This window comes from Pelecanus crispus, chromosome 23, assembly GCF_030463565.1.
Source record: "Pelecanus crispus isolate bPelCri1 chromosome 23, bPelCri1.pri, whole genome shotgun sequence".
Classification (NCBI taxonomy): domain Eukaryota; kingdom Metazoa; phylum Chordata; class Aves; order Pelecaniformes; family Pelecanidae; genus Pelecanus; species Pelecanus crispus.
In genome coordinates this window covers 1,937,532-2,006,957 of record NC_134665.1, presented here as the reverse complement: position 1 = coordinate 2,006,957, position 69,426 = coordinate 1,937,532, and the positions used below count along the sequence as shown (strand labels likewise).

At 48.1% G+C, this 69,426-nt stretch overlaps 3 protein-coding genes across 4 annotated transcripts; 1 reads left to right on the top strand and 2 right to left on the bottom strand.

Annotated features, from left to right (window-relative positions):
• The first annotated feature begins 11,236 nt into the window (after positions 1-11,236).
• Positions 11,237-26,329, top strand: LOC142595835 (E3 ubiquitin-protein ligase RBBP6-like). Its single transcript, XM_075724680.1, has 16 exons — positions 11,237-11,293; positions 11,509-11,833; positions 14,728-14,827; positions 16,480-16,522; positions 17,696-17,740; positions 20,103-20,191; positions 20,312-20,408; positions 21,254-21,393; positions 22,306-22,475; positions 23,228-23,331; positions 23,766-23,831; positions 23,874-23,966; positions 24,046-24,124; positions 24,221-24,278; positions 25,567-26,089; positions 26,225-26,329. Exons 1-16 carry the CDS (start codon positions 11,237-11,239, stop codon positions 26,327-26,329), a joined length of 2,094 nt encoding a protein of 697 aa, XP_075580795.1.
• A 5,112-nt stretch (positions 26,330-31,441) lies between these two features.
• LOC142595870 (olfactory receptor 14C36-like) lies at positions 31,442-34,233 on the bottom strand. 2 transcript variants are annotated; one of them, XM_075724720.1, is made up of 2 exons: positions 33,323-34,233; positions 31,442-31,469 (listed from the first exon to the last, which is right to left on the bottom strand). In XM_075724720.1, exons 1-2 carry the CDS (start codon positions 34,231-34,233, stop codon positions 31,442-31,444), a joined length of 939 nt encoding a protein of 312 aa, XP_075580835.1. The 2 variants fall into 2 exon arrangements, with proteins under 2 accessions (XP_075580835.1, XP_075580836.1); XM_075724721.1 differs by lacking the exon at positions 31,442-31,469 and having other exon boundaries at positions 33,310-34,233.
• Positions 34,234-36,944: 2,711 nt separating this feature from the next.
• LOC142595834 (E3 ubiquitin-protein ligase RBBP6-like) lies at positions 36,945-54,050 on the bottom strand. Its single transcript, XM_075724679.1, has 14 exons — positions 53,885-54,050; positions 50,920-51,019; positions 49,236-49,299; positions 48,018-48,062; positions 45,639-45,727; positions 45,422-45,518; positions 44,437-44,576; positions 43,355-43,524; positions 42,501-42,604; positions 41,866-42,066; positions 41,708-41,786; positions 41,554-41,611; positions 39,743-40,265; positions 36,945-37,076 (listed from the first exon to the last, which is right to left on the bottom strand). Exons 1-14 carry the CDS (start codon positions 54,048-54,050, stop codon positions 36,945-36,947), a joined length of 1,968 nt encoding a protein of 655 aa, XP_075580794.1.
• Between the last annotated feature and the right edge of the window lie 15,376 nt (positions 54,051-69,426).

The following is a 69,426-nucleotide window of genomic DNA, read 5'->3' as shown; positions in this document are numbered from 1 at the left end:
CTGGGCATCAGGGAGGGGCAAGGGCTGCTGGCAGTTGGACTCTGGGCAGAGCTCCCCTCCTTGCCTGCACCGCTCCCCCCACTGCCTTCCTCCTCCCTCTGTGCCTCCTGCTGCAGAGGAGGACGGGGAGGTGGGGTCCCCTCCCATCCCCGCTCCCCCCATTCCGCCCTCCTCCAGCACACCCCAGAGGAAGGCTCCCACCATCCCCAGCGTGAGGAGGGGCGCAGAAGCTGGCACGGACATTTCCCACACCTGCCCTACCTGGTCAAGCCGGGCTCAGCAGCAGCCCATGGCCACCAAGGCCTGAACATGAGAGGCCCTAGAGGCTTCCCAGCTGCCCCTGCAGGTCTTGGAGGCCAGGCCTTTGAGCCCAAATCCCTCTCCACAAGCCCCCCAATCCCTGTCCCCCTCTGCAGGCCTCTCGGGAAGCCCTCCTCGTCGCTGCAAAGCTGCTCAAGTGGAAACAGCTCAAGCACCTGACCAAGACCCAGCAGGCATGCAGAATTGGGGAGTGCTTGGTGAGGACAACCCCCAAGCCCCAGGGCCCGCGCTGGACGAGGGCTGCCCCCTGTGCAGCTCTGCCTCGCCTGCCCTGCTCCAGCCCAGAGCCCACAGCCTGGAGCTGCATCCTCCTTCCCTGCCCTCAGGCACAGAGCCCCCCAAGGGCTCTTCTCCACGCCCCTCTCCCCTCCCCACCCTCAGCATGTTGCACGCCCGGCTGCGCCCTGGCTCAGAGGCTCTCAGGACCTGCAGAGCCCACTCTGCCTGTGCCTGCCTCTCAACCTCAGTCCCATGCCCTTGTGCTCTCTCCAGCTGCTGCAGGACAGGAGCAGAGTTGAAGAATACCTGAGTCAGAGCCTGCCATACTTGACCGATGCTCAGGTCACCTTGCGAGAGGCGGCCGTGAGCTTCATTGGTGAGCCACAGCCCCTGTGCCCCATGGGGTCCCTCTTTTGGCAGCCTGGCCCCAGCCCCAGCCGCTGCACTGGCAGCAAGGGGCAGCCCTGCGGCTGCCACAGCCCCGACTGCCCCGTGCAGGGCCTGGGCAGCCAGGGGCTCTGTGCCTCCCTCTCCCAGCCCTGCCCACGCAGCTGGGCTTGCTGGCAGCCTTGCTCAGTCCCACCCGCCCTTGCCTACTGCCCTTCCCTGGGCTCACCCTGCTGAGGGGGAGGAGGGTGTGCAGCCAAACCGGCAGAGCCGGGAGCTGCGCTGCTGGGAGCATGCTGGGGAGCGGGAGGTCTGACGCAGCTCTGTGCCTAGGGCTTGCCGCGCAGCACCTGAGGGACAACAGCGAGGAGAAGCTGTCTGAGATCTGCAGCGGTGAGCAGGGGCAGTGCTGTGTGTGCCGGGGCTGGTGGGACAGGCCACAGGGCCTGGGCAGTGTGCTGCTGCTATGCCTCGCCCTGCTCCAGGGAAACGCTTTCAGGGCAGAGGAACACCTCCGGGGCATTCCTGAGCAGCACCTTCCAGCTCATCCATGTGTCCCACCTGCTCCTCCTGGCCAGGGAAAGGCATGGCTGGGGCTGGCATGGTCTGGAGGGGATGCCGCGGGGTCTCTGCAGATAGGTGGGTTTCAGCTCTGTTCTCTTTCCCTCTGTTGCAGCCCTCCAGCTTTTGGAGAAAGACGCCGAGCCCTCGCTCTCGTCCCTGACAGCTCAGACCCTGCTGATCCTGAGAGCTCCAAGGGAGCAGCCAACAGCGGGGCAGAGCCTGTGGGCGCTGTGCTGCTGGCCCTGCACAGCCAGGCAGAAGTGAAGCTCTCCTCAAGACAACGGCTCTTTTGGATTAAAGCTGGAAGCACAAGCCCAAGGCCGTGGCGTCCTTCCTTCACACGGGAACCATCCTGAGCGTGCCGAGCGGACAGCGCTGTTCCAGGCCTCTACCACTGTGTGCAGGGCAGCTCACCCCTCAGCACACCACTGACATCACAAGCAGCTGTGCAACACAACTTCCTGCTCCTGCTCTGCCAACTCCTCAGACATCTCTGACATCATAATGACCGGTACCAGGAACGTTCCTGCTCCAGCCATACCACCTACACAGCTCCACGTGACATCACAAGCACCGCCAATACACAGCTGCATGCTCTGCCCTACTACATACACTGCCACCACAGGCATCACACGTAGATGTACACGCCACGAGACACCTCTGTCTTGCGATGATCCGGGGATTTCTCCCACGCCAAAGGTGCCAGCCCCCAAAGCTCTGGCCGGCCCTCACTCTGGCCATCTGCCCTTGCCTTGCTTCAGACCATTCCCAATACACACACATTCTCAGGCTCACTCTCACTCCAGGCACAGACCACCCCCCAAGGTACAATCATCCACCAATTTTCTCTGACACTATAGGCCTAAGTGCTAAGAGCTGTTGCTGGTCATCACCTTCCCTTGACTGCGCTTCGCAGCCAAACACACTCTGCCCATCTGCCCTTGCCTTGCTTCAGACCATTCCCAATACACACACATTCTCAGGCTCACTCTCACTCCAGACACAGACCACCTCCCAAAGTACAATCATCCACCAATTTCTCCCATACTATAGGCCTAAGTGCTAAGAGCTGTTGCTGGTCCTCACCTTCCCTTGACAGCGCTTTCACAGCCAAACACACTCTGCCCATCTGCCCTTGCCTTGCCTCCCAGCACTCCCATTACACATTCACAAGCTCACTCTCACTTTCGGCACAGACCACCTCCCAAAGTGCAAATTTCCAGCGATTTCTCCTACACCGCAGGCCAAAGGGCTAAGAGATGTTGCTGCTCCTCACCTTCCCTTGACAACGCTTTCACAGCCAAACACGCTCTCGCCATCTGCCCTTGCCTTCCCTCCCAGCACTCCCAATACACATTCTCATACTTACTCTCACTCTCGGCACAGACCACCTCCCAAAGTTCAATCATACACCAATTTCTCCCACACCATAGCTCTACTGGCTTAGAGCTGTTGCTAGTCTTCACCTTCCTTTGCAAGTTCTTTCACAGCCAAACACACTCTGCCCATCTGCCCTTGCCTTGCCTCCCGGCACTCCCAATACACATTCCCATACTGTGTGTTTGAAATCGCTGGGCGTTTGCACTTTGGGAGCTGGTCCGTGCCGGGAGTGAGAGTGAGCTTGACAATGTGTATTTGGAGTTGTTGGTGGAAAGGCAAGTGCAAATCAGCATTGTGTGTTTCGCTGTGAAGGCGGTGGCCGGGAAAGGTAAGGAGGAGCGAGAGCTTTCCGTTCTAGCACCTTTGCTGTGAGAGAAATCACTTGACTTTTGCAGTATCGGAGCGGGGCTCTGCCTGTCGTGACAGTGACACAGAGGCTTGGCAGTGTAAGGAGCTAAGCAAGCACGGAGCGCCACTGTGTGTGGTCGGCAGAGCCCTGCTCTGACGCTGCAAACTTCCAATGCTTTCTGCCACAGCAAAGCTGCCAGCACTCAAAGTTCTTGCTGCTCTTCAGCTTTCACTGTGTGTTGTTTCACAGCCAAACACACAGTGTCGCTCCGTGACTGCTTATTTCCTTACACAGCCAGCTCTGTCTTACTGTCACGATCAGCAGAGCCCTGCTCGACACTACAAACATCCAGTGACTTCTCCCACAGCAAAGATGAGAGCACTGAATGCTCTTGTTGCTCCCCACCTTCCCGTGCCAGTGCTTTCACAGCACTAAGGCCTTCAACTATTGCGGTGGGAGGAATCTCTGAACATTTGCACTTTGGGAGCTGGTCTCTGCCGAGAGTGAGAGTGAGCTTGAGAACATGTCTTCGGAGTGCTTGGCACAGAGGCAAGGGTACATCACCATTGTGTGTTTCCCTGTGAAGGCGGTGGCTAGGAAAGGTAAGGAGGAGCGAGAACTTTCCGTGCTGGCACCTTTGCTGTGGGAGAAATCGCTGGATGTTTGCAGGCTCGCAGCAGGGCTCTGCTGATCAGACACAGTGGTGCCTGTGTTTGCTTTGCTCCTTACAGCTCCAAATTCACTCTAGAGCATCAGCACATCAAAGTTCTTGGATGGAGCACCTGCTGCATCCATTTGTCCACAGGGATCCACTAAATCCAAGCTTACTGGTGAAGCCACTACTCACAGGACTCATTCCACATCGTGACCATCACTCCTCTCGGGAACAGACGGGAAAGCTCTGCATGACAAAGGCTGTCAGGACGTGCTCCAGAAGACCAGTACAAGAAGACCCCCGTCACCTAATCGCACAGAAATAATTCCAGCTCAGTGAAACAATTATTGAAAATGAAACACACAGAACAGCATCCACCATCAAAACTCTTTCAGTCGTAGTTTTAACTGCCACAGAGCTGCAGGCTGGCGACCTTATCACCGTCACAGGACCCCAAAAGAAATGCTAACTGGCAAACAGTAACTCTGCCCACAGCCCGTATCTCTCCAGCCTTCAGAGGCAGAATAGCTCAGCCCACAGCTCTGCAGGTACAGACCAGCCCAGGCTTACAGCCTGTGTCTGCCTACTCCATCATCTGCCCAGAAAGTCAAATCAGCGGCTCCCGTCACGCAGCTCCCCCTGCCCAGGGCTGGGGCTGGCAGCACAGACAGGCCTGCATTTTGGGAAAGCCTTGGGGCCCAGAGCAATTCCAGGGCAGCTCCCTCCTGGCAGCTCCCTTCCCCTCCCCTCCCCTCCTGTCCCGTCCCCTCCGCTCCGCTCCCCTCCCCTCCCCCACCCCTCACCTCACCTCACCTCACCTCTCCTCACCTCACCTCACCTCACCTCCCTCCATGAAGCAGGCCCAGACCCCTACATTGTGGCCCTAAACCCCTAATTCCTTGTGTTTGGGGGGACTTATTGGTCATATTGGGGTCACTCACCTTTTTTTGGTGGTGTTTCCGGTAGTAATGTGTGACTTCCGGTAATGCTGGAGGCCTTCTGGACCATAGAGAGGAACTTCTGGATCGTAGAGTTGGAAATCAAAAGCTCCTCTCTATGACCTGCACCGTCGAGTTCGACCCTGGAGGTCCAACTCCATGGTACGGCCTATAGAGTCGGCCCTGTGCAGCACAGACTGGCGCGCCGGAAGCCCCTCTCGTACCCGGAAGTGCAGCTCCATGGTCCGGCTCCCAGGGATGGCCCACAGCGATCGTGGCGATTTGCCGGTAGCGTTTGGAAGGCGCTGTCTGTGGTTTGGGAGTCCTGCACGGGCAGAGCGTGGTGTTGTTTTTTTAGGTTGTTCGTTCCTTTTGTTGAGCCTTTGTGTGCTGGATGTGCCTTTTGTTTTGCAGTGGGTGTTTTTACTTGGGTTTATGGGTGTAGATGTTATTTTGTTTGTGTGTAGGAGTGCTGGTGTGCAGGTCGGTTAACAGATTTGTTGACTCTTGTTTATATATTTGATGGGTGAAGTTTCCTAATGGTGATGTAGTTTGCATTCCCGCTGGGATTAATGAGCGGTGATGGTAATCTGTGGGGGAGGTGGTGGGTGTGATATCAGTAGTCCTGGCTGGAATGCTAATGATTGTGTAGATTAAGGTATAAAAAAAATTAAAAATAATCAGTCTGGTGCAGCAGTAGAAAATGCCATGCTCCCTGGGAGTAAAATTAATTTTTTTTTTTTTTTAAATGCTTACTCGCAGGGAGTATGTAAGTTTCTCCTGCTGCTTCTTTTCTTTTTATAAAAGTGATTTTTCTTTTAGGTTTTTTTTTTTTGTCTCGACTGAGCGTGCGAGCGATGTCAGGGCCGTAGGGAGGCAAGGCAAAGCCAGAGCCCCCGTGTTTGTGGTGCTGTGGAAGCGGCGCCAAGGGAGGGTGAGGGCTGGGCAGAGCTTTGGGTGCTGGCACCTTTGGCGTGGGAGAAACCCCCGGACGTTGGCAATTTGGGAGGTGGGCTGGAGAGCCCTGAGGGAGGGCAGGGCTGTGCACAGCCCTTGCGCTGCTGAGAGAACAGCCCCAGGGCCATGGCCCTTCTCGCAGGCCGTCTCTCCGCAGGCCCAGTGTCCCGGCGGGCTGAGGAGCCGCTGCGGGCTGGGGGGCAGCGGGCGCAGGGCAGCCCTGGGAGGAGAGGCGCGGGCTGCCTGTGCCCGCCTGGCAACAGCCACGCCATTGGCCACAGCTGAGCCAATGAGCGGAGCCGGAGGCGGCCTGTCAGTCCCAGGCAGCCTGGGGCGGGGCCGGAGGGGGCAGAGGCCGAGCAGCCTGAGGGGAAATGGGGGAGGGGGGGAGCGGGGTGGGGGGGCTGGGGAGCTGCGGGGGCAGGGGTGCTAGGAGAAGGAGAAGAAGAAGGAGAAGAATGAGAATGAGAAGGAGGAGAAGAAGGAGGAGAAGGAGAAGGAGAAGCAGGAATCTCCCCGTGTGGGTGGGCCTGGGGGCACGGACCTGGAGACCTCAGTGCCCTGGGCCCCAGCATGGCCCAGCTCCCCAGCCCAGCCCCGAGTGCTCAGCCCCAGGGCCAAGGCCACAGGCAGGGTCCGAGCGGCTCCTGCTGCTGCCCCGAGGGTCGCCAGCCCGAGCCCTGAGAGCTGGAGGTGGGTGTCTGATGTGCGCAGGGCAGGGGAAGGCGGAGTGGCCTCCTCTCCAAGAGACGGCTGCAGGCTGTGGAGCGGGCGTGCTGTGGTGGGGACAGAGCAGGTGCCTTTGCTGTCCCCAGGCCTGCACGTGGGTCTCGTGCTCATGGTCGGCCCCACCTCTGTTGACAGCCTTTGATAACTGGGGATTTGCAGACATGGAAGTTGTTTCTCCCTCCAGGTGCCTGGCAGCAGCCAGCAGCCGTCGCAGGCCTCCAACAAGGATGGGGCGGCCATTGAGGACAGTGTCCCTGCCGCCACCACCCACCAGCATGCCCTGGCTCCGCCGACCTGTGGAACTGCAATAAAACCCTAAGGTGAGGTTTGGGGGCTGGCAGAGCCTGCAGGTGGGTGGCCAAGCTGAGGAAAGCCTGCATCGCCCCGGGGTTGGGTTGCCTTTGTTTGCTTTTTCAGCAGCGGTGACCACCCCAGCAGCCCCAGGGAAGCCCATGGATCTGTCCGAGCAGGGGCCAGACGCCTTTGGCAAGGCCCTTCCTGAGCAGGTAGAGGACACCACCAACTGTATGCTCACCTGGCTCAACACCACAGACAGTGAGGACACTGTCCCTGATGTCCCTGACAGCCCCAGCTTGACTGCCTTCCCCCACCAGCTCCCCAGGCTCTCCAAATGTGTGGCAGAGGGTGGCTGCCCCAAGGAGCAGGCGGTGGTGGCAGGGCTGGGGGACAGCAAGGACACCGTCCCCGATGACCCCGACTTGTCTGACTTCCTCCATGAGTTCCCCGAGCTCTCCCAGTACGTGGCAGAAGGCGGCTGCCCCAAGGAGCGAGCGGTGGCGGCGGGGCTGGTGGATGGCGAGGACGCTGTCCCCAATGTCCCCGACGTCCCCCACTTGACCTCCTCCCTCAACAACCTCCCCCACCTCTCGCACTACAGGGCAGAGGTGGCTGCAGCAAGGAGCGAGTGGCGGCGGTGATGCCCCCAGCTGCGCCCCAGCACCATCCACCCCGCACGGCCCCACTGCTGGAGGAGGCGCTGCGGAGGCAGCCCCGGGGGCTTTTGACCCGCTTGCCGCTGGGCACTGTCTCCTGCCGAATGGTGCCTAACTCGGGAGAGGCGGGTGGCAAGAAGGCCAAGGGCCTTGCGCCAAGCAGCAGGAGAGCGTGGTGAGAGAGAAATGGGAGAGGGATCAGGACAGAGGCAGAGAGGGGAAAGGGTGCGAGGGGAAAGGAGAGGGAAAGGGAGAGGCAGGGGGACAGTGCAGGACACAGAGCAAGGGAAGGACGGGAAGCAGAGGCAGCTGAGCAGGGGAGAGAGGCAGGAAAGAGGGGACAGGCTGCAGGACAGAGAGGAAGAATAAGGCCAGGAAGCAGGAGATGGTGATAGAAAAGATGAGAGAGGTGTAGAGAGAGAAGAAAATAGCAACAGGCTGTAGGGCAGCAGAGGAGGAATTAGAAAATACAGACAGGGAGCCAGAGAGAGTAAATAAAAGAAGGAAGAAAATAGTGATGGGCTAAAGACAGAGAGGGAGGAATTAAAAAATGGGTGCAGGGAGCTGGACAGAGAGCGATGGGGAGAGACCCAAAACAGCAATGATGGGCACCTGCCCCCATTTCTTGAGCAGTCCCCAGGAAATGCGTTACCGGGAGTCTCAAGGAATGTGCTGCCTGCAAAAGGCCTGCCCTTGGGCCTAATCCTGCACCCTAATATTGGCATCACCTTGCAGAGCGGCCAGGAGTGGGGAGAAAAGCCCAGCTGGAAGGAAAACAACTGCCCAGCTTTGGGTTTTTTCTTGGTTTGCTTGTTGGTTTTGCTTTTAAAATAATACTATTTAGGCTCTAAATACAACCTGCAAGGAAGAAGGTATCAGGCGTACCAGGCTGGCCACATTTCAAGCCTGAATGCATTCAACAGCCGCACAAACCACCGCTCACTCCCGCTGTGCACACTCCACCGCCTGCCTGCAGGTACAGGCAGCCGCCCTGTTTCTTGAGCACTCTCCAGGAGCGGCACCACCAGGCAGCTCAAAAAACCCTCCTGCCTGCAAAACCTTGAGCAGGGGTTAATGGGGGACAATTTCTCCTCTCTTCAGGCCTGCTGGTTAAAGACTCGTCCATGGAGAGATGGCTCAGGACCACGGTAGGGCCAGCGGCGCTGCTTTCTGGATGCCATGGTGGCGATGGGCAGAGGGACCGGTTGTCAAATCCCAGGTCTGGGTACCCGTGTGGGGTGTGTAGGGTGGTGGTTTGCGCATGGCACTGCTCTGTGCTGCTGGGTCCACGTCCCTGTTGGTTGCCAGATGCAAGGCAAAGGGCTTATCCTCGTTAAAAATGACTTGTCTAATTTCAGAAATTGTCTGCATAGAGTTAAAGATGAAAGTCTTCCTCATCTCTTTGTGCACTAGTAGAGAAGCAGTGGGGGGTTTTCAGGGCAGTGCCTGTGAACGAGCCTTTAGGAGATGCTGTCCCTTGACCCTCAGATGGGGCAGTGAAGAGTTTGAGAAAGTCGTGGGTGTTTTGGTGTTCACCAAAGCAGGTTTTTTTTTTTTTTTGTAGCTTATGTTTCTTATGTAGGAGAGCTGTGAGGCTGGGAGGACAGGCTGTGGGTAGGAGGGAATGTGCTTAGTTACATATCAAAGGTAGATAAAATAAATATCTGAGTAAGGGTCAGTGTAGCCATTCAGAGCTCTGGCTGTTTACATGTGGATCTGCACTTTTACCAGAATGGATTTGCTTACAGTTTTTCTTCTTGTCTAGTTCATGCGTGGGTACAGGAAAGAAGGCAGCAGACGTACACACTGGCTCAAATCCCTTTTTCTTGCTGGCCATAAAGGTGCCTCTCACTGGGAGCCTGAGAAGGACACCGTGTTACAATTCTTGATTCCTTATATGCAGTCTTAAGGCTACTCACATATCTGTTTTTACAGTCTAAAAAAGCTCTTGGATTTGACCATGAGGTGGCCTGTTAGCATTCACTTTTGAGTATTTGTTCACGTGAACCCCTGTGCAAGAACGCTTAATGCATATTTCCTAGCTGAGTTGGCACTCTTTTGGTGCAACTTTGCTGCTTTCAGCTGGTTTCCGTCTGGTGTCTTCTAACAGTAGAGCCACTTGTATAGGCGAGGTCACAGTCAGTCAAGTTCTCTTACGCATGTCTTCGAAGCCATCTTTACATAGGAGCTTTTCTTATGTACCGCAATGTGCTGGTCAGCTTTTTCACCCGGGATAGTTGAAAGCCCCCTTCCTCCCACTCCTCCTCCACAACTTCATCCTAATCCTCCTTCTCCTGTTAGTTGTCCTTATTCTCTTTTTCATCCTCTTGCTCACCTTCTTCTTGCTTCTCCTCCTCCTTCTTCTCTTTCTCCCCCACCTCATCCACTGCCTCCTCTTTGTTCTGTTCATCTGTTCATCCTGTATGTCATCCTCCTCTTCCTTCTCTTCATCTTCCTCCACCTCATCGTCCCATTCCTCGTCATTCTCCTTCTCCTTTTCCTTCCTCCTCCTCCTCCTCCTCCTCCTGCCCCTCTACCCCCTCCTTCTCGTCCTTCTCCTCTTCCTCCTCTTTTTTCCTCTTCTTTCTCATGTTTGTCCTCCTCCTCCTGTTCTGTGTCTTGTTCCCCTATCTTCTGCTCCTCCTCCTGCTCCTCCTTCTTCCCTTCCTATTTTTCCTCCTGCTCCTGGTGCCACCTGTTCCTCTTCTGACTGTTCCTCGTGTTCCTCCTCCACCTCTTCTTTCTCCTCCTCTCACTCCTCCTCATGTTTGTCCTCCTCCTCCTGTTCTGTGTCTTGTTCCTCCTTGTTCTCATTCTCTTTCTGTGTTCCTCATCCCCTTCATCCCCTTCCTCCTCCTCCTGCTGTCCATCAGTTCATCCTGTTTGTCTTCCTTCTTGTTCTCCTCCTCCTGTTTGTCCTCCTGTTAATTCTCTGTGATGGGGTCATCACAACGTGGTTGGTTGGGTGGCCTGGGAGCCGGTGATAGATGAAGGGATTCCCCGTTTAGAAGCGGCTTTCCATATGCCCTTTTCTTGTGTCAACATGAGAACGACGACAGGTTGACAGTGGGGGTTTTAAAGGGTTGGAGAGAGCAGGAAAATGAGCTGGACACTCTGTCCTGTGCTGCTAAAAGGTGGTCTCGGGCTGATCGATTCTGTGTTACCATTTGTGGTGATAAGTTGATTTCTTCCTGTAGGGCTGTAATACTCCCTGCGGTTTCATTAATGGCTTTTTCTAGTTCTCTTGACACATTTGCAGTAGCTCGCTCTAGTTTTGCAACCCCTGAGCGTGGGATAAAAGCTGTTACAGACAGGGGGAACGTAGTGCCACATGCCATCAGAGGGCTGTAACACTTCTTCCCATAGCTATCAGTAGCTAGGAGCTCCAGAGGCAGAAGAGATACTGGTTCTACCCTGTGTGGGAGGTATTATTGCACTTAGAATCCACTTTTCAGCTCAGGTGGAGGGTAAATCCTGGAAAGCCCTTTCTTCACCTATCCAATATTGCCCTGGTGCTTGTGCAAATAGGGCAGTCTGATCTTCAAATGAGTCTGAATGATGCAAATGATTTCCTGTGCAAGGGTTAGCATGTGCCGGATTGGGCTGTTCAGGTAAACCAGTAAGGCTGGGACCCAGAGGAGATGGCTCAGAGCATCAGGATCCTCTGGGCCCGTAGTGGCAGCCAAACCCTTACCATTACCTTTAGTTTGATTGTGGCTTCCTGCAGAACAGCAAGTGAATCTCTCTGCGAACATCCACGTTGTCTGGCAGTGTGCAGGGCCGGATGAACTCCCTCCAGGAAGAAATGGCCAGCGTGCTGGCTTATTCGAATGGGTTTCATGTAAGGGCTTCTGGAGAATCTCCCTTGCCCGCTCAGTGGATGTGGTAGATGGGAAGGTTTGGAGGAATGTGTGGAGGAATGGCGATTGCCTTTAGGGAGAGCTCGGGGTTAGGAGGAAGAGGGCGGGGCCGCCGTGCCCCCATGACGCGCGCCTTTTGTCATAATGCGCTGGGTGAGGTGAGGCGCTGGCGGCAGCCCGTGCACTTGTCGTCCAGGAAAGCCCTGGGCGGAACGCTGAGGCCGGGCGCCCGAGTGGCCATAGGGAGCGGTCGGGCCTGGGAGCGCTGCGTGCGAGAGAGGGAGCGGAGGAGGAGCCGGGGCCGCGGGGGCCTCTCCCCATCGTGTGGCCGCCCGGCCGGGCTGCGAGGAGGAGCAAGTCGTGTGTCCACTACAAGTTCTCCTCCAAGCTGAGCTATGATACGGTCACCTTCAGCGGCCTCCACATCCCCCTGTGCGACCTCAAGCGCCAGATCATGGGCCGCGAGAAGCTGAAGGCGGCCAACTGCGACCTGCAGATCAGCAACGCCCAGACCAGCGAAGGTGCGTGGGGGCGGCGGGCGCGGGGTCTTGGGCACCTAAAGCTGCCTGCTTATCTGCAGACGTGTCCTGGTTTTGTCTGGGACAGAGCTGGTTTTCTCCCTAGTAGCTGGTGTGGTGCTGTGGTTTGGATTTAGCATGAGAATAATGTTGATAGCACACTGATGTTGTAGTTGTTGCTCAGGAGTGTTTGTGGCAGTCAAGGACTTTCCCGCTTCCCATGCTCTGCCAGGTGCAGAAGAAGCTGTGAGGGGGCAGAGCCGGGAGAGCTGACCCAAACTGGCCGGAGGGCTGTTCCATACCATAGGGCGTCATGCTCAGTATAGAAAGTGGGGGGAGTTGGCTGGGGGGCAGCGATTGCTGCTCAGGGACGGGCTGGGCATCGGTCGTTGGGCGGTGAGCAACTGCGTTGTGCATCACTTTGTGCTTTGTATGTTCTTTTATCATTAGTAGAAGCAGTATTACTGTTTCTCTTCCTCTGCTGTCCTATTAAACTGCCGTTATCTCAACCCATGGGTTTTAACCTTTTCCCCCCCGATTCTCTCCCCCATCCCCACGGGGTGTGGGGGGAGGGTGAGCAAGTGGCTGTGTGGTGCTTAGTTGCCGACTGGGGTTAAACCACGACAAGATATTTAAACTATGTTCAGGAGAATGTCTGTGAAGAGACTTAAGAGCACACTGTTAGGGGTCCTAGGAATGCCATTGGATTGCATGGCACGCGTAGGTAGAGATCCATTTCAGAAGTCTTGTATTTTTCTACTACTGTTGAATGAAATTGTCAAGAGCTTTTGAAAAATGATTGCTTTGCTTGAAGGGCTTTGCTGCAGAAGGGTCTGTGAATGTTGTCTTGGGTTGCTAAGGTACTGTCAGCTTCACACATGCCAGCAGGCTGAGTGGCCAACTGGCTGGCGTCACTACTGGAATGGTTGGGTCTGTGTCAAACAGAGCCTTAAAACCAGACTGATGGATGGTCCTAAATGTGATGGAGCCCAATTCTTATCCCCAGGAGAAGAAACGTTTTGAGATAGGCCGAACATGTGGCTTTTCTTATAGCAGGTGAGGAACAGAAAGCAAAGTTTTAGAAGAAAAAGTGATGCTTATAAAGATGTTCCACCGTAAAGTGTTACTCTAGTGTATATCATACCAGTTTTACAAAGTGTGTTGCTTTGTTTCCATACGTAATCAGAATCCGGTGAAGAAAAAGTGTCTGCTTCCCTAGGTTCTGTTAAGCGTGGTGTTCCCTAAAGGTGAGGTTAAAGAAGGAGTATCTGTCATGCTTTAAAGAGCATCCCTCTTGTTCACCAGTGAGCAGATCCTCCTCTAGGTCGGTTGTGTTGCCCTTTGACCTTTGTAAAAGGAGTCTAAAATTTTAAACTTGGTCTATTAGTGACACAGGTGCTTCCTGAAGCTTTCCTAAGGGTGTTTTCCATGTGAAAATGCAAAAATCCCCCCGTGGTTTTCAGAGCAAAGCTAGAGAATACATTTCAGTGTAATGTATACGTATACCAAATTTTTGCTTGAAATGCATAACCATGAATTTCAGTTTTTATTCATCAGATGTAGATGCTTAAACTCACTAGAAGTAAACAGGATTTTAAATATGACTGTGTCCTGGTTTTGGCTGGGATAGAGTTAATTTTCGTCCTAGTAGCAGGCATAGTGCTGTGTTTTGGATTTAATAGGGGAAGAATGTTGATAACACGCTGATGTTTTTAGTTGTTGCTGAGTACTGCTTATGCTAGTCAAGGACTTTTCAGCTTCCCATGCTCTGCCAGGCACACAAGAAACTGGGTGGGGGCACAGCCAGAATAGTTGATCCAAACTGACCAAAGAGCTATTCCATACCATACCACATGACGTCATGCTCAGTATAGAAACTGGGGGGGGTTGGCTGGGGAGCAGCGATCGCTGCTCGGGAACTGTCTGGGTATCGGTCGTTGGGTGGTGAGCAATTGCATTGTGCATCACTTGCTTTGTATATTATTATTATTATTATTATTATATTGTTGTTATTATTATTATTTTACTTTATTTCAATTATTAAACTGTTCTTATCTCAACCCAGGAGTGTTTCTCACTCTTACTCCTCCGATTCTCTCCCCCATCCCATTGGGGTAGGGGGAGTGAGCGAGCGTCTGTGTGGTGCTTAGTTGCTGGCTGGGGCTAAACCACGACAGACTGGAATAAAATGATATGATGGACTCTTTTAAGATGCTGGGAAGGCAGACTGGATGGTTGGGAGCTATTTTAAATGTCAGGGGGGCAGGGGTGTCCTCTTCCATGCTTACTCTAGAGGCGCGTTCTATAAAGGCAGAATTCCCTTCAAAAAGCCTGCACTCAGGAATGATGCATTTCAGCTTGCCGCCTCCTCTTAATTTGATCTGAACTTCTTCACCTGTCTTTTAGAATAGATGTTCTCACAATGTTGTGGAAGAACTGTGAACTGCAGAGCTCAGGATTCCTGAGTGCTCTTTCCTGCCCTGTAACATTCTGACTCCAACCCCTTGGAGCATGTGCTATTCTGCTTCTCAGGCAAGAGACAACAAACCAACAACCAAACAGCAAGCCCCAGCTGGGACCTGACCTGGTCTCAGTGCAGATGGCAGGCTGTCTTCTGTGTTCTGTCAGTCCTGAGTGACCTTGGAGACCAGTGTGCTGCTGGCATTCAAACTGTTTTAAATGAATGGAAAAGATTTTGCTGCTTGTGTGTGATTACTAAACGTGAAGACTTCTAGGAATGTCCCATTAGTGTGTTGAGACGATAAAAGCGCAGTGTTACATAGAAAGCTTTGCTTTCATCCCTGTGAAGGGATTGCCTGAAGTGCTATGTCATTACATAGTAATAGACATTCTTACAAACTGAATACTGTTTTGTTCTGTATTTGTGTTGTTTTCAGAATACACAGATGCTAATGCGCTGATTCCAAAGAACTCATCAGTGATCGTTCGAAGAATCCCTGCTGGAGGAGTCAAAGGCACCAGCAAAACCTATGTTGTGTAAGTATCCATACAGCATTGTACCCTTTGTTAGGGCTTTCAGTGTGTTAGCTGGTTTTGTGGATATTAGTTTACAGAGGCATTCCGATTGCATCTTTGTTGTTAAAGGTGCTGTTAATTTTGGTTGTCATGAGGTAGATTGTAATGTATCTGTCCCAAAGTCGACTGGGACATGGGGTTTGAACTGGAGCAATGGTAACTTTTAAGATGATTCTCTTGGGCTTGTTCTTGGGCTTGATTTTTCTGAGACCCAAGTTGTAGGTGCTGTTTCCTCTACCTGAGTGGTCATTATTAAATCTTCTTGCTTCTATTGCTTTTATAGTGAAGTAGTAGTGTGAACTCAGAATTTGTTCCCATCTCAGAAGAGTCTGATTGTTGGGGTTTGACTCTTTCTTGCCTTTGGGGGAGGGAGGGTGGGATATGGCAGGTATTCTTATGCCCCAGGTCTGGGGGTTTTGCATCCTAGCTGTAGAGGAAAGAGCGAGGGTGTCCAGCTGGCAAACCATGCAAACAAGAAGTTCCATTCATAAAGGATTTGTATCAGTTTCCTAAAGACAGCATCCGTTTCAGGCAAGAGAAAAAGAACAATATCCCAAAGTGTATTGCCTTTTGAGCGAGTACAATGAAGGAATAGTTAATCCTTTCCAAACCTGAAACGCAGGAAGCAGTTTAGCACGTTGCCAACTGTTGCTAGTTCTCTTTCTACATCTGTTTTCACCCTAAGCTGATATCTGTGCTCCAGGTTTTAGTTCTGTATTCCCAAGATTTATGGAGGACAGAGAACTGGGCGTATTGATTAAAATGACAGCCACTCAAATGCCATCCTGCCTACAGCATCATTGCTGTCATTTCTGTATTCACACAGTCCAGTTGTGTATCAGCTGCATTAGCACTGTTTGAATGGTCACGTTTTCCAGCCTTCTTAAAGATAGGCCTCTCCACCACAGTTAGTAGGTGTTATTAGCTTGTGGTTTTGCCATGTCCTTCTGATGTGGGTTCCCCATAAATAAAGTATACTGATGAGTTACAGTGTGTCTCGAACAAACAGTACAGCAGCATCCTGGTGCCCGTGAAGCACTTGCAAGCAAAAAAACCCTGAATTTGTGGGCACATTACTGCAGCAGTTGTTGCAGTGCTTTCAGGCACTACTGAGTAATTCTGGACGCCACGGCGTTGTGCTTATAAACGTGGCCTTGTTTTGGGGGTTAATTGAAGGATGGATGCTCAGTGCTGCCTTGTGAATGCATCCTCCGTTTCTGGTTGGGTGGCACCCTCTCCTGGTATTGTAATGCTGCCCTAAAGTGAGAGGACAGATGCTGCTGGCATCAAAGCTCAACTAAATCCCTGTGTGTGGGGACAAGGAAAGAATGGCACTGCTGTTGTAACGTTGAAAATTAGCCGTGCAGATTAGCTTTTGATTCCTCCAGCTGGAAACATTGCAGAAACTGCTGGTAGGGTGGTTAATGTTTGGGAATGATGAATGCATGCTGTAATGGTGGAGAGGCCTTGAAAATGTGTTACTGCCTTGCAGTTTGTTCTTGAAGGAGAATGTACAAAGAAACCCCTGTGTGGTGATCTCAAGCCTTTCCTTGTACTTCCTCATCTTCAGGAGGTACGGGCTCTATTTTAAGTTCTGATCACCTCCATTTCTCTTCCAGAAGTCGAACGGAGCCAGTGAGTGGACCATCAAAACCAGTATGTAAAACCACAATCTGACACTTTATTCTACACACTGCGCTTAATTGTAAACAATGTAGCTTTGTATTAATTTTCCAAACAGTAAGTCACTGAATACTTTACAAAGTACACTGAAAATAAGTTTCCTGTAGTGATGGTTCCTTCTCAAACAAAATTAAGTATTTTTTTAAATTTTGGCACAAGGCTAGAGCCTGGTGCATTTGTGGGTGAAATCCCTGTCATTTGTCTTAACCTCTGCCTGCAGTTTGCTTTTGGAGCTGGGTGACTTCAGGGTTGGATGCTGCTTCAATTTCCCAGAGGTTAAGCCTGTCTTTAGTGTACCACCATATGATGCTAAACATATAGAGAAGGAACGATGAACTGGAGTGAGGAATCATTTTCTGCATTTTCCCAGAGTCTGCTAAAACTGCTGCCTTGAATTCTTCCACTGCGTTAGGCACTAAAGGACAAGAGCGTTTTCCACGGAAGGCTTTTAATCTCTCTTCTGATCCAGTTAGCGACCCCTTGAGGAGAGCTGTTCAGTTTACATTGTGAAATGTTATTCTACGCTTTTGAACAACTTCAGGCATAATAAGCAGTGATTCGAGTGTCTTTCTGCTAAGGTTTTACTGGTGTGAGCTTCACTGCTGCTTGTGGCGTAATAGAATTGAGTATACTGGAAAAGGAACAAGCGAGGAGTTCCCCTTTTTCCTTGTGGAAAAAGTGCCCTCCAGTCTTAGTTCTCAACAAACACAGCAGTCCATTACGAACCAGTGGCCTGAGGACTTCATTCCTGCAAGCCCTTCCGTAGGGAGCTGGGAGGGAGGAGTGTGGTTGCAATTTATTCTCATAAATCCCTTTTTAGCTGAAAATTGGCAGCTTCCTTACCCCTGTGACTCTTAAGCAGTTGTGAGCATTTGACAAGGGTCCCTCTCTGAGATAGTCTGGAGCAGTAAGTTGATCTCAGGCGGGTTTGGTGAGTTTGGTTTCTTCTCATTAACCACAGAGGCACTCTGGAGCTGTCACAGGTTTGGACGCTTTTTTGAACAAATACAGATTACACTGGGTTGGAAATGCCTCTTTCAGTGACACTCAGAGGATATGGTGCAGCCTTTCAGACTGCAGTAGAGATGAACTATTGCTGTGTTTTGATTGTAGAACTTGAATATGTGTTTAATGTTTTGTGCACAGATCGATGACTCTTCTGGATCTATTTCTCTGGCCCAGCTTGTTAAGGTATATCTAGATCTATTCTTGTCAAATGCTTAAAACCAAAAGTGTTTGCTTGTATTTTAAAATCTTATACTGTGATCTATAGCTGGATAACTCTTGTAATGTGAACAGAACTTTAATTTAGATTTTACTAATTTAAAAGTATTTATTTTAACTGTAAAATATATGCGTATTTTGATACTGTCCTGTAAAGAGTAGTTGCCAGTCTGGAAAGATAGAAGGGGAGTACCTTATCAGCCTCAACGTAATGTTGCTGTATTACTCACCTTCAAGACGCAAAGAAGCAGCACTGCAGAAGCTGTTTACCGTTTTTCATACGTTTCATTCATTTTGTGTTGGAAACTAACACAACTTTCAGAGAAGAATTATATGGTCTGTAAGTTATGGACATTTCAGGGCGGGTTGCAACACCCAAACGAGAAGCGTTTCTGGAACATGGACGATTGCGTGGCTATTTCTGAATTTCTAGTCACGATAGTTATAGTTCCGTTCTGTGAATGCTGCAGAGTTTCATACATCGTAGTACATCTACAGTGGACAGCACAATCTAATTTGTTTGAGCGCAGGCTGTCAATTGTGTAAATGTACCTGACTGTTTATAGGAATATGCCAATGTGTATGTGTGGCATATTAGCAGATGGGACCTTCTGAAACTGTTGCAATGCCGTGTTTTGCTGTGGAACTGCTTGCGTTCTGTGCTCAACAATGTGTAGCTTTGCCTGGTGATTGCACTTTGTGCAAAGGCGTAGTGCTAGCCAATGGAATGAGTGGTCTTTCGAGTGACAAAGATGAGAGAAGGCAGGGCCTAGTGCAGAGGAGCTGCTTCTTTCTTCTGAAAATAAAGGCTGGAGTTCATTTCCAAGAAAGAGAAATCTCTTCCCACTCGTAACTTCTTCCCTCACTCACTGCAGAAATTACACTGTGTACATTTGGCCCAAAAAAAAAAAATATTAGTTTGGAAGGTATCCACCAGAAGAAATTGGACTCCATTAGTGCTGTGCCTAAATGTGTCCTTGATTCTGTAAACTCATGTGAAGTTTTCCTGTGAAATGTGAAAAACTGTCCAAGTGGTGTAGACATTTCAGCTTTTGAGAACATTTAAAGAAAAATACAGGAACATAACATAAAGCAGCTCAGAACTGTTACTTGCTCTGACCTCCTGAGTGCAGACTGCCTTAGCATGGAGGCAATGTGTTGTAAAAAGTTTTCCGGTTTGTTATTCCTATGTATTAAATGCCCTGTTTGAGTTTTGGTCTATTCCTAGGATGTGTTTTTTGTGTTTTGGAAGTGTTCTGTAAACCGTTTGGGTTCAAACAAACTAGTCAAGTATCTGTAAAGTTGTCTGTAAATGTTAATGGCAGTGACTTCATAGATGTTGATGTGGATGATGTTACAGTTGAGCAAAAACTGTCTATATGAATGACTTGACAGATGTTGATGTGAATGATGTTACAGTTGAGAAAAAAACTGTCTATATGAAACAACCATTTAATAAAATACTGAAACTAGATGGTTGCTTTTGTGAATGAATGCATCTAAAAGCAAAAACATGCGCTGTTGATCTGAAAGATAGGTGCTTGAAGGTCCAAGTCATTTACAGTCCCTCCCTTCGTCCCTGCTTATGTCTGGACTAGTGTGCAATAAAAAAATCTGACCAAATACTGGTTAAACAAAAGCAGCTGGCTTCAAGAATTTGATGATCTCGTTGTGCGTAAGGTTTATGAAGAAGTTAGTAGGGGGGAACATGCAGTTTGGACTGCCTACAGCACATGATGGTGACATTTCTACTGAAAAGAATCCTTTGTCTTGCTGAGGGATTCTAAAAATCTTGATTCCTTTTCATGCTTCTGTGTCCGAAGCTCAGTTTCAGCAAGCAGAAACCAACTTCCCTGACTGCTAAGTTGAGTGTCCTTTTAATGCTGCAAAAGGTAAATCATGATAGTGGCATACATCTTTCTCAGTTAAATGTACAGCGGAGATCTTCTCCTTCACATAGTCTGGAGCTTAATATCAGTTCAAAAATACTGGACAGTGTAATTGTTTCTACGCAGAGCTTGAGTCCACGTGGAAGAAAGTGGGACTGGTTCCACAAGCCTTTATGTAAGGTGCAGACAGAGCCCAAGGTTTTGGGTGCCCAGGAATGCTCTTGTCAAGCAGGTTAACGGGCACCCAACCCCCACGTAAGGGCGTAAGGACTCCCCAGAACATCTTCAGCACAACTCTGTTTTATATGAGTAGCTGTTTTGGTGCAGCCTCAGCTGGCGTTGTGCTGCTCTTGACGGGACTGGGTGAGTGCTGTGGTCTTTGGCCGTGGGGGCTTCACTGTGTTTCTCATGCGTGTGTCAAATCCTGACCTGTTAAACAGACTGCCAATCTGGCTGAAGCCGATGCTTCCGAGGAAGATAAAATAACAGCGATGATGATACAGTCTTGCCAGGAATATGATCCATCCAAGTGAGTGTTGCTGATGTCAGATCTGTTCTTTGAAGATGATGGAAAAGCTGAAAGGATGCTTGTTGGAACAAGAGAGACACCTTTGCATACCTTTTTCTTTTTTTCCCCAAAATCTTTCAGTTACCTGAAGAAAGCCTTGGGTCCACCTCCACCATCTTACACTTGCTTCCGTTGTGGAAAACCTGGCCACTATAGGAAGAACTGCCCAACACATGGGGTAAGATTGTGGGGGACTGCTGGTGTTCGGTAGTTTGTCATTGTTTTTACCTTGGCAGTCACGGAACAAATACAGAAACGCTCCTATTAAGAGTTGTTTCTCTTGGGGTGAAACACAGAGGTTACCTGGCAGTGTTGCAAAGCCCTTCAAACTCCCAGGGAAACCTGCAATTACAAATGCAAAAATGTCTTTTTTCCAGGCCATAGACATTAAATATGTCCATAGACCTTTCTCTGTGGACTTTCACGCACATTTTTGTATATTTCAATATCACTGGAAATGTTTCTGGTTTTAGCTCTTTTTAATGACTGGTTGTAGACAGCTTTCAGGATTCCGTCTAAACCCAAGATGTTTCTGTTGACCCCATCTTGTGACTATGTGCGTGTTTTAGGTACACAAGCCTCTGGTTGAGTATTCATGCCATTGAACGTTCGTCACTGAATGCATATGCATGAGGTCTGAATTCAGCCTTCATCTAGAGATGGTGAACACAAGTTTCCCCAGCGAGTGATTCAGAGCAGCGAACTGAGCTCTCGCGCTGAATTGCGCTGGGGAGGAGGAGCGGGTTTGTGTCTCTTCTCCGAGTGGATGGCGAGCGCAGGGATATTTCCCCCTTCAGGAACCTGAAGTTAAGCCAAAGAATGTTGGATGAGTTCAAAACGCTGCTCAAGCCTTTTGAACGTCCTGGCTTTGTTCTTTTAGGAAAAGAAGTATTTTAGTTGAGCAACCCTTACGCTGGGTACAAGGAGAGCACTAAAGGCTTTTGCTGCTTCAAATAGTCCTTGAAATGTCATTTGAAGTGTGGGTCTTGAGCTGAGATATGTCTGCGTTTCTTTCCTTAACAGGACAAACAATTTGAGTCTGTTCCCAGAATTAAAAAGAGCACAGGAATTCCCATGAGTTTCATGGTGGAGGTGAAAGATCCCAACACCAAGGGTGCTATGCTGACGAAAAGTGGAAAATATGCAATACCAGCTATTAATGCGTAAGTAGGGAATTAATTGGACTGACCACAAAGGGAAGGAGAGAAACGATGTGTAAACGTCCGAGTGGCAATGCAACCAAGTTGGCCAGCATCTGGAATAACGGGAGAGGAAGCATTGTCATTGTAGCTTAACCTTAAAATCTGTGATACTTTCTACCATTAAAATAGGGCGGTCCTTCTGTTCCTGCCCCTGCAAGTTGGTGAAACTTGTGGTATGCTAAGAATGTGTATTTCTGCAAAACGTTTCAGTAGTGTTTACAGCGGAGTCGGTCTCTGTGAACGCTCATTTTGCTTCTGGGTTATGCTTCAAAGGCTTCCTGCAAAATGTAACAAAGAGCTGTTGGACTGAGCTTTCCTGCCCCCCTGACTTTTATCCAATCCCATGTGTGAAACAGACTGAAGTTTTCCTGTGGCTATAAACTAAGAAAAGACTACTGTGTGCTGACAAGAGTGGCTGTTTTCAAATGCACTTGGTAGCACTTGTGTTTTTCTGTCATGGATCTCCTTTTGTAGAAGCTGTAACACAGACTTCCTCCATTAATCAAACGTAATTACTCAGAGACTAACTTTACCCTGAGCCTGCAATTTACACTTACCCTCTGGCAAAGGAGAGGTGGGATTCATTTCACCTGATTTCTAGGTGTCAAGGAATTATTTTTCCAGTCTGAGCTGGTTTCGGAGTTGATCCAATGAATGGGAGAGTTCTGCAGAAGGAAAATTCTTGCCCCCTCCCTCTTTTAGTGCTGTGGCTACAGAAAAGTAGTTCAAACGAAATGCCTACATGTTAGAAGGCTAATGGTGTATGAGAAGGATTCCATCTATTCTCTTCCTTTGATAAAATCCAAAGTTTGGAAAAGTTTTCCTTTAGCCATCTTTAAGTCTTTCCTTTTTCCTTCCCCACCCTGCCTCCAGGGAAGCTTATGCTAGAGGCAAGAAGGAAAAGCCTCCCTTCCTACCAGCGGAGCCGTCCTCCTCCTCCTCAGCTGATCCTATTCCAGAGGAGTTGTTGTGTCTCATCTGTAAAGATCTAATGACAGATGCAGCTGTTATTCCCTGCTGTGGGAACAGTTACTGTGACGAATGTAAGTGTTACTGCCCTGTCTGTTCATTCAAAACATTGCATCAGATCTTCTGAAAGCAGAAGTAGGAGATAACAAAATTACTTTCTTACATGCTCTATTTAACACTTAAGTAGATGTTGAACAGGAAAGAATGCTTCTCGTATAATGGGGAAAAAAAAGGCAGAAAGCTTTTTTCCCTTTTTACCTATCTAGTTAAGTCCTCTTTACATGGGAAAGGACGAGTATGAGAAGAGTGCATCACTGTGCAGGTGATTACAGTATTAGAAATGGAATGCATTTAGTTTGTCCACAGCCCTTTCCCTCATACAAAATTATACAGCCAGCTCTGGTGCCTGACTGTGCTCTGCAACAAAGGGAGAGTCAGGCATTTAATCCACGTTCTTCTCCACGGGAGAGCTGGTTAAAACCTTCAGAACTCAAACCTACTAATGGTTTTTTGAGACGTGTTTTATTCATTAACCTGGAGGTTGGTGACTTCTCGCTGTACTAGACAGTGGAAAAAAGACTCGTAGGAACATCAGGACACAGCCTACTCTACATCTTCAGGTGTGACAGTAGTGAAATATCAAACCTGTACGGTTGTGTGCTGCATACGAGACATTTGTGACACTATTGAACTTTTATAGCTTCATGCTCTCAATTCCAGACCACATTCACCCATTAATCATAGACGTGTTTTGAGAATTGATTAGAAGCCAACAAATGTCCTCACTTTGGCTAAAACCTGTTTTGATGGTTCTAATTATTCACAGGCATTAGAACAGCGTTGCTGGAATCTGAGGAGCATACCTGCCCAACGTGCCACCAGACAGACGTTTCGCCTGATTCTTTAGTTGCCAACAAGTTCCTACGCCAGGTGCCATGATGCCTTTTACGTAAACTGTTTGTAAGACAAGTCTGTTTGTGAAAAGGTGAAAGGGAAGCAAATACTAATTTACATCTCCTTTAAGCAAGGCTAAATGGAACAAGGCCAAATTTACTTTTGAAATCCATGATCTGTTGTTACAGAAGCTTACAGCCTGGCACATTCAGGTCACACTTTTGTTTAAGATGATTGCCTCGCTTTCAGATTTGGTGTTAACACTGAAGGACTTTAAATACAGATACTCTGAGTCACCAGTCATTAATATCAGTGTCTAATGGGATGTGTTCATATATCTGTATGGCGATTTATTTTACGGTTGATAGCATTTATAAGAACACAAAAGCAATTTTACTCTGCGGAGGCTTTTGTTGGTGTATCTCCTGAAGTTCCATATTACCTTTTTGTCAATGTTTTTCTGCCTCTAGGCTGTGAACAACTTCAAAAATGGAACTGGCTACACAAAAAGGCTCCATACACAAATTCAGCAGCAACAGCAGCAGCAGCCACCACCACCACCACCACCACCACCACCACTCCTGCCCGTCACCCCTCCTGCTGCTCTGGTGAGTGCCGCTCAACTGTCTAAACCTTCCCCTCTGTCAATCAGCAGTCTGTTGGAAGAGAAGGTAAGTTTTATTTCAGCCTATGTGCTGATTCTTACTTTTCATAGAGCTTATTTTCCAACTGTTTGCATTTATTCACAAGGGCTACCAGATTCCTGTTCAAAGACAGCCAGCATTAGCAAGTGTTGTGGGCCCCCAAGGACAACCAATACCCACAGCTGGTAAGTAACTAGAACTTCAGGATTTCCTGAAAAGAATTATCTTCAGACCAGCTGAATGGGATTTTTTTTTTCTTTTTTGCCTCCCCACTCCAGTAGGTCATCCAGTGAGAGCCAGACCAATTCGCTCAGCAGGTGGCAGAGCAGGCTGGGAACTGTGAGTATTCTACAGAAATTCAATAGATGCCTACTTGTAACCTGCTAAACGAGGCCGTAACACATAACTTATACAACAGCTGATTTCTAATGAAGTGAATATGCATAGATAGCAGTGGAGGGAGAATACACATGGTAATTAATTTTGAAATGGTTTAATTTGAGTTGGGGCTTTAACAAAGGGGATCTGGGCTTGCAGTAAGGTTATTGAAAACAAATCTCCAGTAGAGGATGGAAAAGAGGACTCTGAAAAATGAATGCTTTTTTGAGGAAACCATAATTACCTATAAAACTTAAATATAATTAAAGGATCAAATAGAAAGCCACCCTTTTGATCACTGCCTGAATACGGCTGAAGAAATTGATTTCCCAATAGTAAACAGCCTCCAACATTCTTTTTTAAATAACTTAGATGATACTGATGGAGCAAATTGTTGGAAAAGTCAACGCTGTTATTTTATGACAACGTTGAATTTCTTTCAATTCAGCCATCTCAAATAGCCAGGATGCTTTCTCTCAGTTGGAGAGGGAGGAGTCTGTTTTATCTATTATTGCAGTGCCAAGTGAGTCCTTCCTTTTGGTACATATTTGTAATGGCATTGAGTGACATTGCTAGCGGCTGAGTTCAGAAGCTTTTAGATTTGACTTGTCTTGAAATGCAGTCACTGTCCTTGGTTAGAGCTAGAGGTAGGTGCCAAATGTTGCTAGGACATCTGGCTAGAAGTGCTGATGAAATAGTCCTGTAGGTAGGATTGCAGTACAAGTATTTTGCATCCTGTACAACTTGCCAAATAAGGAGTGAAGTTAAGTAGACTCAGCTGGCATTTTAAAATTGAGCTCTCTTGAGGCTAAATCATGTTTTCTTGATGTTTGGTACTGCATGGGAGCTGTTGAGATTTGCTCTTTTTGCATCTTACTGCAAAAAAAAGATTGCACTGCATGTAGTCGTGGAGGAGTGAAAAATGTGCCGCTTCCCGTGCCAGTATACACCACCTGAAATCAATCAACAGCTGTGGTGGTTCATGAGATAGGAGTGAGTGGAAATAGAGTTACCCTTCCTGGATGTTTTCACACCAGCAAAGCAGCAGCTGTTCTGCCTTGTAAGCAGAAACTCTTATCAAGCTCTTGACTTTGCAGTAGCATCATGTCAGCAGCTGAAAGCAGCTTTGCCATAAGCATATGGGAAAAAAAAAAAAAAAACAAACACAAAATTGGGACAAAAAAAATTGGTGAGAGTGACTGTTTTGAATTACCTTCAGTATTTTTTTTTTGTGTTGTGCTTTTTTAAGGTCCAAGTCTCCCCGTAATGCTTCATCTTACTCTAGAAGGTCATATACCTATTCCAAGTCAAGAGCTGGTTCTTCCCATTCCTACTCTCGAAGATTTGGTCGTTCCCATTCTCACTCCTACTCGCGGTCGCCGCCGAATCGAAGAAGAGGCAAAGGGAAGAGCCGTAACTCTCGGTCTAGGTCAAGGGCACATGGTTATCACCAGTCAAGGTCAAGGTCACCCCCATACAGAAGATCCAAATCACGGCCAAGATCACCAGTATTTAGAGGCCAGTGTCCCATGAAACAGACTATACCTCAAGGGGAGGAAGAAAGGCAGCCTTTTAACAGACACACACAAGTTCCACCCTATGACATGAAGGTTCACTATGGCAGATCTGCTGACGTCAGAGATCCTTTTGAGCAGGAAAGATACAGCGCATGGGAAAGGAACTATCGAGAATGGTATGAAAAGTTTTACAAGGGCTGTTCTGTTACAAGGGGCGCTCTGTTCATGCTCCCAAGCAGAGACGATGCCACCCCTGTAAGAGATGAGCCTAGACCAGCAGATTATAGCGCTTTCAAACCGGGGTCTGAAAAGGAGAAAAGAGAGAAGGATAAGCCAAAAGCAAAAATTGAAAAGGCAAAGCAGAAAGTAGAAGTGGCTTTTCCTCCAAAGAACAACAATATAACAAAAGCATCTAAAGCTTCCCAGAAGATGGACACCAGTCTTGAAAAATCTGCTCAATTGGAACCTCCTGTAAAAAAAGCAAAGAAGGAGTAGCCAAAGGCCAAGAGTGTTGAAACGTTTTCATCTTAAAAGGCTGAGAATATTTTGATATTTTCCTGTAAAGAGTAGTTTCCACTTTGGGAAGGTAGAAGGGGAGTACCTTTTGGAGGCAGGGGGTGGGGGGGAACGGGGGCGTTGCAGAAGCCATTCTGGAACATGGACAATTGCATGGCTATTTTTCTCTTTGTTTACTAGCATGTGTATAAACACAAATCTCATGTTCATAAATAAAGTTAAGATTCTTTTAGCCTCGTCTATTCCCTGGCATGTCTGTATTACATTTCTAAGTAGCATCTTACCATAAGGGAACAGAGAAGTCTCCAAAAAAAAAAAATTAAACCAAAGGAAAAATCCTGGAGTGGGAGGGAAGACTTAGAGTTGGTTAGAAGGAATTCAAGTAAATGAAAGAGAAAGCAAACCCATTCCCTTCTTGTTTGCTCTGACTGTCCCTGATTTGGGCTGTGGGTGGCTGTCAGCAGGGTGGAAGCCTTGCATCTCTCTTCACAAGTCCTCTCTCCCTCCCCCTGTAAAAGCTCTGCAGCCTCAGGTGCTTCTGGTCTTGGAGGCACAATGAGCTGCATTCTTAAAGCTACCTCAGGCCTTGGTCCACAGAGAGGGGGTTTGGTCTTGGTTTTGGTTTGGTTTCTTTTTTTTTTCATACGCATATCCCTGTATGAATTTCAAAGCAGAACCTGGATCTGTGTGTGGCAGGAATAAATCACTGGAAAGCTTGCCAATTCTTGTTGCACAGTAAAGCAGCAAAACTAAAATGAGTGAGACTTTTTTGAAAAGAAGACGCACAAAATCTTATGCTTTGTGTATTTCTTCATTGTCTTATCCTTATGTTCGCTGTCATTCTACACTTGCAAATTTGTGCTACTGTCCTGCTGTTCCTGCAGCCAAAGCAAGCAAGTGGATCCTTTTTGGTTTAGTATGACTATTTCAGTAAGTGCAGGGATCTCTTGTTGGTGTTTGTCCTTAAAGGCTGAAGAAATGCAGAGTCATGCCCATTGTTTTAGTGCGGTCAAGCACAGCTGTGATCTGTGAACTTTGAGTTTAGCCAAGCCATTGGGTTTTAGGAAACCACTGGAATTTACATGCAGCACTGCAGCAGTGAGATTAGCCTTTTCCTGCTATTTTCTGTCCCCTTTCCCACTTGCTCTGTGTTCGTTTCTGTTTAGTCTTCTGTTGGAAGTGGGAGTTAATACATTCACTGTCAGTTCTGGGTTTTGGGGTTTGTCTTTTCTTCTTCTGTTTTTTTTTTTTCCCAATTCTTCTGCATTATTATCTTTGGGTTGTATCCAAGTTGCATACATCGCCTGAGGATGGAAACATTTACCCTGCTCCTGGGAGCAGGGAGGGCTCAGGAGCATATCTGAAATGCTTGTACCCCAGGGCAGGCAGTGTGAGAAACAACCAAGCTGAACTGGAAGCCTGGGTCCGTTCCCAGAGCTAGGATATCATTGGTATCAGTGAGACTTGGTGGGGCAGCCGGGTGTCAGCTACAGCTGCTCACATGCTGGAGTGCAGGGCAGTCCCGGGAGAAAAGCAGGAGCCAGGCACGTGCGTTGCATTTGCTGAGCAGGGCTGGGTCCCTGGAGGGCAGAGAGCAGTGGCTTGAAGAATGGCAGCCTCAAAGGGCGTGCAAGGTGCGGGAGCTTCCTGCTGCCACCCTGGCTTGTGGGGATAGAGCTGAGGCACCCAGCCGAGTGCAGCCTGGTCCCTAGGATGGCAGGGCAGGCTCTGCCTGAAAGTGGAAGAGCTGCTCTCAGGGCCCTTGAGGCGTAGCATGGCTTCATGGGCACCAGAGCTGGGCCCCAAACCAACTGGCTCAAGGCTGCTTTGGATTTTGGAATGGACCTGAAGGTGGTGCCCAGTATCTGCTCAGAGCAGACAGAAGGCGGCCTTAGAGCAGACAGCTTGTCTCCTGTGGATACTCTGCTGATGCAGCCCCAGATTTTGCAGGTGGTTAAGGGGGATGGATGTGAGAGGTGGCCATACGTGACAGCAAATTGAAGGAGGAGTTGGGGTCATTTTGGGGAGAGGAATCTGGCAGGGACAGCAGTACCCAGGAAACCCCATCAGTAATGGCATGGAAGTCCAAGAAGACCTAGCTAACAGCACCTGAAACACCACATCTGTTCCCAGGTGTGGCAAACGTGGGAGGAAGGGGGAAAAATAAGCAGGGGTAGGTGCCTTGTTTGGGAGGGGGCACGGGCGCAGAAAGGCAGGAGCCAAGGAAGCTGAGGGGATGTACAAGCATGGAAAACGGAGAGAAGGGGGGGATCAAGGATCCAGCTGCTGCTTGGTTTGCTGGTTTGACTGAGCCCTGCACCTAATCCCCACAGCCCGTCCGACCTTCTTTTGGAGGGCGATTCCAAATCCTTTTGTGCGTGGCCCCACTCTGTGTACCCGGTGCAGGGTGGGTGCAGAGGCCTGGCTGCTACCAGTGGCAGAAGGGAGCACAGGGCATGGGGACCCAGCAGCTGGAAACACCGAGTGTCCAGGGCCAGGTACTGCTGGAGCGCTGTGTGTGTGCAATTCGCGAGTGAACTTGAAGCTGGACGAGCTGGCGAGCAAAGAGGAGAGACCCTTTCAGTCATGTGGGTGGCATGTGGCTGCAGCACGGGTACACAGGGTTATATGTTATATGACATCATCAGCTAAAACAATTGAATACTTTTAATAAAACATCAGTGTTTTCCCCTGAGATCAAAATGAGCAGCTTTCAGGGTGCCCCTGAAGAGCAAGAGGAGAACTATTGACCTTCCTCTGCATTTGCATTGTCAGTCCTCTCTCTACTGGGCTGTGCATTTCATCTCCCTCATCTTTCACGTATTTCCACCTGTCCAAACTAAATTGACCATGTCTGAAGTCCCCTTGCCAGCAGCCTATCTGTACAGAAACATGTGCTGTTGCTGTCAAGATTTCCCTTCCTCTTACTCTTTGATCATTCAGACATGTCTCAACTATCCTGTAGCTGATTTGAGCTTCAGGGAGTTAAAAGCTTGCCTATCTTTCAGTTGTCTGGCTAATTCTGACTTTAGCCAAATCTTTAGTTATCTTTGTTTTACCATTTCCCTTCTGTCTCAAATGTTTCTGGCATGATTATGCCTTGTGGAAGGTGAACCTCATTGGTGGCAGCTTGTACTTGGCAGACAGTTGAGGAGGGTGTTTGATTGTAATGCTGAGTCTTATCTTATTCTGCTTGCTCAAAAATGAGAGCAATCCCCCTTTGCCTTTGTGCAGCCAGGTCTCGAAGGCAAGCAGGTGGGAGCTGGCACAAAGGAGCTGTACCATCCAGCTGCAGAGTGCAGAGGAGAAGTCTGATGTAAGGACAAGGGATGCAAGTGCCAGGTGGGCGATGAGAGCCATGATGGGCTTGGGGAGGTGAGGAGCAAGGGTGTCCATGCTGTGTCAGAGCTCAAGGGACAGCTTCTGCTACCACTCCTGACCTCCTTAGGGGAGACCCTGCATCAATAGCACTCCGAGAAGGCTGCTATCCTCTCTTCTCTAAACTGAAACTTAACAAACTACACCCTTTAAAAAGAAATTCATTTTTATTAGAAGTTCTTTGAATTTTTTTTCCAGAAGTGCACTAGGAAACCTCTTTAATGAACTGTACAAGAGTAGAAGACAATTACAGGAAGAGACACAGCTTGTTAGGGCTTGCTTGATGTTAATGAGTGCTATGGAGTATTTGGTGCTGAGTGCTTGATGCTCAGGTACTGAGGGGAGATTGCACAAACCTCTCCAAGACTCAATGTCAAAAGCAAAACCCAAAGTACCTTGAAGCATTAATGAGTCCCACTGAGGACCATTACTGACAAAGATTCCCAAGGGACTCGTTAGAGCAGAGAACTGGAGGCTGTGATTGCAGGGAGGCAAAGGTAATGTGCAGGCAGCTCAGCTGCTGAGAAAGCCCTGGCTTTGTTTGATGAAGCAGAAAGGCCAAGGCCTGACCCCCAGCCCCATGGAAGGCAGATCCTGTCCTTCACACCTTGCTCAGGGCCCTTCCTGGGGCACTGGGCTGTGCGGGGTGTGATGCTGAGTGAAGGCCAACGGTGTGACAGCTTCCAGGCTTCCTGGGGGTGTGCAAGGAGGGCATGAGGCCCCCCCAGTGCCTTAGCACAACATGTCTGCTCATGGGCCTTGGTGGCAGAGATGATTGCTGTACCCAGGGGCACAAGGGCTTGGGTCCTCTTGGTGACTTCCAACCTTGCCAGCGCTCTTTGCCATCTCTGACACAGGTTGTCCTGCGCTGTGCCACAGCTGCTTCTTTTTCCCTGCAGGCTGTAGGCACCCACCTCGCTTCCCCACCTTGCTCTCACCCTGGCATTTCCATGCATTCACTGACGTCTGTCCACCCTCACACTCTGTTCCTTGAAACACGGAGAGATGGACTGATTTCATACTCCTTCTGGAGGACTTCATGTCCCTCAGCACTACCCTCTGAGTGACATTTCTTCCTCCTAATCTCCACCTTCCCAGGGTCACTGTGTGGCAGTGTTTCCCTCTCCTGCTGTTTCCTATGTGCAAAAAAAGCTCCATCATCTGGGAAACAACCCTTCAAGCAGGCATCCCAACCCATCAGCCTTCTTGTGGCCTTTCACCTCACCACACAGAAGGAACCTCACCACCATCTTCCAAGCCTGCTGCCCTTTCAGCTTCTCGGATAGACATGACCAAGCTGCGTGCCTGCTGCTGTCCCATCATGTTCTCAGGCAGAAGAGACATGACAACCAAAAGAGAAGCCCCCTTCCTGCAGTGAGCCTCGGTCCTTGGGCAGAAGGCATCTCCCAGTCAATGTGCCAACCAGGTGCCTTCTGCTGGCCTGTCAGAGATGCTGGCAGATGTGCGCTTCAAAGCACAGATCCCAGCCATGAGTCAAGGGCTGACCTATCAGCTGTTTCAGAATGAAGTCCCTTTCCCAGACACAGTCCAGCTGTTGGCCTGTCACCTCCAGAGGCAGAAGTGACCTCACAGCCCCCTTCACAGCCATTGGCTGGATTAGGAGCTTCTGAGACACAAGTGACCACATGGTACTGTACCCAGCCATCACCCTCCTTGTGGCCGACTACGTGAGCAGACAACAGTAAGCTTGTTTCACCAAATTGATCTAATACATTGCCTACCATGGTTTGTGTGGAGAAACGTTCCTCAGAGGAACTGCTGTATTTCTGTTGGTGCATTTTATATCTCTACTTCTGACTTTCTCGACTATCTTCAGAAATCTCTCCAAGGAAAAGATTCATTGAATCATAGAATAACTCAGGCTGGAAAAGACCCATGAACATCACCTTGTCCAGCTGTGCTGCTCTAGGCAGGCTTAAGCAGATGAGATGTCTCAAGGACTCTGCCCAGTTTGGCATCATCCACAAAGGAGCTGAAAAGGCTGCATCACATGATGCAGGGAGTTAATAAAGACACTCAAGAGTGTTGGCGCAAGCGCTTGCACGGAGGGATGCCACTAGGAAGTGGCCACCAGGAGGACTCTACCACTGGTGACATTTGGGCTTGAGGCACCAGCCAATTTCCCACCCACTACATCATCCAGTGCTTCACTCCAGGTATCACCAATGTGGCTATAAAGAGACCTGGGAGGTGTTTCCCTCTGCCATGTCTTTCCCTTTCAGGGCCCCCTGAGGTGTCCCCATCGGAGCTGGCCTCCTGCACTCCTCACACACACAGGGCTGTGTAGAGGCACGAGTCCTGCCCTTGCACACGCGCAGGCCCTGCACTGCAGCAAGCATCATGACCCTCTGGCCTCCTGCTGCCACTGCCAGAGGCTGGGAGGCACCTCAGCCCTGCGGTGGGTCGCCCTGCTCTGCACCCATCTGAGATGCCCCACGGCAGGGGGAATGGACACAGGCACCTCGGGTCAAGGGAGCACATCCCAGTGCTGCATTCAGGTGGTTTCCCCGGGGATGTTACTCTCCAGGTGCAGTGACCTGGAGGCACTGCCTGTCCCACTGGCCTTCATGGCACCTCTGGCAATAGCTGATGGCATTGGTGCTCACTCGGGTTCATCTCCCCACACGCACACCATGGGCATGCTTAAGTCTCCTCTGGACAAACAACGTGTCCGAGGTGGAGTGAGAGGCCAGTGCTGGGAAGGGTGGTTGCAAGGGGCTGCTCTGTGACCATTGCCCTGGGGCACCTTGCCCGTGGTGTCCAGCAAACAAGGACACAGAGCAGACCCTGCTCTGCTGGTCCTTCAAGGTGATCCCTGGCTGTGCAAGGGGCACTGCTGTGTCCTGCACACTCACACACTTGAGCTCTTCACTGGTGTTTCCCTCAACACAGCACTCGCTTGAGTGTCTCCTTGAGAGCAACTCTGAAAGCAGAGCTAAGGCTTCAGGCCCTGCCCTGAGGACATCACCTTTCTTTATGGAAATGCTGGTATGGAGGCCAGCTCTGTCACAGAAGTGCCCATGGCCTGTCCCTGCCTGCGGTCACAGCACTACCACGCAGCACGCCTGTGACCAAGCTGCCAGAGCACTCAGGCCTTACAGCAACGCAAGGGATCAGAACGAGAGTGTAGAAGGGGAAAGAGAAGAGTCCTGGAAGAGCAAGGGCTGTTGCTCCCTGGCAGTGCTGCCATGCCGGTACTCCTTTCTCCTCCACCCGTGCACAAAGGAACTGTCCCTGCAGGTCCAAAAAGGCCTTGGAGGAAGGATCGCAGGACAAGAAAATTCACTGAAGTGTACTTTATTGTGTTTAAAGGCCTTGGAGGAAGGAACAGAAGACAAAAAGAGTGACTGAAGTGTGCTCTACTGCATTTAAACACACAGACAGAGCAGGGCTCCTCATTTACACAAACACTCAGAAAATAAAAGCAGACAGTGATGTACAAAGGGGATGACAACATTATGACAAGGAAAAAACCACCACCAACAACAAAAAATACAGGTGACAGGCTGTGCCTGTAATGATTTACATTAAAATGCCCTGCAGGAGAAGTTTATAGCTTCTTAAAAACATCCAGTTATCAGTTTCCCTACAGCATCTTTGAGCTCCTGGTTCCTCATGCTGTAGATGAGGGGGTTCACTGCTGGAGGCACCACCGAGTACAGAACTGCCAGCACCAGGTCCAGGGGTGGGGAGGAGATGGAGGGGGGCTTCAGGTAGGCAAAGATGGCAGTGATCAAAAACAGGGAGACCACGGCCAGGTGAGGGAGGCATGTGGAGAAGGCTTTGTGGCGTCCCTGCTCAGAGGGGATCCTCAGCACAGCCCTGAAGATCTGCACATAGGACACCACAATGAAAACAAAACAACCCAAAAAAAGAAAAACACTAATCACAATAAGGCCAACTTCCCTGAGGTAGGCATTTGAGCAGGAGAGCTTGAGGATGTGTGGGATTTCACAGAAGAACTGGTCCAAGGCATTGCCATGGCAGAGGGGTGATGAAAAAGTATTGGCCGTGTGCAGCAAAGCATAGAGAAAGACACTGCCCCAGGCAGCTGCTGCCATGTGGACACAAGCTCTGCTGCCCAGCAGGGTCCCATAGTGCAGGCGTTTGCAGATGGCAACATAGCGGTCATAGGCCATGACAGTGAGAAGACAATGCTCTGCTGAAATGAAAAAGACAACCAGAAAGAGTTGGGCAGCACATCCCAAGTAGGAGATGGCCCTGGTGTCCCACAGGGAATTGGCCGTGGCTTTGGGGACAGTGGTGGAGATGGATCCCAGGTCGAGGAGGGAGAGGTTGAGGAGGAAGAAGTACATGGGGGTGTGGAGGCGGTGGTCGCAGGCTATGGCGGTGATGATGAGGTCGTTGGCCAGGAGGGCAGCCAGGTAGATGCCCAGGAAGAGCCAGAAGTGCAGGAGCTGCAGCTCCCGTGTGTCTGTGAATGCCAGGAGGAGGAACTCAGTGATGGAGCTGTGGTTAGACATTTGGTTCCTGTAAGAACGGAGCACTGTCAAAAAGAAAAAAAAAGCCAAATTAGGGGCTGCTTCTCTGAGCAAACTCAAAGCCATTTGTCCTAGGCACTCTGCTGCTAGACACACACACACTTTTACTTTTCTAGGAGACCTTTCTTCCTCTCCATGGCTGGAGCTCTGTTTGGTGCTGGATGAGTGTGTTCTGAGGAGCAGGGCCTCTGCCAGCTGACTGCCAAGGAGTCAGCCCTGCTCTGCAGCAGTGGCTTCGTAGGAACGGTGGGGGCAGGAGCCAGTCCAGGTGTTTGACTTTATCAGATGGGATTGCTCGTAATGCAGAAGGACTTGTCAGCATCTGCACTCCCAGTGCTAAGGAACCAGGATGGCAGAAGGCACTTTGAGAGGTTTAGGTTTTTTACAGCTCCACCTCCCCTCTCACCCCAGGGAGAGTTCTTGGGTATCAGAAACTGTCAGCATTTCTGCTGCACTCAGGGAGAACAGAGTGAGTTCTGAGAGGCAGGATTGTCTGAGATTTCCTGCAAGAGTGAGGGAAGCTTGTCTGTCCCTCTGTCTAGTTCCAGGAGCCCTGATCTTGAAACTTTCTGAGATGTAGGGTGATCCCACTCCCATGTTACCCTGAAAAACCACCAGGCAAGGGGGCTTGCTCAGGGGAAGGGCTCTGCATTGGAGCGGATGAGATGAAGTTTTCTGAATTCTCCCTCCCACATTTCTGGTTATTGTTTCCTCTCATTCCCTGATCCTATCCCTGCTTCCTGGAGATTTTCATCCTGGGAGGTGTTTCCCTCTGCCATGTCGTTCCCTGTGAGCACTCACAGACCCCATCGCAATATCTGTGCACTCACCTCAGCCCTCCAGAAACCTCCCTGTGTGCAGGGTGCTGGCTGGGCGCATGGTCCTGTTTGCAGGTAGAAAGAAGGACAGGTCAGTCTAAGGCAGGTGGGTCCAGCCAAGGTGATCCTGCTAGTATCCCTATGCAGAGGAGTGGCTGAAAATACATTAGGAGACTCCTGGAAGACCTATTGATCACTCAAAATTCCAGTTCAGCCATCTCAGTGTCTTGTCAAAATTAAGAACTCCTTTATCATTTCTTGCCTGCTGTTCCCCAAGAGAAGGGAATTGAAAACAGAGGAGAGTTCCTTCTCATTATAGCAGTCCCTGCCTTGATGTTCCCCTTGAAACCTCCTATTGGAAACATTCTGGAGATGAGGCTGAAGCTCTGAGCAGCCCTGACCCACGCAGCACCCTCTCACCAGCAGAAGGACCCTGCCTTGCTGGGGTCCCTCCTTCCACCCACAGCTTCTCCTGGCACAACCGTGGGGAGTTCCCTGGGCAGGCTGAGAGCTGACCCTGGCAGGCAGCAGAGTCCCTGCCCCGGCACACAGCACCCTGCGGTGCAGGGACCCTGCTCGCAAGGACAGCCCTGGGCACCCCTGGCTGCACACCCGCCTTCACACCCCTGCAGCCATCCCTTGGAGAAGGCAGCTGTCATGCCTTATCCCTCGGACAGTGCAGCAGGGCAGCCCTGCTCTGCTGTATGCCCTACTCCTCTACAATAGAGAAGAACTGAGAGTTGTACTTACAGATCCTGTAATCTGTGGCATGTGCCAGCTTTAGAAGATGCCTCCAGGAACTGCACCTGCATTGCCCTGCAACCAGAGTCTTACCATGTCAAGGGCTGTGAAGATCTCTCCCACAGTGAGGTCTCAGCACCCTCCCACCCCACACTGCCTTTAACCCCTGTCTGCCTCCCTCCTCTCCCCTCCCTGCCTGCAGGCACTGCCCTCAGCCCTGCTGCGCTTGGCACAGGAGCTGCTCCTGGGCAGAGCTGTCTCTCTGCAGCGCTGCCCGCTTGCCAGGAGCTGCCTGCGTCCCAGGAGCCCGGCCCAGCTCAGCAGCACAGCACCAGCCCAAGGCAGCCCTTGCTCTGCCCCTCTGGGCTGCCTTGTGTTGTCCCTGGGGCTGCAGGGGAACCTGCTGTGAAACTGCCTGAAGCCATCACTCATGGTCCCTCCCGCAGCTGGAGAGACAGTTCCACCAGTGCGTTTCTCTTACCAGAGAAAGAGTTAGGTCCAAGAATCACCTTTTCTCAACCCATCTTTAGGCAGGACAACAGAGACTGTAACAGGAAGGGGTCTCCTGTACCCCTGCTGAGGGAAGGAATTCAGGTCCTGTTCCGGGTGTTTAGTCCAGGGGCAAGAATGTCTGCCAGAAACCCACAGGAGGGGGGATTCCTCCTGCCTCACTTCAGGTGGGCACAACATGGGCACCTGCATGGGAGCTCCTTGTCTGTGCTCACACGGCAATAATGGAGATGGAGGCCAGGAGGGAGCTGTTCAGGCACAAACACCTGGTGACATTTGGGCTTCAGGAGTTGGCCCCAGACATGTGCAGGTGACTGCAAGCTCTAAGGGAGCAGCTCACAGAGTGTGGTGGTTTAACCCTGGGCAGCAACTAAGCACCACACAGCCGCTCGCTCACTCCCCTGTCCTGGTGATGTGGGGAAAGATTTGGAAGGTTAAAAGTGAGAAGACTCGTGCGTTGAGATAAGAACAGTGTAATAATTGAAATAAATTAAGTAAAATAGTCGTAGTAGTATTAATAATAATAACAACATATAACCCTGTGTACCCGTGCTGCAGCCACATGCCACCCACATGACTGAAAGGGTCTCTCCTCTTTGCTCGCCAGCTCGTCCAGCTTCAAGTTCACTCGCGAATTGCACACACACAGCGCTCCAGCAGTACCTGGCCCTGGACACTCGGTGTTTCCAGCTGCTGGGTCCCCATGCCCTGTGCTCCCTTCTGCCACTGGTAGCAGCCAGGCCTCTGCACCCACCCCTGCACCGGGTACACAGAGTGGGGCCACGCACAAAAGGATTTGGAATCGCCCTCCAAAAGAAGGTCGGACGGGCTGTGGGGATTAGGTGCAGGGCTCAGTCAAACCAGCAAACCAAGCAGCAGCTGGATCCTTGATCCCCCCTTCTCTCCGTTTTCCATGCTTGTACATCCCCTCAGCTTCCTTGGCTCCTGCCTTTCTGCGCCCGTGCCCCCTCCCAAACAAGGCACCTACCCCTGCTTATTTTTCCCCCTTCCTCCCACGTTTGCCACACCTGGGAACAGATGTGGTGTTTCAGGTGCTGTTAGCTAGGTCTTCTTGGACTTCCATGCCATTACTGATGGGGTTTCCCGGGTACTGCTGTCCCTGCCAGATTCCTCTCCCCAAAATGACCCCAACTCTTCCTTCAATTTTCTGTCAAGTGTGGCCACCTCTCACATCCATCCCCCTTAACCACCTGCAAAATCTGGGGCTGCAACAGCAGAGTATCCACAGGAGACAAGCTGTCTGCTCTAAGGCCGCCTTCTGTCTGCTCTGAGCAGACACTGGGCACCACCTTCAGGTCCATTCCAAAATCCAAAGCAGCCTTGAGCCAGTTGGTTTGGGGCCCAGCTCTGGTGCCCATGAAGCCATGCTACGCCTCAAGGGCCCTGAGAGCAGCTCTTCCACTTTCAGGCAGAGCCTGCCCTGCCATCCTAGGGACCAGGCTGCACTCGGCTGGGTGCCTCAGCTCTATCCCCACAAGCCAGGGTGGCAGCAGGAAGCTCCCGCACCTTGCACGCCCTTTGAGGCTGCCATTCTTCAAGCCACTGCTCTCTGCCCTCCAGGGACCCAGCCCTGCTCAGCAAATGCAACGCACGTGCCTGGCTCCCGCTTTTCTCCCGGGACTGCCCTGCACTCCAGCATGTGAGCAGCTGTAGCTGACACCCGGCTGCCCCACCAAGTCTCACTGATACCAATGATATCCTAGCGCTGGGAACGGACCCAGGCTTCCAGTTCAGCTTGGTTGTTTCTCACACTGCCTGCCCTGGGGTACAAGCATTTCAGATATGCTCCTGAGCCCTCCCTGCTCCCAGGAGCAGGGTAAATGTTTCCATCCTCAGGCGATGTATGCAACTTGGATACAACCCAAAGATAATAATGCAGAAGAATTGGGAAAAAAAAAAAACAGAAGAAGAAAAGACAAACCCCAAAACCCAGAACTGACAGTGAATGTATTAACTCCCACTTCCAACAGAAGACTAAACAGAAACGAACACAGAGCAAGTGGGAAAGGGGACAGAAAATAGCAGGAAAAGGCTAATCTCACTGCTGCAGTGCTGCATGTAAATTCCAGTGGTTTCCTAAAACCCAATGGCTTGGCTAAACTCAAAGTTCACAGATCACAGCTGTGCTTGACCGCACTAAAACAATGGGCATGACTCTGCATTTCTTCAGCCTTTAAGGACAAACACCAACAAGAGATCCCTGCACTTACTGAAATAGTCATACTAAACCAAAAAGGATCCACTTGCTTGCTTTGGCTGCAGGAACAGCAGGACAGTAGCACAAATTTGCAAGTGTAGAATGACAGCGAACATAAGGATAAGACAATGAAGAAATACACAAAGCATAAGATTTTGTGCGTCTTCTTTTCAAAAAAGTCTCACTCATTTTAGTTTTGCTGCTTTACTGTGCAACAAGAATTGGCAAGCTTTCCAGTGATTTATTCCTGCCACACACAGATCCAGGTTCTGCTTTGAAATTCATACAGGGATATGCGTATGAAAAAAAAAAGAAACCAAACCAAAACCAAGACCAAACCCCCTCTCTGTAGACCAAGGCCTGAGGTAGCTTTAAGAATGCAGCTCATTGTGCCTCCAAGACCAGAAGCACCTGAGGCTGCAGAGCTTTTACAGGGGGAGGGAGAGAGGACTTGTGAAGAGAGATGCAAGGCTTCCACCCTGCTGACAGCCACCCACAGCCCAAATCAGGGACAGTCAGAGCAAACAAGAAGGGAATGGGTTTGCTTTCTCTTTCATTTACTTGAATTCCTTCTAACCAACTCTAAGTCTTCCCTCCCACTCCAGGATTTTTCCTTTGGTTTAATTTTTTTTTTTTGGAGACTTCTCTGTTCCCTTATGGTAAGATGATACTTAGAAATGTAATACAGACATGCCAGGGAATAGACGAGGCTAAAAGAATCTTAACTTTATTTATGAACATGAGATTTGTGTTTATACACATGCTAGTAAACAAAGAGAAAAATAGCCATGCAATTGTCCATGTTCCAGAATGGCTTCTGCAACGCCCCCGTTCCCCCCCACCCCCTGCCTCCAAAAGGTACTCCCCTTCTACCTTCCCAAAGTGGAAACTACTCTTTACAGGAAAATATCAAAATATTCTCAGCCTTTTAAGATGAAAACGTTTCAACACTCTTGGCCTTTGGCTACTCCTTCTTTGCTTTTTTTACAGGAGGTTCCAATTGAGCAGATTTTTCAAGACTGGTGTCCATCTTCTGGGAAGCTTTAGATGCTTTTGTTATATTGTTGTTCTTTGGAGGAAAAGCCACTTCTACTTTCTGCTTTGCCTTTTCAATTTTTGCTTTTGGCTTATCCTTCTCTCTTTTCTCCTTTTCAGACCCCGGTTTGAAAGCGCTATAATCTGCTGGTCTAGGCTCATCTCTTACAGGGGTGGCATCGTCTCTGCTTGGGAGCATGAACAGAGCGCCCCTTGTAACAGAACAGCCCTTGTAAAACTTTTCATACCATTCTCGATAGTTCCTTTCCCATGCGCTGTATCTTTCCTGCTCAAAAGGATCTCTGACGTCAGCAGATCTGCCATAGTGAACCTTCATGTCATAGGGTGGAACTTGTGTGTGTCTGTTAAAAGGCTGCCTTTCTTCCTCCCCTTGAGGTATAGTCTGTTTCATGGGACACTGGCCTCTAAATACTGGTGATCTTGGCCGTGATTTGGATCTTCTGTATGGGGGTGACCTTGACCTTGACTGGTGATAACCATGTGCCCTTGACCTAGACCGAGAGTTACGGCTCTTCCCTTTGCCTCTTCTTCGATTCGGCGGCGACTGCGAGTAGGAGTGAGAATGGGAACGACCAAATCTTCGAGAGTAGGAATGGGAAGAACCAGCTCTTGACTTGGAATAGGTATATGACCTTCTAGAGTAAGATGAAGCATTACGGGGAGACTTGGACCTTAAAAAAGCACAACACAAAAAAAAAATACTGAAGGTAATTCAAAACAGTCACTCTCACCAATTTTTTTTGTCCCAATTTTGTGTTTGTTTTTTTTTTTTTTTTCCCATATGCTTATGGCAAAGCTGCTTTCAGCTGCTGACATGATGCTACTGCAAAGTCAAGAGCTTGATAAGAGTTTCTGCTTACAAGGCAGAACAGCTGCTGCTTTGCTGGTGTGAAAACATCCAGGAAGGGTAACTCTATTTCCACTCACTCCTATCTCATGAACTACCACAGCTGTTGATTGATTTCAGGTGGTGTATACTGGCACGGGAAGCGGCACATTTTTCACTCCTCCACGACTACATGCAGTGCAATCTTTTTTTTGCAGTAAGATGCAAAAAGAGCAAATCTCAACAGCTCCCATGCAGTACCAAACATCAAGAAAACATGATTTAGCCTCAAGAGAGCTCAATTTTAAAATGCCAGCTGAGTCTACTTAACTTCACTCCTTATTTGGCAAGTTGTACAGGATGCAAAATACTTGTACTGCAATCCTACCTACAGGACTATTTCATCAGCACTTCTAGCCAGATGTCCTAGCAACATTTGGCACCTACCTCTAGCTCTAACCAAGGACAGTGACTGCATTTCAAGACAAGTCAAATCTAAAAGCTTCTGAACTCAGCCGCTAGCAATGTCACTCAATGCCATTACAAATATGTACCAAAAGGAAGGACTCACTTGGCACTGCAATAATAGATAAAACAGACTCCTCCCTCTCCAACTGAGAGAAAGCATCCTGGCTATTTGAGATGGCTGAATTGAAAGAAATTCAACGTTGTCATAAAATAACAGCGTTGACTTTTCCAACAATTTGCTCCATCAGTATCATCTAAGTTATTTAAAAAAGAATGTTGGAGGCTGTTTACTATTGGGAAATCAATTTCTTCAGCCGTATTCAGGCAGTGATCAAAAGGGTGGCTTTCTATTTGATCCTTTAATTATATTTAAGTTTTATAGGTAATTATGGTTTCCTCAAAAAAGCATTCATTTTTCAGAGTCCTCTTTTCCATCCTCTACTGGAGATTTGTTTTCAATAACCTTACTGCAAGCCCAGATCCCCTTTGTTAAAGCCCCAACTCAAATTAAACCATTTCAAAATTAATTACCATGTGTATTCTCCCTCCACTGCTATCTATGCATATTCACTTCATTAGAAATCAGCTGTTGTATAAGTTATGTGTTACGGCCTCGTTTAGCAGGTTACAAGTAGGCATCTATTGAATTTCTGTAGAATACTCACAGTTCCCAGCCTGCTCTGCCACCTGCTGAGCGAATTGGTCTGGCTCTCACTGGATGACCTACTGGAGTGGGGAGGCAAAAAAGAAAAAAAAAATCCCATTCAGCTGGTCTGAAGATAATTCTTTTCAGGAAATCCTGAAGTTCTAGTTACTTACCAGCTGTGGGTATTGGTTGTCCTTGGGGGCCCACAACACTTGCTAATGCTGGCTGTCTTTGAACAGGAATCTGGTAGCCCTTGTGAATAAATGCAAACAGTTGGAAAATAAGCTCTATGAAAAGTAAGAATCAGCACATAGGCTGAAATAAAACTTACCTTCTCTTCCAACAGACTGCTGATTGACAGAGGGGAAGGTTTAGACAGTTGAGCGGCACTCACCAGAGCAGCAGGAGGGGTGACGGGCAGGAGTGGTGGTGGTGGTGGTGGTGGTGGTGGTGGCTGCTGCTGCTGTTGCTGCTGAATTTGTGTATGGAGCCTTTTTGTGTAGCCAGTTCCATTTTTGAAGTTGTTCACAGCCTAGAGGCAGAAAAACATTGACAAAAAGGTAATATGGAACTTCAGGAGATACACCAACAAAAGCCTCCGCAGAGTAAAATTGCTTTTGTGTTCTTATAAATGCTATCAACCGTAAAATAAATCGCCATACAGATATATGAACACATCCCATTAGACACTGATATTAATGACTGGTGACTCAGAGTATCTGTATTTAAAGTCCTTCAGTGTTAACACCAAATCTGAAAGCGAGGCAATCATCTTAAACAAAAGTGTGACCTGAATGTGCCAGGCTGTAAGCTTCTGTAACAACAGATCATGGATTTCAAAAGTAAATTTGGCCTTGTTCCATTTAGCCTTGCTTAAAGGAGATGTAAATTAGTATTTGCTTCCCTTTCACCTTTTCACAAACAGACTTGTCTTACAAACAGTTTACGTAAAAGGCATCATGGCACCTGGCGTAGGAACTTGTTGGCAATTAAAGAATCAGGCGAAACGTCTGTCTGGTGGCACGTTGGGCAGGTATGCTCCTCAGATTCCAGCAACGCTGTTCTAATGCCTGTGAATAATTAGAACCATCAAAACAGGTTTTAGCCAAAGTGAGGACATTTGTTGGCTTCTAATCAATTCTCAAAACACGTCTATGATTAATGGGTGAATGTGGTCTGGAATTGAGAGCATGAAGCTATAAAAGTTCAATAGTGTCACAAATGTCTCGTATGCAGCACACAACCGTACAGGTTTGATATTTCACTACTGTCACACCTGAAGATGTAGAGTAGGCTGTGTCCTGATGTTCCTACGAGTCTTTTTTCCACTGTCTAGTACAGCGAGAAGTCACCAACCTCCAGGTTAATGAATAAAACACGTCTCAAAAAACCATTAGTAGGTTTGAGTTCTGAAGGTTTTAACCAGCTCTCCCGTGGAGAAGAACGTGGATTAAATGCCTGACTCTCCCTTTGTTGCAGAGCATAGTCAGGCACCAGAGCTGGCTGTATAATTTTGTATGAGGGAAAGGGCTGTGGACAAACTAAATGCATTCCATATCCAATACTGTAATCACCTGCACAGTGATGCACTCTTCTCATACTCATCCTTTCCCATGTAAAGAGGACTTAACCAGATACATGAAAAGGGGAAACAGCTTTCTGCATTTTTTTTCCTTTATACGAGAAGAGTCCTTTCTTGTTCAGGGTATACTGAAGTATTAAGTAGAAGTGGTAATAAAGCAATTCTGTTATCTCCTATTTCTGCTTTCCGAAGATCACATGTGATGTTTTGAATGAACAGACAGGGCAGTAACACTTACATTCGTCACAGTAACTGTTCCCACAGCAGGGAATAACAGCTGCATCTGTCATGAGATCTTTACAGATGAGACACAACAACTCCTCTGGAATAGGATCAGCTGAGGAGGAGGAGGACGGCTCCGCTGGTAGGAAGGGAGGCTTTTCCTTCTTGCCTCTAGCATAAGCTTCCCTGGAGGCAGGGTGGGGAAGGAAAAAGGAAAGACTTAAAGATGGCTAAAGGAAAACTTTTCCAAACTTTGGATTTTATCAAAGGAAGAGAATAGATGGAATCCTTCTCATACACCATTAGCCTTCTAACATGTAGGCATTTCGTTTGAACTACTTTTCTGTAGCCACAGCACTAAAAGAGGGAGGGGGCAAGAATTTTCCTTCTGCAGAACTCTCCCATTCATTGGATCAACTCCGAAACCAGCTCAGACTGGAAAAATAATTCCTTGACACCTAGAAATAAGGTGAAATGAATCCCACCTCTCCTTTGCCAGAGGGTAAGTGTAAATTGCAGGCTCAGGGTAAAGTTAGTCTCTGAGTAATTACGTTTGATTAATGGAGGAAGTCTGTGTTACAGCTTCTACAAAAGGAGATCCATGACAGAAAAACACAAGTGCTACCAAGTGCATTTGAAAACAGCCACTCTTGTCAGCACACAGTAGTCTTTTCTTAGTTTATAGCCACAGGAAAACTTCAGTCTGTTTCACACATGGGATTGGATAAAAGTCAGGGGGGCAGGAAAGCTCAGTCCAACAGCTCTTTGTTACATTTTGCAGGAAGCCTTTGAAGCATAACCCAGAAGCAAAATGAGCGTTCACAGAGACCGACTCCGCTGTAAACACTACTGAAACGTTTTGCAGAAATACACATTCTTAGCATACCACAAGTTTCACCAACTTGCAGGGGCAGGAACAGAAGGACCGCCCTATTTTAATGGTAGAAAGTATCACAGATTTTAAGGTTAAGCTACAATGACAATGCTTCCTCTCCCGTTATTCCAGATGTTGGCCAACTTGGTTGCATTGCCACTCGGACGTTTACACATCGTTTCTCTCCTTCCCTTTGTGGTCAGTCCAATTAATTCCCTACTTACGCATTAATAGCTGGTATTGCATATTTTCCACTTTTCGTCAGCATAGCACCCTTGGTGTTGGGATCTTTCACCTCCACCATGAAACTCATGGGAATTCCTGTGCTCTTTTTAATTCTGGGAACAGACTCAAATTGTTTGTCCTGTTAAGGAAAGAAACGCAGACATATCTCAGCTCAAGACCCACACTTCAAATGACATTTCAAGGACTATTTGAAGCAGCAAAAGCCTTTAGTGCTCTCCTTGTACCCAGCGTAAGGGTTGCTCAACTAAAATACTTCTTTTCCTAAAAGAACAAAGCCAGGACGTTCAAAAGGCTTGAGCAGCGTTTTGAACTCATCCAACATTCTTTGGCTTAACTTCAGGTTCCTGAAGGGGGAAATATCCCTGCGCTCGCCATCCACTCGGAGAAGAGACACAAACCCGCTCCTCCTCCCCAGCGCAATTCAGCGCGAGAGCTCAGTTCGCTGCTCTGAATCACTCGCTGGGGAAACTTGTGTTCACCATCTCTAGATGAAGGCTGAATTCAGACCTCATGCATATGCATTCAGTGACGAACGTTCAATGGCATGAATACTCAACCAGAGGCTTGTGTACCTAAAACACGCACATAGTCACAAGATGGGGTCAACAGAAACATCTTGGGTTTAGACGGAATCCTGAAAGCTGTCTACAACCAGTCATTAAAAAGAGCTAAAACCAGAAACATTTCCAGTGATATTGAAATATACAAAAATGTGCGTGAAAGTCCACAGAGAAAGGTCTATGGACATATTTAATGTCTATGGCCTGGAAAAAAGACATTTTTGCATTTGTAATTGCAGGTTTCCCTGGGAGTTTGAAGGGCTTTGCAACATTGCCAGGTAACCTCTGTGTTTCACCCCAAGAGAAACAACTCTTAATAGGAGCGTTTCTGTATTTGTTCCGTGACTGCCAAGGTAAAAACAATGACAAACTACCGAACACCAGCAGTCCCCCACAATCTTACCCCATGTGTTGGGCAGTTCTTCCTATAGTGGCCAGGTTTTCCACAACGGAAGCAAGTGTAAGATGGTGGAGGTGGACCCAAGGCTTTCTTCAGGTAACTGAAAGATTTTGGGGAAAAAAAGAAAAAGGTATGCAAAGGTGTCTCTCTTGTTCCAACAAGCATCCTTTCAGCTTTTCCATCATCTTCAAAGAACAGATCTGACATCAGCAACACTCACTTGGATGGATCATATTCCTGGCAAGACTGTATCATCATCGCTGTTATTTTATCTTCCTCGGAAGCATCGGCTTCAGCCAGATTGGCAGTCTGTTTAACAGGTCAGGATTTGACACACGCATGAGAAACACAGTGAAGCCCCCACGGCCAAAGACCACAGCACTCACCCAGTCCCGTCAAGAGCAGCACAACGCCAGCTGAGGCTGCACCAAAACAGCTACTCATATAAAACAGAGTTGTGCTGAAGATGTTCTGGGGAGTCCTTATGCCCTTACGTGGGGGTTGGGTGCCCGTTAACCTGCTTGACAAGAGCATTCCTGGGCACCCAAAACCTTAGGCTCTGTCTGCACCTTACATAAAGGCTTGTGGAACCAGTCCCACTTTCTTCCACGTGGACTCAAGCTCTGCGTAGAAACAATTACACTGTCCAGTATTTTTGAACTGATATTAAGCTCCAGACTATGTGAAGGAGAAGATCTCCGCTGTACATTTAACTGAGAAAGATGTATGCCACTATCATGATTTACCTTTTGCAGCATTAAAAGGACACTCAACTTAGCAGTCAGGGAAGTTGGTTTCTGCTTGCTGAAACTGAGCTTCGGACACAGAAGCATGAAAAGGAATCAAGATTTTTAGAATCCCTCAGCAAGACAAAGGATTCTTTTCAGTAGAAATGTCACCATCATGTGCTGTAGGCAGTCCAAACTGCATGTTCCCCCCTACTAACTTCTTCATAAACCTTACGCACAACGAGATCATCAAATTCTTGAAGCCAGCTGCTTTTGTTTAACCAGTATTTGGTCAGATTTTTTTATTGCACACTAGTCCAGACATAAGCAGGGACGAAGGGAGGGACTGTAAATGACTTGGACCTTCAAGCACCTATCTTTCAGATCAACAGCGCATGTTTTTGCTTTTAGATGCATTCATTCACAAAAGCAACCATCTAGTTTCAGTATTTTATTAAATGGTTGTTTCATATAGACAGTTTTTTTCTCAACTGTAACATCATTCACATCAACATCTGTCAAGTCATTCATATAGACAGTTTTTGCTCAACTGTAACATCATCCACATCAACATCTATGAAGTCACTGCCATTAACATTTACAGACAACTTTACAGATACTTGACTAGTTTGTTTGAACCCAAACGGTTTACAGAACACTTCCAAAACACAAAAAACACATCCTAGGAATAGACCAAAACTCAAACAGGGCATTTAATACATAGGAATAACAAACCGGAAAACTTTTTACAACACATTGCCTCCATGCTAAGGCAGTCTGCACTCAGGAGGTCAGAGCAAGTAACAGTTCTGAGCTGCTTTATGTTATGTTCCTGTATTTTTCTTTAAATGTTCTCAAAAGCTGAAATGTCTACACCACTTGGACAGTTTTTCACATTTCACAGGAAAACTTCACATGAGTTTACAGAATCAAGGACACATTTAGGCACAGCACTAATGGAGTCCAATTTCTTCTGGTGGATACCTTCCAAACTAATATTTTTTTCTCTTTCTTGGAAATGAACTCCAGCCTTTATTTTCAGAAGAAAGAAGCAGCTCCTCTGCACTAGGCCCGGCCTTCTCTCATCTTTGTCACTCGAAAGACCACTCATTCCATTGGCTAGCACTACGCCTTTGCACAAAGTGCAATCACCAGGCAAAGCTACACATTGTTGAGCACAGAACGCAAGCAGTTCCACAGCAAAACACGGCATTGCAACAGTTTCAGAAGGTCCCATCTGCTAATATGCCACACATACACATTGGCATATTCCTATAAACAGTCAGGTACATTTACACAATTGACAGCCTGCGCTCAAACAAATTAGATTGTGCTGTCCACTGTAGATGTACTACGATGTATGAAACTCTGCAGCATTCACAGAACGGAACTATAACTATCGTGACTAGAAATTCAGAAATAGCCACGCAATCGTCCATGTTCCAGAAACGCTTCTCGTTTGGGTGTTGCAACCCGCCCTGAAATGTCCATAACTTACAGACCATATAATTCTTCTCTGAAAGTTGTGTTAGTTTCCAACACAAAATGAATGAAACGTATGAAAAACGGTAAACAGCTTCTGCAGTGCTGCTTCTTTGCGTCTTGAAGGTGAGTAATACAGCAACATTACGTTGAAGCTGATAAGGTACTCCCCTTCTATCTTTCCAGACTGGCAACTACTCTTTACAGGACAGTATCAAAATACGCATATATTTTACAGTTAAAATAAATACTTTTAAATTAGTAAAATCTAAATTAAAGTTCTGTTCACATTACAAGAGTTATCCAGCTATAGATCACAGTATAAGATTTTAAAATACAAGCAAACACTTTTGGTTTTAAGCATTTGACAAGAATAGATCTAGATATACCTTAACAAGCTGGGCCAGAGAAATAGATCCAGAAGAGTCATCGATCTGTGCACAAAACATTAAACACATATTCAAGTTCTACAATCAAAACACAGCAATAGTTCATCTCTACTGCAGTCTGAAAGGCTGCACCATATCCTCTGAGTGTCACTGAAAGAGGCATTTCCAACCCAGTGTAATCTGTATTTGTTCAAAAAAGCGTCCAAACCTGTGACAGCTCCAGAGTGCCTCTGTGGTTAATGAGAAGAAACCAAACTCACCAAACCCGCCTGAGATCAACTTACTGCTCCAGACTATCTCAGAGAGGGACCCTTGTCAAATGCTCACAACTGCTTAAGAGTCACAGGGGTAAGGAAGCTGCCAATTTTCAGCTAAAAAGGGATTTATGAGAATAAATTGCAACCACACTCCTCCCTCCCAGCTCCCTACGGAAGGGCTTGCAGGAATGAAGTCCTCAGGCCACTGGTTCGTAATGGACTGCTGTGTTTGTTGAGAACTAAGACTGGAGGGCACTTTTTCCACAAGGAAAAAGGGGAACTCCTCGCTTGTTCCTTTTCCAGTATACTCAATTCTATTACGCCACAAGCAGCAGTGAAGCTCACACCAGTAAAACCTTAGCAGAAAGACACTCGAATCACTGCTTATTATGCCTGAAGTTGTTCAAAAGCGTAGAATAACATTTCACAATGTAAACTGAACAGCTCTCCTCAAGGGGTCACTAACTGGATCAGAAGAGAGATTAAAAGCCTTCTGTGGAAAACGCTCTTGTCCTTTAGTGCCTAACGCAGTGGAAGAATTCAAGGCAGCAGTTTTAGCAGACTCTGGGAAAATGCAGAAAATGATTCCTCACTCCAGTTCATCGTTCCTTCTCTATATGTTTAGCATCATATGGTGGTACACTAAAGACAGGCTTAACCTCTGGGAAATTGAAGCAGCATCCAACCCTGAAGTCACCCAGCTCCAAAAGCAAACTGCAGGCAGAGGTTAAGACAAATGACAGGGATTTCACCCACAAATGCACCAGGCTCTAGCCTTGTGCCAAAATTTAAAAAAATACTTAATTTTGTTTGAGAAGGAACCATCACTACAGGAAACTTATTTTCAGTGTACTTTGTAAAGTATTCAGTGACTTACTGTTTGGAAAATTAATACAAAGCTACATTGTTTACAATTAAGCGCAGTGTGTAGAATAAAGTGTCAGATTGTGGTTTTACATACTGGTTTTGATGGTCCACTCACTGGCTCCGTTCGACTTCTGGAAGAGAAATGGAGGTGATCAGAACTTAAAATAGAGCCCGTACCTCCTGAAGATGAGGAAGTACAAGGAAAGGCTTGAGATCACCACACAGGGGTTTCTTTGTACATTCTCCTTCAAGAACAAACTGCAAGGCGAGTAACACATTTTCAAGGCCTCTCCACCATTACAGCATGCATTCATCATTCCCAAACATTAACCACCCTACCAGCAGTTTCTGCAATGTTTCCAGCTGGAGGAATCAAAAGCTAATCTGCACGGCTAATTTTCAACGTTACAACAGCAGTGCCATTCTTTCCTTGTCCCCACACACAGGGATTTAGTTGAGCTTTGATGCCAGCAGCATCTGTCCTCTCACTTTAGGGCAGCATTACAATACCAGGAGAGGGTGCCACCCAACCAGAAACGGAGGATGCATTCACAAGGCAGCACTGAGCATCCATCCTTCAATTAACCCCCAAAACAAGGCCACGTTTATAAGCACAACGCCGTGGCGTCCAGAATTACTCAGTAGTGCCTGAAAGCACTGCAACAACTGCTGCAGTAATGTGCCCACAAATTCAGGGTTTTTTTGCTTGCAAGTGCTTCACGGGCACCAGGATGCTGCTGTACTGTCTGTTCGAGACACACTGTAACTCATCAGTATACTTTATTTATGGGGAACCCACATCAGAAGGACATGGCAAAACCACAAGCTAATAACACCTACTAACTGTGGTGGAGAGGCCTATCTTTAAGAAGGCTGGAAAACGTGACCATTCAAACAGTGCTAATGCAGCTGATACACAACTGGACTGTGTGAATACAGAAATGACAGCAATGATGCTGTAGGCAGGATGGCATTTGAGTGGCTGTCATTTTAATCAATACGCCCAGTTCTCTGTCCTCCATAAATCTTGGGAATACAGAACTAAAACCTGGAGCACAGATATCAGCTTAGGGTAAAAACAGATGTAGAAAGAGAACTAGCAACAGTTGGCAACGTGCTAAACTGCTTCCTGCGTTTCAGGTTTGGAAAGGATTAACTATTCCTTCATTGTACTCGCTCAAAAGGCAATACACTTTGGGATATTGTTCTTTTTCTCTTGCCTGAAACGGATGCTGTCTTTAGGAAACTGATACAAATCCCTTATGAATGGAACTTCTTGTTTGCATGGTTTGCCAGCTGGACACCCTCGCTCTTTCCTCTACAGCTAGGATGCAAAACCCCCAGACCTGGGGCATAAGAATACCTGCCATATCCCACCCTCCCTCCCCCAAAGGCAAGAAAGAGTCAAACCCCAACAATCAGACTCTTCTGAGATGGGAACAAATTCTGAGTTCACACTACTACTTCACTATAAAAGCAATAGAAGCAAGAAGATTTAATAATGACCACTCAGGTAGAGGAAACAGCACCTACAACTTGGGTCTCAGAAAAATCAAGCCCAAGAGAATCATCTTAAAAGTCACCATTGCTGCAGTTCAAACCCCATGTCCCAGTCGACTTTGGGACAGATACATTACAATCTACCTCATGACAACCAAAATTAACAGCACCTTTAACAACAAAGATGCAATCGGAATGCCTCTGTAAACTAATATCCACAAAACCAGCTAACACACTGAAAGCCCTAACAAAGGGTACAATGCTGTATGGATACTTACACAACATAGGTTTTGCTGGTGCCTTTGACTCCTCCAGCAGGGATTCTTCGAACGATCACTGATGAGTTCTTTGGAATCAGCGCATTAGCATCTGTGTATTCTGAAAACAACACAAATACAGAACAAAACAGTATTCAGTTTGTAAGAATGTCTATTACTATGTAATGACATAGCACTTCAGGCAATCCCTTCACAGGGATGAAAGCAAAGCTTTCTATGTAACACTGCGCTTTTATCGTCTCAACACACTAATGGGACATTCCTAGAAGTCTTCACGTTTGGTAATCACACACAAGCAGCAAAATCTTTTCCATTCATTTAAAACAGTTTGAATGCCAGCAGCACACTGGTCTCCAAGGTCACTCAGGACTGACAGAACACAGAAGACAGCCTGCCATCTGCACTAAGACCAGGTCAGGTCCCAGCTGGGGCTTGCTGTTTGGTTGTTGGTTTGTTGTCTCTTGCCTGAGAAGCACAATAGCACATGCTCCAAGGGGTTGGAGTCAGAATGTTACAGGGCAGGAAAGAGCACTCAGGAATCCTGAGCTCTGCAGTTCACAGTTCTTCCACAACATTGTGAGAACATCTATTCTAAAAGACAGGTGAAGAAGTTCAGATCAAATTAAGAGGAGGCGGCAAGCTGAAATGCATCATTCCTGAGTGCAGGCTTTTTGAAGGGAATTCTGCCTTTATAGAACGCGCCTCTAGAGTAAGCATGGAAGAGGACACCCCTGCCCCCCTGACATTTAAAATAGCTCCCAACCATCCAGTCTGCCTTCCCAGCATCTTAAAAGAGTCCATCATATCATTTTATTCCAGTCTGTCGTGGTTTAGCCCCAGCCAGCAACTAAGCACCACACAGACGCTCGCTCACTCCCCCTACCCCAATGGGATGGGGGAGAGAATCGGAGGAGTAAGAGTGAGAAACACTCCTGGGTTGAGATAAGAACAGTTTAATAATTGAAATAAAATAAAGTAAAATAATAATAACAACAACAATATAATAATAATAATAATAATAATATACAAAGCAAGTGATGCACAATGCAATTGCTCACCACCCAACGACCGATACCCAGACAGTTCCCGAGCAGCGATCGCTGCTCCCCAGCCAACCCCCCCCAGTTTCTATACTGAGCATGACATCATGTGGTATGGTATGGAATAGCTCTTTGGTCAGTTTGGATCAACTATTCTGGCTGTGCCCCCACCCAGTTTCTTGTGTGCCTGGCAGAGCATGGGAAGCTGAAAAGTCCTTGACTAGCATAAGCAGTACTCAGCAACAACTAAAAACATCAGCGTGTTATCAACATTCTTCCCCTATTAAATCCAAAACACAGCACTATGCCTGCTACTAGGACGAAAATTAACTCTATCCCAGCCAAAACCAGGACACAGTCATATTTAAAATCCTGTTTACTTCTAGTGAGTTTAAGCATCTACATCTGATGAATAAAAACTGAAATTCATGGTTATGCATTTCAAGCAAAAATTTGGTATACGTATACATTACACTGAAATGTATTCTCTAGCTTTGCTCTGAAAACCACGGGGGGATTTTTGCATTTTCACATGGAAAACACCCTTAGGAAAGCTTCAGGAAGCACCTGTGTCACTAATAGACCAAGTTTAAAATTTTAGACTCCTTTTACAAAGGTCAAAGGGCAACACAACCGACCTAGAGGAGGATCTGCTCACTGGTGAACAAGAGGGATGCTCTTTAAAGCATGACAGATACTCCTTCTTTAACCTCACCTTTAGGGAACACCACGCTTAACAGAACCTAGGGAAGCAGACACTTTTTCTTCACCGGATTCTGAGTACGGATGAAAACAAAGCAACACACTTTGTAAAACTGGTATGATGTACATTAGAGTAACACTTTACGGTGGAACATCTTTATGAGCATCACTTTTTCTTCTAAAACTTTGCTTTCTGTTCCTCACCTGCTATTTTTTCTCCTGGGGATAAGAATTGGGCTCCATCACATTTAGGACCATCCATCAGTCTGGTTTTAAGGCTCTGTTTGACACAGACCCAACCATTCCAGTAGTGACGCCAGCCAGTTGGCCACTCAGCCTGCTGGCGTGTGTGAAGCTGACAGTACCTTAGCAACCCAAGACAACATTCACAGACCCTTCTGCAGCAAAGCCCTTCAAGCAAAGCAATCATTTTTCAATAGCTCTTGACAATTTCATTCAACAGTAGTAGAATAATTCAAGACTTCTGAAATGGATCTCTACCTACGCGTGCCATGCAATCCAATGGCATCCCTAGGACCCCTAACAGTGTGCTCTTAAGTCTCTTCACAGACATTCTCCTGAACATAGTTTAAATATCTTGTCGTGGTTTAACCCCAGTTGGCAACTAAGCACCACACAGCCGCTCGCTCACCCTCCCCCCACACCCCGTGGGGATGGGGGAGAGAATTGGGGGGGAAAAAAGGTAAAACCCATGGGTTGAGATAACGGCAGTTTAATAGGACAGCAGAGGAAGAGAAATAGTAATACTGCTTCTACTAATGATAAAAGAACATACAAAGCACAAAGTGATGCACAACGCAGTTGCTCACCACCCGACGACCGATGCCCAGCCGGTCCCCGAGCAGCGATCGCTGCCCCCCAGCCATCTCCCCCCACTTTCTATACTGAGCATGACGCCCTATGGTATGGAACAGCCCTCCGGCCAGTTTGGGTCAGCTCTCCCGGCTCTGCCCCCTCACAGCTTCTTCTGCACCTGGCAGAGCATGGGAAGCGGGAAAGTCCTTGACTGCCACAAACACTCCTGAGCAACAACTACAACATCAGTGTGCTATCAACATTATTCTCATGCTAAATCCAAACCACAGCACCACACCAGCTACTAGGGAGAAAACCAACTCTGGCCCAGACAAAACCAGGACACATCTGCAGATAAACAGGCAGCTTTAGGTGCCCAAGGCCCCGCGCCCGCCGCCCCCACGCACCTTCGCTGGTCTGGGCGTTGCTGATCTGCAGGTCGCAGTTGGCCGCCTTCAGCTTCTCGCGGCCCATGATCTGGCGCTTGAGGTCGCACAGGGGGATGTGGAGGCCGCTGAAGGTGACCGTATCATAGCTCAGCTGGGAGGAGAACTTGTAGTGGACGCACGACATGCTCCTCCTCGCAGCCCGGCCGGGCGGCCACACGATGGGGAGAGGCCCCCGCGGCCCCGGCTCCTCCTCCACTCTCTCTCTCACACGCAGCGCTCCCAGGCCCGACCGCTCGCTACGGCCACTCGGGCGCCCGGCCTCAGCGTTCCGCCCAGGGCTTTCCTGGACGACAAGTGCACGGGCTGCCACCAGCGCCTCACCTCACCCAGCGCATTATGACAAAAGGCCCGCGTCATGGGGGCACGGCAGCCCCGCCCTCTTCCTCCTAACCCTGAGCTCTCCCTAAAGGCAATCGCCATTCCTCCACACATTCCTCCAAACCTCCCCATCTACCACATCCACTGAGCGGGCAAGGGAGATTCTCCAGAAGCCCTTACATGAAACCCATTCGAATAAGCCAGCACGCTGGCCATTTCTTCCTGGAGGGAGTTCATCTGGCCCTGCACGCTGCCAGACAACGTGGATGTTCACAGAGAGATTCACTTGCTGTTCTGCAGGAAGCCACAATCAAACTAAAGGTAATGGTACTTGGCTGCCACTACGGGCCTAGAGGATCCTGATGCTCTGAGCCATCTCCTCTGGGTCCCAGCCTTACTGGTTTACCTGAACAGCCCAATCCGGCACATGCTAACCCTTGCACAGGAAATCATTTGCATCATTCAGACTCATTTGAAGATCAGACTGCCCTATTTGCACAAGCACTAGGGCCATATGGGATAGGTGAAGAAAGGGCATTTCAGGATTTACCCTCCATCTGAGGTGAAAAGGGGATTCTAAGTGCATTAATACCTTCCGCACAGGTTAGAACCAGCATCTCTTCTGCCTCTGGAGCTCCCAGCTACTGATAGCTACGGGAAAAAGTGTTACAGCCCGCACGTGGCACTACGTTCCCCCTGTCTGTAACAGCTTTTATCCCATGCTTAGGGGTTGCAAAACTAGAGCGAGCTACTGCAAATGTGTCAAGAGAACTAGAAAAAGCCGTTAATGAAACTGCAGAGATTATTACAGCCCTACAGGAAGAAATCAACTTACCACCACAAATGGTAACACAGAATTCATTAGCCCAAGACCACCTTTTAGCAGCACAGGACAGAGTGCCCAGTGGAATGAGCTCATTTCCCTGCTCTCTCCAACCCACAAACCCTTTAAAACCCCCACTGTCAGCCTGTCGCTTTTCTTATGTTGACACGAGGAAAGGGCATATGGAAAGCTGCTTCTAAACGGGGAATCCCTTCATCTATCACCGACTCCCAGGCACCTGACCAACCGGGTTGTGATGACCCCATCACAGAGAAATAACAGGAGGACAAACAGGAGGAGGAGAACAAGAAGGAAGACAAACAGGATGAACTGATGGATGGCAGGAGGAGGAGGAAGGGGATGAAGGGGATGAGGAACACAGAAAGAGAATGAGAACAAGGAGGAACAAGACACAGAACAGGAGGAGGAGGACAAACATGAGGAGGAGCAAGAGGAGAAGAAGAGGTGGAGGAGGAAGACAAGGAACAGTCAGAAGAGGAACAGGTGGCACCAGGAGCAGGAGGAAGAATAGGAAGAGAAGAAGGAGGAGCAGGAGGAGGAGCAGGAGATAGAGGAACAAGACACAGAACAGGAAGAGGAGGACAAACATGAGAAAGAAGAGGAAAAAAGAGAAGGAAGAGGAGTAGGGTAAGGATGTAGAGGGGCATAAGGAGGAGGAGAATGAAGAGGAATGGGACGATGAGGAGGAAGAAGATGAAGAGAAGGAAGAGGAGGGTGACATACAGGATGAACAGATGAACAGAACAAAGAGGAGGCAGTGGAGGAGGTGGGGGAGAAAGAGAAGGAGGAGGAGAAACAAGAAGAAGATGAGCAAGAGGATGAAAAGGAGAATAAGGACAACTAACAGGAGAAGGAGGATTAGGATGAAGTTGTGGAGAAGTGGGAGGAAGGGGGGGAAGAGGAGGAGGATGAGGACAACTACAGCAACAACAAACAGGAGGACAGAGAGAAGGAGGAAAAGAAGGGTAAAAGGATGACAATGAAGAGGAGTAGGAACAGGAGGTGGAGGAAGACAGTCGGGAGGAGGAAGAGGGGGAGGAGAGGAGGAAGTACTGCGAGCTAAATGTTGCAAGGCACACATACAGCAACGTACAATGAGAAATTACAAATAAACGTACTTGGTAACAAGTCCCCACGGTCACCTTTGTTCCCTTTCCCTTCCAGGTGACACCAGCCAAGCCCCAGGCACCTGCAGCCATTCGCTGTACACAGCTCCCCTGATGCTGGATATCTGATACACGTTTCATAAAACAACGTACCCCCAGAGATTTTGGCTGTTCACCTGGAGCTGGGGGGAAGGTGTGTGTGTGGGTGAGGATGATCTGCTTTATCCCTTTAATTTTTATGCCTCAGCAAAAACACTGCAACATTCCGACTAAAGGACAGCACTGAAATCAAAGGGCTCCAACCGCACATTGCCACCCGATTGCCTTACACAGAACAGACTTTGGATCCTGACTGCTCAGTTCACCCTGAAATAGTCAAGGGCCAACAAACCTAGATTCTCTCCATAACAGAAACAAGCTTTAATTGTAACTCGCTTAAACTCTGGCATACCATAACCCTGTCACCCCATAACCCTAGCACATTGTAGCCCTACAATACCAGAAAATGCATCACAAACTCCCTGGAGATTTCCACCAGGGCCTTCATGTGGCCCCGGATCTTGGACATCACAACTTTGAAGTGGGAGTGAGACGGAGCCAACAGGACATCACCACCATCCGTCTTCAAACCCTGGAAAAGTGCCCAGCTTAAACACTCCTGGGGAGAATGGCTGAGGCACTCAGAGACTTTGACCCGGCCAGCCATGACCACGGGGCTTCAGCTCATCGTTTCTGTGCCACAGCCACCAGGCAGATGACCCCGTCCTCCCCGCAAGACCCCTCGGGGCAGCCGTGGCTGCTCTGGGGGCCTCCAAGAGAACCAGCTCACCTGGGCTGCTCTGCGGCCACCGCACGCCTTGGCTGTCAGGCGGGTCTCAGCGCTGCTCTGCAATCCGCTGTCACCTCCCTGCAGGACGCTCTCCAGCACATGGGACATCTCCGCTTGCTCACCCTGGGGACAAAGAGCAAAAGAGAGCGATGGCGTTTGCTTTGTCCCCGTTCCCAGGGTGCCACAAGAGAGACCTGCCACCCCCAAATCACACGCTGGGTGCTGTGGACACAGCGTACAAGCTGCAGACGTGGGTCAGGACGGCTGTGGGGAGCAGGCAAGACATTCTGCGGTGCCCCGGCCCTGGCAGAAAGCAGAGCTGGAAAGAACAGCGGCGGAAGCCCAAGGCGGACAGCGCTGGGGCCCGGCAGGGTGCAGCACCCACAGAAATGCCCGGCTCCTTCAGCCTTGGCCCCGGGGCTGCAGCACGGGGACAGCACCGGCTGCGACTTTGCTGGGAAAAGCCAGGCAGGGGGGACCCTCACACCCCACACGGGTACCCAGACCTGGGATTTGACAACCGGTCCCTCTGCCCATCGCCACCATGGCATCCAGAAAGCAGCGCCGCTGGCCCTGCCGTGGTCCTGAGCCATCTCTCCATGGACGAGTCTTTAACCAGCAGGCCTGAAGAGAGGAGAAATTGTCCCCCATTAACCCCTGCTCAAGGTTTTGCAGGCAGGAGAGTTTTTTGAGATGGCTGATGGTGCCGCTCCTGGGGAGCACTCAAGAAACAGGGCGGCTGCCTGTACCTGCAGGCAGGCGGTGGAGCGTGCACAGCGGGAGTGAGCGGTGGTTTGTGCGGCTGTTGAATGGATTCAGGCTTGAAATGTGGCCAGCCTGGTACGCCTGCTACCTTCTTCCTTGCAGGTTGTATTTAGAGCCTAAATAGTAGTATAACAAGCAAACCAAGAAAATACCCAAAGCTGGGCGATTGTTTTCCTCCCAGCTGGGCTCTTCTCCCCACTCCTGGCCACTCTGCAAGGTGATGCCAATATTAGGGTGCAGGATTAGGCCCAAGGGCAGGCCTTTTGCAGGCAGCACATTTCTTTATCAAAGGCTGTCAACAGAGGTGGGGCCGACCATGAGCACGAGACCCACGTGCAGGCCTGGGGACAGCAAAGGCACCTGCTCTGTCCCCACCACAGCACGCCCGCTCCACAGCCTGCAGCCGTCTCTTGGAGAGGAGGCCACTCCGCCTTCCCCTGCCCTGCGCACATCAGACACCCACCTCCAGCTCTCAGGGCGCGGGCTGGCGACCCTCGGGGCAGCAGCAGGAGCCGCTCGGACCCTGCCTGTGGCCTTGGCCCTGGGGCTGAGCACTCGGGGCTGGGCTGGGGAGCTGGGCCATGCTGGGGCCCAGGGCACTGAGGTCTCCAGGTCCCTGACCCCAGGCCCACCCGCACGGGGAGATACCTCCTTCTCCTTCTCCTTCTCCTTCTCCTTCTCCTTCTCCTTCTCCTTCTCCTTCTCCTTCTCCTTCTCCTTCTCCTTCTCCTCCTCTTTCTCCTTCTCCTTCTCCTTCTTCTCCTCCTCCTCCTCCTCCTCCTCCTCCTCCTCCTCCTCCTCCTCCTCCTCCTCCCACCCCCGCAGCTCCCCGCTCCCCCCCCCCCCATTTCCCCTCAGGCTGCTCGGCCTCTGCCCCCTCCGGCCCCGCCCCAGGCTGCCTGGGACTGACAGGCCGCCTCCGGCTCCGCTCATTGGCTCAGCTGTGGCCAATGGCGTGGCTGTTGCCAGGCGGGCACAGGCAGCCCGCGCCTCTCCTCCCAGGGCTGCCCTGCGCCCGCTGCCCCCCAGCCCGCAGCGGCTCCTCAGCCCGCCGGGACACTGGGCCTGCGGAGAGACGGCCTGCGAGAAGGGCCATGGCCCTGGGGCTGTTCTCTCAGCAGCGCAAGGGCTGTGCACAGCCCTGCCCTCCCTCAGGGCTCTGCTGGGGGCTGGGCCTGCCCGGGGAGGGAGCTGCCGGGAGGGAGCTGCCCGGGAATTGCTCTGGGCCCCAAGGCTTTCCCAAAATGCAGGCCTGTCTGTGCTGCCAGCCCCAGCCCTGGGCAGGGGGAGCTGCGTGACGGGAGCCGCTGATTTGACTTTCTGGGCAGATGATGGAGTAGGCAGACACAGGCTGTAAGCCTGGGCTGGTCTGTACCTGCAGAGCTGTGGGCTGAGCTATTCTGCCTCTGAAGGCTGGAGAGATACGGGCTGTGGGCAGAGTTACTGTTTGCCAGTTAGCATTTCTTTTGGGGTCCTGTGACGGTGATGGTAAGGTCGCCAGCCTGCAGCTCTGTGGCAGTTAAAACTATGACTGAAAGAGTTTTGATGGTGGATGCTGTTCTGTGTGTTTCATTTTCAATAATTGTTTCACTGAGCTGGAATTATTTCTGTGCGATTAGGTGACGGGGATCTTCTTGCAGTGGTCTTCTGCTTCTGGAGCACGTCCTGACAGCCTTTGTCATGCAGAGCTTTCCCATCTGTTCCCGAGAGGAGTGATGGCCATGATGTGGAGCAACTCCTGTGAGTAGTGGCTTCACCAGTAAGCTTGGATTTAGTGGATCCCCATGGACAAATGGATGCAGCAGGTGCTCCATCCAAGAACTTTGATGTGCTGACGCTCTAGAGTGAATTTGGAGGTGTTTCCTCCTCCTCCTCTTCCCTGTTCTTCCTCCTCCTTTTCCTTCTCCTCCTGCTCCTCCTCGTCTGGTTTTTTGTCATAGTCGTCGTCCTCCTCCTGCTGTTGTTCTTCCTCCTCCTGTTGTTGCTCTTCGTCTTGTTCTTCCTCCTCCTGTTGTTCCTCCTACTGCTGTTCCTCCTCCCGTTCTTCCTCCTCCTCCCTCCTCCTCCTTCTCTTCCTTCTCCTCCTCCTCTTCCTCTTCTTGCTGTTCTTCCTTCTCCTCTTGTTCTTCCTCTGACTCCTGTTCTTCAGCCTCCTTGTCATCCTCCACCTCTTCTTCCTCTTCCTCGTTCTCCTTCTCTTTCTCCTCTGTCTCCTCATATGCCTCTGCATGTTTATCCTCTGCATGTTCATTGTCTTCCTCGTCTTCTTGTTCTTCATAGTCCTTCTCCTGATACCCCTCCTTCTCCTCCTCCTCCTCCAACTCATCCTCCTCCTATTCCCTTCTGTTTTTCTTCCTCTGCTTCCTCTTACTCTGTTGTTCTGTTTACTCTCCTGGTCTTACCCTCCTCCTGCTGTTCCTTCTGTTCTTTTTCCAGCTTCTCCTCTTCTTCTACTTCCTCATCTTCCTTCTCCTTCCTCCTTCCTCCTCCTCTTCTTCTCCTACCTCATATTCCTCTTTTTCTTCCTCCTCTTCATCATCCTGTTCTTCCTCTTCTTCCTTCTCCTCCTACTCTTCTTAATTTTATTCCTCTTATTCCTCCTCTTCCTTTCCTTCTTCCTCTTCCCCCTTATCCTCCTGTCGCCATCCTCCTTTCTTTCTTCTCCTTTTTCTCATCCTGCTCTTCCTCTTCTTACGCCTCTTCCTTTTCCTATTTCTTCTCCTCCTGTTCCTCCTCCACCTCCTCTTCTTCCTCCTCTTGCTCATTTCTCATCTTTCTCCTCCTCATTGTTCCTTTTCATCCTTGTCCTATCTTTTCATCCTCCTTATCCTCATCTTCCTTCTTGTGTTCCTCCTTCTCCTCCTCCTCCTCCTTCATGTTTTCCTCCAGTTTCTCCTCATCCATCTCCTCCCATCGCTGGAGGTATCTAAAAGCCATGTAGAGGTGGCGCTTAGGGACCTGCTTTAGTGGTGCCTTGGCAGTGCTAGGTTAACAGTTGCACTCAATGATCTTAAGGGTCTTTGCCAACCTAAATGATTCTGATTCCATGATTGTATGCAAGACGAAGCTTACAGAGGGTGGAAACAAGGCCAGGAGTCCTGGGAGAAAGATGGAAACATTGTCCGAGCATCCAGGGACCAAGTCAGGAAAGCCAAAGCCCAGATGGAATTGAATCTGGGCAGGGATGTCAAAGATAGCCAGGAGAGCTTCTTAAGTACGCAGGAGACAAAAAGCAGCCGAGGGAAACTGTGGGCCCCTTGCTCAACGAGACAGGGGACCTGGTTCCACAGACGTGCAAAAAGCGGAGGTACTGAATGCCTTGTCTGGCTCAGCCTTTACTAGCAAGAGCAGCCTTCAGGAGTGCCAGGTCCCAGAGAGTAGGTGGAAAGGCGGGAGCAAGGAAGAGGGACCCTTGGTGGAAGAGGATCAGGTCAGGGAATACTTGTGAAACACGGGATATGCAGTTCTGAATGTCTCAAGACTATTTGTCTACTCTTCCATATGTTTTTATTACATTTTCTTAATATGCTGTCACTTGTCTTAAGTCTGGGTTGTCTGTTTTGCCTCTCTAAAGTGTCTAGTTACAGACAAGTTCATGCTGTGATTTCTATTTTTATTATTAAATGCTGTCAAACCGTGATGGACGACTTCTTCACTGGTCCTGCATCAGGAGGTGAGTGGGGAACCTGTATTAAATACAGTTCATCTGAATAATCTGCCTGGTTGATACAAGCTGTGTTGTTCAGAGATGTCTAAAGTTTTGGTTTTTGTTTTTAAGGATAAAAAGCACTTGCCCCACTGTAAATATATATAGCATGTAAAATTTATATAGTATAGAGTGGGTTTGATACTCCTGAAATCAGCTCTTCCGTTCAGTGGTGGGTGAGAAGATGCTGTCGGCGTGACCCAGGGAAGATAAGTAACTGGGGACTTCAGCTGCCTAGGCAAGAACGCAGACGGCTTTCTCCTTGGACGTTAAAAGCTTCCAAAACCAGCAGCAGGTTGGAAGCTCAGCAGTAGCTTTTTCCTGTGTGTGACACCATGACAAAAAGGAGCAAGGTTAATGTTTTACTAAATAGTGCAAGGAATATTTTGGTACCTGGAGAACACCCTAAAGCCAAAGGGTAAGTGTCCCCTGCCTAATGTTCCTATGGCAACAGTTATGTGAGGTGACATAAAGTAACATGACCAAGAAACCACATAGCTTTCCTGTATCTGGCTTTTTTCCCTCTTTTGTCCTTTGGCTCCAAGATTTGGTGTCTTGTCTTTTGTCTGATGAATAACCCTGGCCTAAAAGTATCAAAGGAGTTTAAATGTTGACTGCTGCACCCCGATGAAGAGCTGCAGAAGCAACAACTGCCCCAAGTAGCTACTAAGCAGTAAATGGAGGGAGGGCAGTTTGTGACAGCTTCAGATTAGAGCTGTGGAGAAGCAGACTGGGCAGCTGCAGCAGTGTCAGCTGTTTCTAACTGGGGGAGGTCTAATTAATCTACCTGAGGAGCAGAGATCCGCTTTCACCCGCAACCCCCCCCCCTTTACATTTCACTGAAACTCATGGAAGGGGACTTGCATGGAACAGGAACAAAATACCTCCTTAATTTAGGGTGACTCTCGAGGGAAACGAGCTCTTAATGGAATAAAACTCACAGTTGTAGCATACTTCACTGAAACAATCTATGTTGCAGTTGAAGGTTTTTTCTGTCTGAAAATTTAACCCTGATAATATAAACTAGTGTGTGTAAAGGCAGGGAACAGGGGCCTTTTACTTACAAGAGCAGTTATAACACATGTTGTAAAATTTAATCACTTAAAAAAAAAAAAAAAAAAAGAGCAATTGCCTCCCATGTGTTCTTGGTAAATGAGGAGCTATACAATAGTACAGTTTCACCCTATTTTTGAGAAAATCACCAGATTTAAGCCACAGGTCTCCATGACAAATGAAAACATGAATACTGCAGTGGATTTACATAGAACATCCCATTTTTAACAATGATTGATCCAGAGTATTTGTCTTGCAAATCACTTGTGTGCACCGAGTAATACTTCTATCAGTCCATATCTGTACAGTATTTACATTTTATCTTTAAAATCTTGCTAGAACCATTTTCCAAGAAAATGTGGAAATGAAGCAGGTAAGCCACAAATCTTTAATTTGTAGCATTTGGTCTACAACAGACCCAGCTTTTCCAGCAAGCCTACCTACATAGATATGTAATGAATCTTAAAAATAGGCATTGTTTTATATATGAAGCACTACAAATGCTGCTCCGTTTACAAAGGTTCAGTTTTGTACCAATTTAAAATGGTTCAAAATGCGAAGTGACGTAGACCTTGTTTTCTTTTGTTTTACTTTGTATTTTGTTTTGGTTTTTTTCAGAGTTAGCCTTCAACAGTTCCGGTGGGGGTAGGTGATAGATCTTTGCTCACAGGCTAAGAGGAGCAGCGTTGCTAGGGTTTGGAATAGTAACATGAACACAGCGTTTCCGTTCGCCATCCTGCGGGGTGCTGCAAAAGAGAGGGAAGAGAAAAAACCCCTGTTTCAGCGGGGAGAGTCCAAGCGGGTTCCCTCTTTAATGATACAGGATAAATCCACCTAGTAGTGATTCTGTGTTTTATACCACTGTTATCAATAGCTTCAGCAGAAACTGGGTATTGTGGTACGTTAGTAACTTCTGAATTAGGGAGTGCAGGGGCTGCACGGAGTAAACGCACTGTAGGCTCCTGATCTTTATCAGGTTAGGATTAATATTTGAACGAAAGCACCACATCCCACCGTCTGGGAGGCACCAGGTTCGGCCATTCAAAACATCAAAGCCCAAAATTCTTTCATTAAGATTTTTCACTGCAAATGGGTAGACAGCATGCGTTTGTCACCCGGGAGCCATAAATGAACCGTTGCAGTCTGACAAACAGCACTTTCTCCGTTCACTCCAGTAATTTTAACTCTTTGCCATCTGGGTCATATACTCAGCTTCTCAGCATCTTGTTGTGTCAATATTGAATTTTGTGCACTGGTGTCTATTAGGAATTTGATGAATTGTTTTTGAGGGCGAACTGGGATTAAAATATATAGGCCATTATTATCTATCCATTGATAGGAGTCCACTTGCCAGATGGACAGACCCAATTGTCGTCCAGGCACTACTTGTTTTTTGATCTTGGATTTTGGGGAAGGAAAGGGTCTTCACCCCCTCTCGGAGCTGGTGATGGTATCTGAGTGTTGGAAATGTTTTCTCTCCGATGGTGTCTTTGAACTGCATGAATTAGATCTTGGATAATGCTGGCAGGTTGTTTCTGAATTACAGCTCTCGGAATGCCTAATGTCAGTGCTTGATTCTATAGTTCTCTCCACCTCTGACCCCTAGGTTGACGATTAATGGATTTGGGTTCCTGGGAACTCTTTTGGGGTGTTTGTTTAATTTGTCTGATGTTATCACTAGGATTTTGGGTTTCAACAGATGGATTACCCCATCCCATTTCTCGTCCATGATTGATGATGTTGTGCATCAGTGTTGCCCATGTGGGGAGATGTCTGCGCACTAGGGCCCCTTCCTGTTTGTTGGCAACCTCCCTCATGTCTAACAGGGCACTGAACTCTGCGTCCCTCCTAATTTCATCTCGTTTTGCAACGAGGTAGGGTTTGAGCATAGCAGGGGCTCCCTTATTTAATGGCTTTAGCATCTCATGATCCACGATTGCTGATATGGGAACGTCAAGAGGGCTGCGATCATGCATGGCCTGGATACCGGCAGCTTTTGTAATAGCTGTGGAAAGTTCATGTAGGGATTTAATAGGCATTACTAGAGGTTCTCCTCTCTCCCCTATATCCATTCTATCGGCCCAGTATGCCACTCTGCTGGTTATGGAGTGGGGATCATCTGGAGGCCTGGAGGCAGCATTTGAAAAGAGACCAGGGCCCCAGAATCCATTGGTTTCCTCGCCGTTTAGTAAAATTCTATCTCCGCCAGTTAAACGTTCTCTCCAGAAATACTCAGTTTCAGTTTTGCCTGGCTTAGGGCCATAGCGTTCTTGTAGGTCAGCCATTTGGATTGGATCACATGGGGTTATTTCCTGCTCCACCCCGAGGCCCAGTAGTTTCTTCTGTTTTTATAATGGGCCTCGCTACATATGTAGGGGGATTTGGAGGAGATAAAGAATCATCGTCTTACACCGTTTTGTTATCATCGGGGTCAGCGCAGATGTTTCCATCCCATTCTTCAGGGGATACAATTAATTTCCTAATTTGTACAATGTCAAGGGGATTGGGAGCTTGCACAAGCATCATCTCAACCTTCTCTGCCAATTTTTGGTTTTCCTTCTTTTCTTTCTGTATCTGTTTCTGTAGTTGTTCAATTTGTAGGGACAGTATTAATTCCGCTGCCTTCCTGCCTTCTAGTTCGTCCTTTAGATCCTGCTCCCTTCTATGAAACCTTTCTCAGTCTTTGCAGGCAGCTTCTAAGCAGGTGCCTAGCATTTTGCAAATGACTCCCTTTCCTTTCCCATTTTTAATATTTCCCCTGGTAACTTTTAGCTGTTCTTCCACAGCTTCCCTATCATGCCAGTTATCACAAGCCCATTCTTCTGAGAATCTGGGACTCGGACTTACTCCCTTTGTTTTTAAGTAATCAGAGCTACTGCTTACCATCCTGCCGACTACGCCAAACTGTCGCGAACGCAGGTTTGTGAATCCTGCTGATTATGTTAATTTGTTATGAAAGAGTGACTTTACACAGTTTGATTTAGTAGCAGTTGAGAATTCACTTGTGGCAAATGGCAGGATTTGACTGTGATATTTTAATAACACTCAGTCCTCAGTGATTAACAAAGTGATCAGACAAAACTGATCAAAAGAGTGACTTTAGTTACAGATTCGAAGATGGCAAGGTTCACTCTATTACTAGATGGAAGAAGTGCATAAAGGGAAATTGAGTTACACTGAGCTGGAATGATTCACAGAGAGATTGTGTGTGCAGGGGATAAGGGGGACCCTCCCGTTGAGTCCCGAGGTTCAGAACAGACCCGCTTGCTTTCTAAACTCCTTTTCAGAGAGGAGTGGAGGTGCGGCTGGGTCCAATCTTAGTCTCAGGCTTGGTCAGTGGTTTATGTGAATAAGGATAATATGTATGTAAATATCTAGTGGCAGGGTAAGGCTCACTTTGTAATTAAATCATAAAGCTGCTGCTTTCTAGGATGGTGAGATGATTGCCCAGAAAGCCCATCCAGTGCTCTTGGCAGCCCCTGGGTCCAGATCCCAACCCTGGAACACCCTTCTTCCACACATCCAGGGTCCCTGTGCAGGGATGAGGGAGAGCCCGACCATACAGGCTCATGACCCCTTCCTAGAAAAGCTTCTGTAGGCTCCAGCACCTGAGCAGAGTGCACTCAAGGCTGCTTTGGTTTTTGAAAATGGACCTGAAGGTGATGCCCACTATGTGCTTAGAGCAGACAGAGGTCGACCTTAGAGAAGACAACTTGTCTGCTGTGGATGCTCTGCTGTTCCAGCACCAGATTTTGCAGGTGGGTTTGCCCCTGCGCTGCCAGTTGCTCTGCTTCCATTGCTGCAACCACCCCACAGGGCATTTGCCACCACCCATGGTCAGTACAGAGATAAAGCACTGGCCACATTTCTCCTTCAGCAATATCTGAAGCCAGCTGGATGGCTTTCACCTCTGCAAACTGACTCGACTCCATGCCTTCAGCAGTTTCTTGACTTGTCGTATAGGACTCCGTGCAGCAGCTTTCCACCTCCGATGCTTGCCCACAAGACGACAGGACCCATCAGTGAACTGCTTCTCATTTTCCGGCACTTTATTCTACAGGAATACCTGCTTTTTGTTGTTGGAAAACTAGAAGTTAATTAGTACATTTGAATGCAGATGCTGCATAAAGAGCATCCAATAGGCTATTACAACAGTTTAATCCCAGGTTCATTTCAGCCTGTGTATCCTAGCAAGCACCGTGTAACGTATGACGGATTCTCATAGTTTACAGATTCTGGCGGAGGAAGAATAAGATAACTCTGATAAGCACCTCACATCTGGATTGCACGTTCCTTCATTAATGTGGGCTGTGATCAGTTGAGTCACACATAAACCCAGAAGTTTCAGTCTTTTTGTGAGTTTAAAGAGAAAGGTTTAGCATATGTACAGTATCTTTTCCATTGCTCGTATGGAAGCTGGTATTACTTCCCCATCAGTTTGGAATTATGTGCCTTGCATTTTGACATCAGAATTTGAAAGAGACTATTTAATTCTTTCTATTTGTTAACTCTCAACAGTGTTTTTCTTGATGGTGTGAACTGACGTGTTCCAGTCTTTGTCTGTGCTAGCGGTTGAATTTCACAGCTCACTCTGCAGGCCCTCCCTTTGAGTGCGCAGTGCAACAATTCTGTTACGAAGGGGTGCAGATGGTTTCGGTGTCTTTCCAGGCAACTCAGTACATGAAGACTTATTACTGTCCAATGTCTCCCTCCTGCAGAATGCCTGTTTCCTTCCACTATATTTTTTACATTGATCTATGATCCATTTTGGAAATTATTTGCAGTTTCTAGTCCTGAGGACCCAGACTCTCTTGTTGCACTTTTAAGATTTGCATTCTAGCAGAAAGCTGAAGGAGTGTATCCAGGACATGTGTTCAAAATAGCCGCCGCTTTGGTATAACAAGAAATGGTGCCCTTGCCTGACGTTCTGGTGATGTGCTGTAGTGAGAGATTCCTGGTCCTGCTTCGTGCCGAGTTGTTGGGAAGCCTGACCTTTTTGGCGTAACAAAGATGCATGTCCAGACATTTGTTTGGCTATGAAAAGATAATGTTCTAAATCCTTTCTTCTTTGTTCTGTAGAGCTGTCCTCTTATATCCTGCTACCTTCTCTGGATTCACAAACCTGAAATGCAGTGTATGGATTTCTGAAAAGAAAAAACCTATTATGCAGGTAACTATCACTCAAATAGCATAAGCGTGTGTGAAGAGATGAAACCTTGTTTGACTTTGGGGTGGTGGTGGGGAAATATGCTTTTAAACATTTGTCTGTGCTTGTTTTTAAAGTGTAAAAAGATGGTTGCTGTATCAAAGAGGTATACGATACATCGTTCTCCCAAGATTCTCCCAATAGCACTGAGGAGATTTGTAAATTTTACAGGTGGAAAGATCGACAAGGTATGATAAAGTCCCTGTGTGGCCATAAGAACATACCTGACTCTTAAAGAGCTAATTCTGCAGAAAACATTTCTCTGCAACTTAAGTTATTAGATGTTGTTTATGAGAACAGGTAGTTTTAAATGAATCAAAAAATATATTCATATAATCCTAGTCTGTGTTTTTAGAAGTGTTTTTCTCAGGCCATTCCATGGAGTGTTTCAGGATAATTTTTGAATCTTCTTGGTCTCTCTTTAGAATGTAAAATGTCCTGGATCTTCAAGCATGTATGTATGTCCCAATCAGCTGGAGAACCACTCATCTATGCTTGATATGCAGTTCTTGTACAGAGGGGTTTCAGCTGTACCACAGGACACTCTCTCTGCTTCATAAAGGCAGCTATCAGCTTGATTTCTAACAGGGTAAAATCTGTGCTGACAAAGAAATTCAAACCTTACTGGTAACCACTGTTTTTAGGGGAAAAGGTTGCATTCTATGTTTTGTCTGATTTGTTTTGCTGTGTTTTGTTCTGTAGTGTTCTAACTGTGATGCCATTTGGAAGCCATGCAGTTCATCTAAAGGAATCATTGTCTCTATTTGCAGGCCAGTAACGGACTTTGGTATGGAATGAACGATGCCTCGGTAGACCTTTCTGGTATCAAAGCAGTTCTCAATCAGCAGGCTTCTGTACTTTTTTATATCAGGTAATAACAAATACTAAATGTGTTGAGAATATATTTACTTTCCTGTTACTGATCTTTTTCTTCCTTTCAAGTGTTTTTCTTTCTGTCCTAGGAGGAGATTACTACTTGTATAATTCGGTTCTGTCAAACCTGAAATTGCCCGTGCCGTTATTATCTTTCATTGCTTGGGCTTCAGCTGCTGCGCTTGTGTACATTGCTATAGATTTGCTCTCTGTAGGTGGCTAATTTAGAAAAGAGGAGAAATTAAGGCCATAGATGGTGTAAGGGTGAGTTATGGCTCTGAAAAGGATAGTCATTGTAGGAAGACCATTATCTAATTTTCAGTTTTGGCTAAGTCTTCCGTATATGTCTTGTGTGTCATATGAACTGTTCCTATAAAATTATAGGATGGGGTTTAGTCCAAGAATAGGCTGAAAGAAAAACTCTAAACTAAGATCCCTGCTCTTTTCCCCAGGCACTGTGATTTGACGCTCGGAGAACGTGCTTCTTACTTACCAGCTCCGTCTTACCCCTGTTCATTGCTTGGTCAGCCGTGGGCTAATAGTGAGCAGGCTGCATTTCTGGGAGCACGCCTTTCTCCTCATACGATTAAGGTAATTTGAGGGGGGCAGATAATGGCACCAAATTGATAGTGGGTTTTGGTTTTGATGTGGGGGTTTTTTGTTGTTTTTTTAGCATCTGAGGGGTTTTTTTCCTTCCGCACTGCAGCTTTCTTCACAGCCCTCATGCTACAGCCAGAGTTATTCAAAGAGTGGCTAATCCTAAATTGTGCAGCCGTGCTTCTTCATTACTTTATACTTCC

What these genes read in the sequence shown, in the direction of transcription:
- LOC142595835 (XM_075724680.1), top strand. Translation starts at nt 11,237, where the DNA reads ATGAACTCCCTCCAGGAAGAAATGGCCAGCGTGCTGGCTTATTCGAAT. An exon ending in CTTATTCGAATGGGTTTCAT is followed by an intron (nt 11,294 to 11,508) that starts GTAAGGGCTTCT and finishes CTTGTCGTCCAG; the next exon opens with GAAAGCCCTGGGCGGAACGC. An exon ending in GCAGAGACGATGCCACCCCT is followed by an intron (nt 26,090 to 26,224) that starts GTAAGAGATGAG and finishes TTTCCTCCAAAG; the next exon opens with AACAACAATATAACAAAAGC.
- LOC142595870 (XM_075724720.1), bottom strand. Translation starts at nt 34,233, where the DNA reads ATGTCTAACCACAGCTCCATCACTGAGTTCCTCCTCCTGGCATTCACA. An exon ending in GCTGTAGGGAAACTGATAAC is followed by an intron (nt 31,470 to 33,322) that starts TGGATGTTTTTA and finishes CACAAACCATGG; the next exon opens with TAGGCAATGTATTAGATCAA.
- LOC142595834 (XM_075724679.1), bottom strand. Translation starts at nt 54,050, where the DNA reads ATGTCGTGCGTCCACTACAAGTTCTCCTCCCAGCTGAGCTATGATACG. An exon ending in GAACAGTTACTGTGACGAAT is followed by an intron (nt 42,605 to 43,354) that starts GTAAGTGTTACT and finishes AATTATTCACAG; the next exon opens with GCATTAGAACAGCGTTGCTG. An exon ending in GCAGTCTGTTGGAAGAGAAG is followed by an intron (nt 41,787 to 41,865) that starts GTAAGTTTTATT and finishes TTTATTCACAAG; the next exon opens with GGCTACCAGATTCCTGTTCA.